The sequence below is a fragment of the Petaurus breviceps genome, unplaced genomic scaffold (genome assembly GCF_028583685.1).
Source record: "Petaurus breviceps papuanus isolate PSGF00001 unplaced genomic scaffold, PetGlider_PUasm1.0 91133, whole genome shotgun sequence".
NCBI lineage: Eukaryota > Metazoa > Chordata > Mammalia > Diprotodontia > Petauridae > Petaurus > Petaurus breviceps.
In genome coordinates, this window is record NW_027187419.1 from 46,105,987 (window position 1) to 46,178,075 (window position 72,089).

Consider the following 72,089-nt stretch of genomic DNA (forward strand, 5'->3'; position numbering starts at 1 on the left):
CTTAGACATTTAAATCCCTCCTCAATCTCATTCCACTCTACTTTCCCATGCATATTTCACAATATTTACCCTGTGCATTCTGTATTCCTGGGGCAGCTAGATGGTGCAGTGGCTAGGGTGCCAGGCCTGGAGTCAGGAAGCCTCATCTTCCAGAGCTCAAATCTGGTGTCAGACACTTACTAGCTATGTGACCCTGAGCAAGTAACTTAACCCTATTTGCCTCAATTTCCACACCTATAAAGTCAGTTGGAGGAGGAATTGGCAAACCACTTTAGTATCTTTGCCCAAAAAAAAATGCCAAATGGGGTCACAAAGAGTCACTCATGACTAATCTACAAAATAATAGCAGCAAAATTCTGTATTCCAGTGAAACTGCCCTTTTTGTTCTTCCATAGTGGTATTCTATCTCCTATTTTTTTTGCATGTGCACAGACTGTCCTCTATGCCTGGAATGCCTGGAATCCTCTTTCATGTCTTAGAACCAGTAGATTCCATTAAGGCTCAATTTGAGTTCAACCTTCTAAATGAAAACTTTCTTGATGCCACTAGTTGTTAGTGTCTCCCCCATTCTAATTACTTAATTGTTGTATTCAGTTTCCTATACATGTATCTTCCTCCAGTTTACCACCACCATAGTATCAGGGAATTTTTAAAAGGTATAAGGGAACTCAGAAACCCGATAGTCCAACTCATATAGAAGAAGAAATCTCACTGTAATGTACCTGAAAAGAATGTAAATGAAAAGTGATCATGCAGTCTCTGCTTGAGGAACTTCAAGGAGGGGTAGCTCACAGCCTCTTGAAGCACCCATCCCAGGAGGTTTTTCCTGACATCAAGCCTAAATTTTCCTTTTTGCAACTTCCACTTATTGTATCTGATTCTGTCCTTTGGAGGCAAAAAGAACAAATGTAATCCCTTCCAAATGACAACCCTTCAAATACTTGAAGTCATCATTTCTATCTTCCCTGAGTCTTCTTTTCTCTAAGTTAAAAATGTCCATTTCCTTCTACCAGTCTTCTTATAATAGACTCAATGTCCTTCACCATCCTAGTTGCTCCCTTCTAGATATTCTCCAGTTTGTCAATATCTTCCTTAAATTATAGTGTCCAGAACTGAAAACAATGCTTTAGATGAAGCCTGACCAAGATAGATTAGAGTAAAGCTATCATTTCCATATTCCTGGAAACTATGCTCCTCAGTGCAGCCCAAGATAAAATTAATGTATTTGACTGGCTGCTATAACACACTACTGACTGGATTGTGAGTTCTTTGAGGACAGGAACTGTCTTTTGTCCTTTTTTGTGTCCTCAATACTTTGCATAGTGCCTGGCACAAGGTAAGCACTCAATAAATGTTTTTTGATTGATTGATGATGAGCTTATTTTCCACTAAAACACTCAGATCTTTTATCAGGACAATTATTCTCTATCCATACTGCCCCAATCTTATATTGTAAAGTTTTTTTTGTACCCAAGTGGAAAACTTTGCATTTATCTTTACTGAATATTAATTATTACATTCAACTCAATATTCCAGCCTGCTAAGATTCTTTTGGGCCCTGACTCTCATGCGGTAGTGTGTAAGCTATTCTCCTACCTTTGTTTCATTTTCAAATTTGAAGAGTGTACCACCTATGCCTTTGTCCAAGTCACTAATAAAATTTGGAAATATTACAAGGCCAAGCACAGATCCCTGGATTATTCCATCAAAGACCTCCTGCCATGTTGGAATTAAACCATTAATTACTACTTTTTGAGTTAGGACATCTAAGCACTTTAAGAAATCGTCTGATTGTATCATGTCATGGAGATCAGACTCTAATTCACTTCTATCCATCTTCTGTCCTACTAGAATAATGAAGATATTTTTATTAAAAACTTTGCTTAGACATAGAGAAACTTTGTCCATGGGATTCCATTCATTTACTATTTGAGTAATCCTGTCAAAAAAGGAAGTGAAGTTAGTCTGATGTTACCTGTTCTTGATGAAACCATGCTCTTTGTATTTACTCTTTCTCTTTCTAGATGTTTGCCTACTGTGTCTTCAATGATCCAGTCTAGAGTTTTCCCAGGAATTTAAGTTCAGTGCATTAGCCTCTTCTTTACAGACTGTTCTCATCCGATTTTAAAAAATTGGGACAATAGTTACCTTTCTTCATTCTTGCGGTTTCTCTTCTGTTTTTCGTGATCTTTCAAAAGTATTACTGATAATAATTCAGAAATCACATGTGCTATTTCCCCCCAGGATCCAAGGATCCAAGGAATACAATTTCATCTGGGCCAGGTGACTTGAATTTGTCAAGAGCAGTTATGTATTTTCTTACTAGTCTCTTACCCGTGTTTCCCCGATAATAAGACCTATCCCGAAAATAAGCCCTCCCCTTACTGTGTAAGATTCCTCTAAAATAAGCCCTCCCCCGAAAATAAGCCCTATTGAGATTGCTACTGTAGTGAAGGTGATCCCCTGCACTACACGCTACATTACGGTACCCCCCTTATTCTCCCTCCCCCCCCCCCCCCGGGTGAAATGCACGCCGCGCTCCGAGCTGCATCCAATCAGAGCTGCAGCAGTGAGCCCGTCATCCTGTTCTTCAGTGATTTGCTTGCTGGCACCATTGAGAGCAGTGCTGCGGAGGAGAGCTGAGGCAGGACAACATAAAAACCTGGTATGTAAACGGGAGTGAGGGGGCATGATGGAGGATAAAAAGGGCATGATAGAGGAAAAAAGAAGAACTCAGGGGGCATGATGGAGTGAAAAGAAGGACTGGTGGTCATAATTTTATTATTCTGTCTGTTTTGACCCCCAGACATGAGTACAAAAAGGAAGAGCTATACTGTTGAGTATAAGAAAGCAATTGTAGAGGAGTCACATGGCAAGAATCTTGCAGTTTTCTGTAAAGAAAAACTTTTGGATCTTTGAATGGTCAGAAAATGGAGATCAGATTATAATAACCTCAATCAACAGGTGGATGAGGGAAAAGGGAAAAAGCACAGGTCTGGATCAGGTCGGCAGCCCTTATATCCTGACTTGGAGATCCTCATTGGTGAATGGATTGCTGACAGGAGAGCAAAGGCCTTGGTTGTACGCAGGGCTGATATGGTATTCAAACATTTGCCCTTTCAATGGCACCAGAGTTTGAAATGGTCTCAGAAGGATTCAAAGCATCACAACACTGGTTGGACGGTTTCCTTCAACGGTATGAACTGTCCCTAAGAAGATCAACAACACTGTTTAAGCTGGAAGATGCTGAAGTTATTAAACATGCACTTGCATTCAAGTCCTTTATTGATAGGATCAACATTTCCAAGTACCAAACCTGCAATATGATTGCTATGGATGAAACTGCAGTGTTTATGGGACAAGGATCTCAAACAACAATTCATCACAGGGGTGCAACGTCAATCTACATTCCCACCACTGGCTATGAAAGTGCACGGGTCACCTGTGTTTTGGCAAATCGTTTGGATGGAAAGAAAGCCACATCTCTAATCATCAGTAAGGGCAAGAAAGATAAGATTGAACGTTTATCTGCCATTTACATTCTTGAAACCGAAAAAGTCTGGTGTACACAAGCCATTATAAGAAAGTGGGTTGATTTAATGCTGCCACTTGTTATGCGAGGTAACCAAAGAGGTCTGATAGTCTGGGATTCAGCCAGCACTCACCACGCTAAAGAAATGAAGAACTTCCTTGCAGAGAGAAGAATAGATCAAGTAATGATTCCTGCAGGAATGACTGTCTATCTCCAGACCCTTGATATTGCAATAAACAAGCCATTCAAGGACCATTTGCGCATGGAAGTCAATGACTACATTGAAAATAGAATGGAAAGAAATCAGCGTGGAAACTTTGTGAAGCCCTGTCTGCAAGAAGTCGTGACTTGGGTGAAGAAGTCATGGGATAAAATTACTGACAGCTGTGTCACCAAGGCACTATGAGCAGGTTACCTGGACAAGACATATTCATTTAAAGAGAGCTACATTGCTGGACATGACAGATTGGGTCCACTTCTTCTGAAGGAAATGGAGGTGCAAGACATCCAGGACGGAATTCAGGGTATGGACACTTATGACGATGTTGTTGAAGAAGATGACATGATCATTATTGAATAAAGGTACATTTTTTTGTTCACATTTACCTGTTTATTAAAATTGCTGTCAATGTTCATTAAAATAAGCCCTCCCCTGAAAATAAGCCCTCTGGTGTTTTTCTGTCCAAAAAATTAATAAGACAGTGTCTTATTATCGGGGAAACATGGTATCAACTTTCTGAGAGTCATTTTGATTCTGTTATTTCCAAGATAAAGGTCATTTACCATTGCAGAGAAAACAAACAAAATAGTAATTGAGCAACTCTGCTTTCCCTTTGTCATCAGTTGCCATCATTCCACCCACCCCAAGCAAATATCCTGTTCTTTCATTGGTAATCTTTTCTTTCCAATATAGCTCAACACCAAATGAAGCCAAAGATGAAGACATTTTTATTGTTGTTGTCCTTAGTTTCCCTTACTAGCCTCAGTTTATTCTGAGCATTAACGTTTCTGATGCTTATCTTTTATATAACTTATTTTTATATGGTTGTTTCCATGTTCTCTTCTTTATTAGATTGTGGTCTCCTTGAAGGCGAGGGCCTTTTTTTTTTTTTTTACCTTGTATCCCCAATTCCTAGCACAATGCCTGACATAGTAAGAATTTAAAAAAGACTTGACTTAATTTGCTGCTAGTTATATAAAACCATACCATACTCATATTGCTCTTCTGTTATCTGACCTTGCTTTCATCTTCTGTGTGTTTCTAAAAAATATCCAAGTTGGTTGGTGAATTCTTCATGCTTCCGTGCCTCATTTTTCCTCCTTACTGAGATTATTTGCTTGTGTGTTGTCAGAATTCCTTCCCGAAAATCTCTCATCTCTCCTGCGCTGACTTCCCCTGAAGCATTTTACTCATTGGACTCTACCTATATTTCCTCTGAACCCTTTGAAATAATCCTTCCTAAAATCCAGTGTTCATGTCAGACCATGCCCAGATTCCCTCTATCTCAAACTCTAGGATGGGGTAGTCAATTCTTCATAATATATCCATCATTTCTATCTCTGAAACTAACTAGTTACTGTTACTGAGAATCAAATTCAAGACAAAATTTTCAATAGAACATTCATTCCTTAATATTAGCGTATGTTTTATCTTATCTTTGTATTCTTAATGCATCACATACCATAAAGACTTAATAAATTCCTTCTGAATTGCATTTACACATATTAATTGTCTTATTATGAACCAATCACACTCTTTGAACCTCAGTTTTTACATTTGTTAAATGGGGATAGTGACACTCATGGTAGTTACTTCACTGGAGGGTTGTAATAATTGAATGAGATAGTATATCTGAAAAAATGTGCAGGCTTTAAAGTGCTGTGTATATGTCAGTTACTATTTCAAAGAGCTTTTGTAGAAAATATGATAGAAAGTCAATAGGAAATGAATAAACAGATTGCATTTAGCAGTGAGGGTCCATTTGTAGTCAACTAGCATAAATTTCTAGCGAACCAAAGCAGAACAATTTTGTGATTTCCTCCAGTACCAACTGAATAGCTGGGTTTAGGACTGGAAATTGGTAGGAGTGAGAATAGAGTTTGGCAGAATTATCCATATTTGAGGGTAGAGATGTTGGAAAATCATTGGCCCAAGAAATTCAATAATAAAAAAAGATGTCATTATGGAAATGACTGACCATAGTTGTCAAATTGGAAAAGGAAGAAAGTGAGGTCAGAATAACTGTGATATATTAGAAGAACATTGAAGAGCTGAATGACGGAAGGTCAGGATGAGGACCATTAACTGGGTTCACAGTAGTAAAGAAATGGAATCAATGGAAAGGAAGGAGATTGCTGTTAGAATGGGGAAATTTCAGATTTTAGTTTTGATTGAGGGGTTGTCTATGGTATGACTAAATAGTGGAAAGAATTTTAGACTTAAAATCAGGAAATTTGGGTTCAAATACTGACTCTGACACTAATTAGCCATAAACCATAAATTTGAATATTTAACCTCTCTGAATCTTAGACTTCTCTATATGAGTAGTTTCAACTAATTAATAATAATAACACACTTCTATATCATGTTAATGTTTACGAGCTACCTTCCTGACAACAGCTCTGTGAAACAGTGGATGTATTATTTTGTTGTTATTATTATCCATATTTTGCCAATGAAGAAACTGAGGTTTGGAAAGATTAAGTGATTTGTCTGTGATCATATAAGTAGTAAATGTCAGAGTTTGGTTTTGACCCCACAACTCCCTTGACTCAAAGGGTCAGTTCTCTTTCTACCTTAAGGTCCCTTCTGATTCTAAATCTGATTTCATGCTCACTCTGGTAGATAACTTAGAGTATAGATAGAGATCATAGGAATTGAATAGTTCAAGGAAGTGTAAGTGCAGGTGGTTAGAATGGTTACTGACATAGATATTGGAAGTCTTTTGGGATGATTGCAGAGGGAAGAATGAAGAATAATGTAGATCACATCCCAGAATAATGGGGAGAGGTTCAAAATTAGCCAAGAGATTGGTAGATGATAGTGACAGGAGTTGAAATGAAATGATATGTTCAGATTTCATGGACTCCAAAGGAGAATTGTTAGTTGGACAGTCATAGCAAAGCAAGGATTCAGAAGGGACAGTGTAAAGCAAGGTATGTACTGACTTCTCTCCTAGGCCATATGAAACTAGAGAAATGGGAAAATAAAATTAGACAGCTAGGAATGTAGAGTTCTAAAGGAAATCTAGGTTTCAACTAATACAAATAATATAAAAGAAAAATATTAAGCATAAATTTCAGTTTAATTAAATTTTTTAAGGATCTTAACGTGGAACACATTATGTGGCACACATCTTATGTGCCAGGTACTGTTAGGTACAGGGGCAAAAACCCCCAAAACATCAAAACCAAAAGCAAAGAATGAAAAAAGCCCTGTAGGAAATAACATGTAAGAAAAATAATGATAATAATAACTAGCATTTCTCTAGCATTTTAAGGTTTCTAAAACACTATATATCTATTATCTCATTTGATATTCAGAACAACCTTGTTAAGTAGGTTCCATTTTACAAATTACTTTCTATGGTTGGATCCTAGCTTTGCCACAATTGTTAGATAACTTTTTCCCCTCTGAAGTTCATGGCATCTTTGTATACATGTATGAGGAAAGTAATTATGTAATATATACCAAATAAATACAAAGTAATTTTGGCAGAGGTTAGAAGAAAGCACTAATAACTAGGAGCATCTGGTTATTAAAGTAAGTGACTATTGACTTGTCTTTTTTTTTTTTTTTGGAACCTGGGAAGGGAAGGCAATTGAGTTTAAGTGACTTGCCAAGGTCATATAGCTAGTATGTATGTCAAGTGTCTGAGGCCATATTTAAACTCAGGTCCTCCTGACTACAGGGCCAGTTCTCTATTCATTGTGCCAACTAGCTGCCCCTCTTGACTTGTCTTTAAGACAGCTAGGCATTTTGGGAGAGAGGTACTCCAGGCCTAGGGGACAGCCTGTACAAAGTCACAAAAATGGGGAAGAAAAAGTTGTGTAGAGGGGGCAGCAAGCAAGCTAGTCCATAATGGCATTTCTAGAGAGCACAGTGCAAAGGATGGTTTTGAACAGTGTTTCTAGAGAGCACAGTGGAAAAGATGGGCAGGGAAGTTGGGTATGTGGATTGATAGTGCTGAAGTGAATAGGGATAAGAGTATGAGAGAGAGAAGATGACAATAAGACTGGCTGGAGCAGTAAATTTAGAACATTGGTTCTTGAACTTTTTGGTCTCTGGACTGTTTTACACTCTTAACAATTATTGAAGACCTAGGAAAGCTGTTGTTTATGTAGGTTATATCTATTGATATTTACTGTAATAAAAATTAAAATGTATACATTTTAAAAATGTTTATTTAAAAATTCATTTTAAAATAATTATGTGTTGACACATGACATATTTTTAATGAATAATAACTTTATGTTTCAAAAGAAAAAAAAGACCTTAGTGTGAAAAGTTGAATTCTTTTACATTAAAAAAAATCTCTTTAATATATGACTTAATAGAAGACAGCTGGATTCTCATATCTGCTTCTCTATTCAATCTGTTGCAATCTGTTGTTTTGGTTGAAGTATATGAAGAAAATCTGGCCTCATACAAATCTGTAGCTGGAAAGGGGTGGAGTATTTTAATAGGCAAATAACATATTATTATTATTATTATTATGAAAGTGGTTTTGACATTGAAGATCTCATGACAGGGTCTTGGAGAGCTCCCAAGGTCTGTGAACCACACTTTGATAGTTCTATATGATAGGCATTAGGGGAATTAGATGTTTGGTGAACTGGGCAGGGGGCAGGGGGAGGGGTTATATTAGCCATTGCCCCACCAAGAAGCCAGAGGTGGGGGTGTGGGAGGCAGAGGAACTTTAAGTCTAGAATATTGATGCAACAGCCCTTCCAGCTTCTGGATACCTTAAGTTTCAGAATTCCCTTTGACTTCCTAATTCACAAAGATGAGAGGGCTGCTGACCCTCACTCCCATAGGCCTTTCTTTATAGCCTTCTTTTGTTTCTTTATTTCTGTGTGAACTCCCAAAGACCATACTCCCATTTATTATATCCAGTTTGAACAAATTTAATGTCCAATATGAGGGGAAATTGGCATCATTGAACATTGTGGGATGGAGTTGGGCAGAAAAATTGGGATAGCTGAACACCTCAAATGATACTATTTAGTCAGTCTACCAATAAATCATCATTAAATGTTTACCATGTGCCACTATCCTAAGCAGTAGGGATGCAAAAAAAATAAACAACATAGTCCCTGATCTCAGGGAGGTCCTATCTTAATGGAAGAGATAACATGCAAATAACTATGTGCATAAATAAACAGGAGAAGATGGTAATCTACAGAGTCAACGGTGTAGATAGGTGAATGAGAAGTGAGTTGATTAAGAAGTTATAAAATGATTGCCTTGCTATAGAGAGGATCCAGTTTAAATTATGTAGCATAAATTTGTGATAGACCAAGTCAGCAGAGTTTGTTGATTTACTCTATTTCTGTTCAGCAGCATGTGAATAGGAATGACGAAGACAATATAAGGCCAAGGATTGAGAAGACATGATCATCAATAGAGGAAAGAATCTCAGCCTGGAAGATAGTGTAGAGTTGATTTGGTTCACCTAGGCATTGACATACACAAGTGAGGAGAGTATACCTAGTGAAGAGGTGATAGGATGAGCTGAAGAGTAGAGGGATTGGAGGTCATGATGAAGAACAGAATTAGAGGCCAAAAGGCACAGGGAAGGATGAAATAATAAAATATTATGAGCAAATAAAGGAATTTTATAGTTAACAATGAAATGGAATTTATGGGTCATAGCAAGATTATATAGTAATTTCTACATGTATTGTGATGTTTAAAAAGTTTGAGAGACATAATTTCTTGCTAATTAGTCATTTTAATAAAAGAGGTCAGTGGCACTCTCACATGACAAAGACCCTTTTCGGCAGCTGGCCCAAGACAGCTTTTCCAAGACTGGCCTTGGAAAAGTAGAAGTTCCAGAGTGTGGCAATCAACTCTGATTAGTTCATGAGAAAGGAGGGAATGAACAATGAGGGGCTGGAATTATTCTGATGGAATTTTGATTATTTCACTCATTTCTAAGTTACCCCCAGCCTTGGGCAATATAAACAAAGAATCTATATCTTCCACCTGAGCTTTAGCAGAAGACAATGAGCAGGGATTAGATTAAAAATCTGATCTAGTTGTGTGGAGTAGCAGTACCCAGAATGAGGAGAATGTTAATCCTATCTTCTAAAAGCTTAATCCTTGGGAGATTGGAAAAAAGAAGTAGGACAATGGGAAAAAAGTTTGGTTCTTCCCAATTTTAATAATTGGTTATTAATATGAGAGAGAAATTATTATTTCAGTATATGAAGTAGAATAGAGGACTAGGTAATGGGAACTGAGTAGATTGAGTTATTAAGTAGTTAGGGTAGGGGTGAATCCTACCCTACAGAGTATCAAGATCTATGTTGGAGTGAGGGGGTAAGGAAGAAAAGAACATGCATTTATTAAGTACCTACTATGTGCTCTAAGTGTCTACTATGCTAAGTACTTTATAAATATCTTATTTGGTCCTCGTAATAACCCTGTGAGGTAGTTAAAGAGCAAGAGTTGAAGTAGAATGACTGTGAGGCAGGTGGTTAAGTTGCTGAAGAAGGAAGAAAAAGGTCCTGGGGGATGTTAAATAGTGACCACCAAGATCTGGATTGGGTGAGAATTTTGGATAGCATGAATTTCAAAGGAGGTGAGATTGCTGAGTGGTGGTGGGAAAAGATTCTTGAATGAGCAAAGAGAATTCCAACTCCCCCACCCTGAGCAATGTGTGAGAGGATACGAGTGACAATACAGGTAAGGGTGGCCAGGGATGTCATGTCAACAGGAGGGAACCAGGTCTCAATGGGATCCAGAAGATGGAGGGAATGAAAAAAAAGTCTAAGATGAAAATGAATTTGGTAATTATGGAGCAGGTATTCCAGAAAGCACAGTGGAAGGGTTGGTTATATCTAGTGTGGGACCTTCTAGGGGTGAGATGGAAGGTTGAAGAAGATGGCAGTAAGGGAGTAGGCAGCCAAGGGTGGGGAATGAAGTTTGTACAATAGCAGCTGGAGTTCAGCATCACAGGGATGGGGAAAGTATAAGTGATGGGGTACAGAACTCTCTTTGAATCTTCCCACTGGATTTGGCATTTGCCTGAGGCCATAAGTCTCCCATTATCACTATGACTGAATCCCTGTTACCCTTAACCTAGACTAGCCCTCCATTGTCTGTTATCTCCAGGTAGACTTCAGTTACTTCCCACCCTTGATCCCATCAAAATCCCATTCTCTTGGTTCTTGGAATCTGACCTCAGTCCCATCAAGATCCTTCTTAGACTCCTCTTCAAGACCCTCCCCAAACTCCTCCTCTAGACCACCCCTAGATCCTTCCCACAATCTTCCTGTATATCAGATCCATCTTGCCTCCATGAAGAGGCTAAGATTCAATCTAGCTCAGACTCAGTCTGTGTCAGATTGTTCTGGCCTGCTTATCAGTACAAGTGTCACAAATATTTAGGTTCCTTAAGAATCTACCCATTATGGTGAATCTTTAATAAACTTTGTTTTACTTTGGCTGAGAGAAGGCTTGAGTCAAATTCATTCAGCAGGACCCAACATGTTGGTATTATGGGGTCTAGAGTCCCCCTAAACCCTAAACCTCAACATAAGGAGGTGGGAGTATGTTCACTTCTGAATTATGAATCCAGGCAGAGTATTAGTAGCTGGAGGGAGGTCTGTTTAGGGAAACACATAATTGGGCTATTTAAGACCCTCCCTAAATTCCAACCTCATGACAGCTGGTGATGTTTCTTGTAAAGCCCCAGGAAGCCTACCTCACTTAAGGCAGAAGTTATGGCCCTGAGGAGTACAGGCAGGAGCTAGGAGGTGGTTGTGCAAGACTGAAGAAGTTTGGAGGGGCAAGGTTGATTGAAAATGGCCTCTGCAGTTCTGGAGAAGGTCCTAGTACAAAGCACTGGGAACTGGGAAAGGCCCTGGAACAAAGACTCTGGCCTAGCTGGAGCAAGGATCTGGGAATGCCCTGGGCCATAATCTGACCTTCCACTTAAACACATGGCCTACCTGGTAGGGGGAGGTCATTAGAGCATCTCAGAGTAGGACGAGGCTTAAGAAACATTTCATCCAACTTGCTCTCTAATACTGAAATCCCCTCTGAACTATTCCTGACAAAAGGTTGTCTAATCTCTGGTTCTATGTCTCCAAAGATGAGAAACTCATGAATGAGATCAACTTACATTTTTAGAGACCTTCTTAATCCCTCTCTGAAACTGGGAATATTATATACATATAAGTAAACTGAATCAAAGTGTTCCCTTTGTTATCCCACATAGATACAGTGTCACTCAGAAGCATGATTCTCTGTGCATGGTAGATTTCTATGTGTACTTGATGAGTGGCCCAATAGATGAAATCAAGTATTCAAGGACAGGTAGCAATTCAATAATGAACTTAATGAACTCTCTATATACTTCAACAGTTCACAGTATCATATATCTAGAAGGGAACTCAGAGGCCTTCTAGTGTAGTCCCACTCCCTAATTTATAAATGGAAAAATGTGCTCCAAAGAAGTTATAACTTTCTGAAGGTCACTCAAGTATTAAGTGTAAGAGGCAGGATTTGTACCTAGGCCCTCTGATTCCTGATCCAAGGCTCTGTCCACTGCATGTGGTACTCTTCTTCTTTACTCCTTTAATCAGAGCTTCTGTCTTTTTGTACATCATAAATGCCCAAGGCTGGACACCCAGGGAAAGCTACTTTCTGACTAAGCAGGGCTATAGGCAAACCATTTCTGGGAGATGAGTATCATCACTCTGTTTCAAGACCTCCAGAGGAAATTCCACAACTTCTTGTCCAGCTGTCCAAGGGCCTCATATTCTTCCGTATGACTCTTCCTAAATAAATCTTTTGACAATTTCAGCTTGATTTCCTCTTGGTTTGTCCCCTCTGGGGATGGAGAACAGCTGTCTGTTTCTCTTTTTTAGGCTGTTTTCATACTCCCTGCCCATCCTTCACTGAGATCACAGCTTCAGATGACAGATGCCCTATGCAAGCCCTTCTCACCCCCTGTACATTCGCAAGAAAGCCATTTATCACTGATTTTTTTTTATCCTCATTAAGGCAAATTAAGGCAGTGAAGCTGGCAACAGAGGTTTTTTTAAATAATGTTCATGAAATATTTATTAAAACAGCCATCGTAATAAATATTTGAAAACCAGTTATTAACGTTAAATCATATCAATGTCAAGCATACGTTATACATCGTCTGCTCTGCTAATTGAGTGTCAGGGTCAGATGCTCCATCTCACCACAGGTCAGCCAGAGCAAGGTGCCCATGAGCTATGATAGCTACCCTGGAACTTCCCACCACAAACTTTACAGTGATAAATTTGGTCCTCATGGTATATAGGAAGGGAGATCTACATGAAACCTTTCCCAATTCCTCTTCCCTTACCTCAGGTGCCAGTGTCTTGTCCCCTCCCCCAAATTATCTTTTTTCTTTCATATATACCTATATATGTACATATATTAATATATTTTCTTCCCCTTTGCAGATTAAGTCCCTCAAAGGCCAGAGGTCTTTCATGTTTGCCTTTCTATTCCCAGCACACAGTATAATGTCTGCCATATGGTAGGCATCTAAAAAATACTTGTTGGTGGGTTGATTGACTGATTGAGCTCCTCAGATGAATGATATCTAATTGTAGTCTCATCTATTTTATTCCCCCATAGAGCAACTATAATGTATGGTAGATAAAGTGTTGGACTTTGTATCAGGAAGACCTGAGTTCAGATCCTGTCTCAGACACTTACTAGGCAAATCACTTCACATTTGTCAACCTCAGTTTCATTATCTGTAAAATAAGGATAATAATAGCATTGACCTCATAATGATGTAGTGAAGATCAAATGAGGTCATATTTGTCAGGTGCTTCTCAAACCTTTAAGCACTACATAAATACAACAACTGGGAGAGAGGGGGGCAGTTTGTGGGAAATGCAATGATCCCCAGCTGGAGATTTGATTTGCTAGGTCTCTCTAGAAGTTCAAGGAGGGGATGGCTGTGTAATAGAGCTGGGGTTTCTTACTCTTTTTCTCAATGTGAAAATGTGTCTGCATGTGTGTAGAGCAGTAGTCAAGGTTTTAGATGCATTTGGGGCTGAGTTGGAGGATTGAGGTACCAAAATGCATGTATTTGTAAAGTAATAAGATAGGGAGAGGAACTGGACCTATGATTTTATTGATATTGGGAGCTGCTGATGAGAAGACTCCTTCTGCCAAAGTAGGTCAGCATTTTCTCTGCAAATCAGAGGCTTAGAGAATTTCCAAGGGACTAAAAGGTGAAGTGACTTACCAAGACTCACACGGTCAGTATGTTCCAGAGGTGGGACTTGAACCAGGTCATCTTGACTTTGAGGTTACCTTTCAAAATGTGAGAGATGATTTAAATGCAGCACAGGGGGCTTTCTCTGTAGTATGGAATTGTACAAAGCTAGTCCAGGTTCTGGGTATTTTGGGAGTCAGACTCTTCCAAACCACAGCTTACGAGCCCCTACTGATATGTTTAATTTTATTAGTTAGCCATAGGACACGCAGTTCAAATAAAATTGATTTAATGAAATAACATGGAAATAAAAATAACAATGGAACATGGACTCCATAAATTTAAAGCTCACTCTTCTAATGATTCACATACCCTCAGGGAGAAGAGTAAAGATGCATAGAGATTATGCATCAGGCATGAACATATTGGGGAACATGTGGTCAGGGCAACTATATTGAGGGACACATATTCAGAGAACATGTGTGTGGCCAGGGCATACACTTGGCAAAAGGAGAAAGGAAAGAGCTTTTAATAATTGCTTAACGTGTACCAAGCACTGTGCTAAGCATTTTACAAATAATATTTCATTTAATCCCCACAACAACCATAGGAGATAGGTGCTATTATTATATAAATTTTACAGGTGAAGAAACAGAAGACAGAGATTAAATGACTTTCCCAGGGTCATACACTTGGCAAAGAGCCAAATTATACAACAAAACTGAGACTTTTTCTTTTTTTTTCCTTTAATTTTAATTTTTGCTTTTTGGAGGGAGGAAGGCAGGGCAATTGGGGTTAAGTGACTTGTCCAAGGTCACATGGCTAGTAAGTAATTTAGCCTTTTTCTGATGTTGTCATCAAACTGTCCCCTGTTGAGTCTTGTCCCTACTGGACATCTCTCTCCATTTCTCCCTGGTGAACTCCAGGCACGCTAACTTCAGTGCAACTGATCTCAAATTCTAGTTTTCTTCAGCACCACCTGCTGATCTATTTACAAAAGACTAGGGATATTGTACTTGCTAAGTCTTGCAGAAGAGGGCTATAGTTCTTTCCATCAGTATTTTTGCCTCCCACTGTGCCTCAGCTATAGTCTTTAGATAAGGAACTATCTTCAGATTCACCTATTCATTGGGTATTGCTATGGTTAGTCAGCCTTTCCCCTAAAGGAGTGGATTATAAGTTGCTCAAACATTTTTTTTTCTTAGCCAATGATTATGAAGATCTCTTTCAGCCCAAGGTTATGAATCTCTTCCCTTTAGCCAGGCTGCTCAGGGGAGATAGATGTACACACTAAGATTCTATCTGCTTTTTGAACTCCTCTCTCTTTTACTCTTATCTCTGATTATTGTGTCCTGTATCTTTGTCTTTTCACATCAGGGTGGTGTCTTGACCTCAGCTGCAAGTGAAGGTGACCTTCATGCTACTCATTTCACAGTCTGTGGTACTTGCCCTTGGTGCAAAACTTCCTAATTATAGCTCCAATAAGATTAAACAGTTACATCCACCACCACACGGTTGTTAAATACAAACAAGATCATGAAAGCAAAAATGATATTTTATTACAAAATGTTACACAGATTTAATATTATAATATTGTAACATAATATATAATAATATACTAAAATGATAGAATATATAATAGCATAATAATGATGATAATGAATGAATAAAAACCATTTATTAAATATGTGCAAAGCCCTGTTCTAAGCACTGGAAATACACATAACAAAGTAAGAAAGTCCTTTCTCCCAAGGAGCTTACATTTCAGAGGAAACACACTTAGAGGTTTCAGAGACAAGTCAGATAGAAAGGTCCCAATAATAAGCATCCCATAACATATAATAGAGGTGAAAGTCGAATTCTTCAAAGTGGCCATCCTGGGAGACCATACACTTGTTCCAATGGTGCTGATATTGCCCAAGGAATTTTTTCAACTCCATTTTTCTGTCTTAAGGGCTAGTTTTTAAGTGAAAAAAGGAAATTAGTTTCATAAGTTTATAGTAATACCACATGGCATTGTTCTTCCCATAGAACCTCAGAGATAGAAGAAATCTCAGAATCATACAGTCTAACTCATTCCTATATCATGAATTCTCTCTATGACATGTCAGAAAACAGTTATGCAGGCTCTCGTTAAAGATTTGTGTGACCAGAAGCTCACTACTTATCCAGGGGTCTCCTTTCAATTTTGGATGCTTCTCATAATTGGGGTATTCCTATCTACCATACTCCAATACTCCAAAGGATTTGTAATCTCTCCAATGTGAATATTCCCTCCAATGATGCAGATCATAGCCCATCCAGGCCTCCCTATCTGACACAACTTTTATCCATATCCTTCAATAAGCTCTCCATAGGGGTTCGGTTCAAAATACTGGGTGTCTTCTGTTCCTTGTGTTCTTTTCATACTTGGATACAAATAGTGAATAAAAGCTATTTATCTTTCTCTCATCCATTTTTTCCTCCAGTCAGACATTTCTTTGAATATTTTTTCACGTGTGTGTGTGTGTGTGTGTGTGTGTGTGTGTGTGTGTGTGTGAGGGGAGGGGGTAGAGGGAGGGAGAAAAAGAGAGACAAAGAGAGAGAAGAGGGGGAAGGGAGAGAGACATTTATTAAGCAGTTAATATGTTCCAGCCCCTGTCCTAAGTGTTGAGAATATAGATTGTTGTTGTTATTGTTCATTCTTCCTTCTAGAAAAGGACTAATGACATCAGGAAGGTGATGTCTTGACTTGCATGTGAATTGGATTTAAGTGAGGCAGGGCTGTGTAAAGTCATCAACCTCACTCTTTCCTTCAGTCATCAGGGTCCAGTGTCAAGACTCAGGTCAGGATGATGGGTAGTGGTCCAGGATGCCATGGGAGACCTTGGCCTTTCTAAGCTAGACTTTCCCAGGTCTCAGTTTGTCTGTTTGCCTCAATTTCCTCATCTGCAAAATGGGAGCAATAACAGCACTTATTTCATAGTATTATTGTGAAGATCAAATGAGTTAAGGCACTAGATCAGTTTCAGTTGTGTCCAACTCTTTGTGGCCCGATTTGGGGATCTCTTGGCAAAGATAGTTGGAGAGGTTTGCCATTTCCTTCTCTAGCTCATTTTACAGATAAGGAAACTGAGGCAAACAGTTAAGTAACTTGCCCAAGGACAAAGTTAGTAAGTGTTTGAGGCTGGATTTGAACTCAGAAAGAGGAATCATCCTGACTCTAGGCCTAGATCTCTATCCACTCTGCCACCTAGCTGCCCGAATAAATGTTAACTAGTATTATCTATAAAAGGAAAGAGGTCAGACTAGATGACCTCTGAAGTCCCTCCCTTCCAGCTCTCCATCTATGATCGTGTGGTTCATGACCTGGTTCAAATTTTCAGTTCTGCCATTTATTAGCCCTGTGACTTTCCTATGGAAGTCATCTTTACTTTTCATAGCCTTAGTTTCCTTGTCTGTAAAGTGGGGATAATAACATTTGGGTTATCTGCTTCACAGCATTGCTGTGTGGAAAACTATTTCTAAACTTTAAAGCACTATATAAGTAAGAGGAATTATTATGCATGGAGAGAGTTGGACCAGCCCCCAGTCTATGCAATCCACTATGTAAATGTGAATTATTATTAGTCTGGTAGATATGCATATTCACCAGGATTTATGCATTGGGTCTAGTCTTTCAAAATAGTGGAGTAGGTGGAGGCTAACCTGAAGGAGTTTAGGAATGTCAGGAATCATCTATCCCCTTCCCTGACTCAAAAATATCCCTCTAACTAGTTAGCCTCAAATTCCACTATGAAAGCAGGAGCCTTAAAAAGCAGGCCCCCAATCAAATAAAAGGGCAGCTAGGTGGGGCAGTGGATAGAGTCCTGGACTTGGAATCAGGAAGACTCATCTTCCTGAGTTCAAATCTGTTTCAGACATTTAGTAGCTGTGTGACCCCGGGCAAGTCATTTAATCTTGTTTACCTGTTCCATATCTATAAAAGAATCTGGAGAAGGGAATGACAAACAACTCCAGCATTTTTGTGAAGAAAATCCCCCAAAAAGGGGTCATGAAGAGTCAGACAAGACTGAAATGATTGAACAACAGTAATAATCAAATGCAATTCCTAACCCCACACCCACCTGCCAAGGGGAGTTAGGCTAGATGTAGTCCAGCTCTAGGCATGAAAAGAGGGTTACTGAATGGAGAAGCAGGAAGGGCTCCATAGTTCTGCTCTCTTCTCAGGTTTTTAAATACCTAGACCTGTGGGTCAGCATGATCTAGTCCTCCCAGGTAGTTCAATTACCATATCCTCCATAAAATGTATCCAGATTACTCCCCACACTGATCCTTCCCTTCTCCAAATTCCTTTTGTATTCAGTACCAGGCAGTTTAGCTATAATCTGTACTCTAATTGTTCCTGTATGCTAATTTTGTATCCCCAGTTATACTATACACTCTTTGACAGTAGAGACTGCATCTTATCCTGCTTTGCATCCTCCCATGGTAGCTAGAACTGTTCTGGGCAAATAGCAGGTGTTCAAGAAATATTTGTTGATTGCTGTCTGGGGGAACGCACAAATAATCTTCAGGCAAGATGATCTTAGTATGGTGTTCCCCTCCTGCAGCCTTGGTGCTTCATTTGGAGCTTATGTGGGTCATCTGCACCTGCATACACATACACCCACAGGGCAATTGTATGATATGGACTGCACAAATGGGATACTGCTAAACACTGAGGATCTATAATCAAAGACAAACAGATTGTCCAAGATGAGGAATGGGGAATCTGGAGTCTGGGCCCACGATTGAGCTTTTAGGCTTCCAAAAGTCTCCAACAGCTAGCTCTGATGCCAGCAAAGACTCCACTGTAATGTAAGAGCAATAATAATATTAATAATAATAATAATAATAATGGCACTCAGACCTGGTGAATGGGGCCAAGCCAATGATTATTTCTCAATACAACATAAGCAGAATGATTTACCAATGGGGCAAGATAATTATCCCATGGGTTTTTCCTGAAGCAATAGAATAAGGGCTCTTTCCATAAACTACAATCTTATGCAAAGTAAAACCAATATATATATATATATATATATATATATAAATCTTGATGCCAAGATAATAATAGATGCAGTAAAAATCAATATTGATTATTAGGAGAAAAAGGCAGTAAAATGTTAAGATGTAAGGGTAAAATTATACTAAAAGGCTATGGTTTAAACACAGAGTATATTACAGGAATACATATTAGGCAATTTCTAAGCCCCAGCATGTATATTTTATTTACAGTATCACAATGTTCAGCTTTATCAGAGGATACAGCTGAATGTTAAGATGTTAGAAAAAGGGATAGCAGGTGATAATCCAAAGGAGTTCCATTAAATGGATCACCATAAGCCATGTACTTTAGTCTTGGATGTTGTTCTTTTTCTTGGCCAATTTGTGAGAGAAGGGAATGGGGGAGGATGTGTGGCTGTTAATAGAAGAAGAGTGTAAGAAGTAGAGGAACAGGCAACAAGTTGAGGGGGAAAAGCACTGACTCTAAAGTCAGGACATCTGGGTCCAAATCTCACTTTGAACCATTGCTACCTGTGTGACTTTGGGCAAGTCAATTAGCCAACCTGTGCCTCAGTTTCTTCATCAGTAAATTGAGGGGGTTGGACTAGATGAGTTCTGAGATCCTTTCCAGCTCTAGGTCTATGACTCCTTGAAGAAAAGAGAAAGAGGGCATGTAAGAGTGGGAGGAAAAAGATGTAAATGGATACCCAGAAGTCCTCTTTTTTGGTGATCTTATCAGTTTCCATGCCAAACTTCCTGCTTAGCATCTTCACTTGCATGTCTGTACTTTAACATCTCAAACTCTTCATGCCGCATATGAAATGAAATTCCTTCTTCACTAAATCTTACCCTTCAAATTTCCCCATTTCAGGTAAGGGCATCCTTCCAGTCACCCAAGTTCACATCATTTTAGTGATGTTTTACAATTCACTTCCTCACCCCTACCTCCTGCCATTTATTTAATCATTGGCCACATCTTGTCGATTTCACCTCCACAATTTCTTTCCACTCAAGTGGCTACACCATAGTTCCGAGACTCATCACTTCTTACTTGGATCATTGTCACAGTCTCCTAACATGTCTCTGTGCTTCCCGCCTTTCCTTTCTCCAATCCATCCTTTTCACAGCTGTCAAACTTATCCTCTAAAACCACAGGTCATTCCCCTGTGCCTTGGCTCTTTAACAATCCGTTGTTTCTAGGATAAAATACAAATTCCTTAGTTTTGGCATTTAAAGACATTTAACGGTGCGCATCACACTTGCCTTTCTGACTTATTACACATTACTTCCTCTCACCCACTCTGTATTTCAGTCAGCCTGGCCTCTTTCTCCTTACCTGAACTTAGCATTCCAAGGCTGGTATCTCTGCTCACATACAGCCTATTTGCCATGCCTAGGATACACATCCTTCTCACCTCTGCCTCTTAGGAGCCTTGGCTTCCTTTAAAGCTTAGCTCACCTACCACCTCCAGTGCAAAGTCATTCCAGATTGCCCTAGCCATTAGTGCTCTGTTCTTCTTCAGATCATGCTGGATATGGTTATCTTTAAATGTTGAACCCTCTTAGTAGAAGGAGAACTTCCTGAGGGCAGAGACATTTTTGTTTTGTTTTGTCTTTGTATCCCTAGCACCTAACATAGTGTCTTGTATAAAGTAGGTTCTTTTTTTTTTTTAAAGCAATTGGGGTTAAGTAACTTGCTCAAGGTTACGTGGCCAGTTATTTCTGGGTATAATGCTAAGTATCTGAGCCTGGCTTCTATCCCCGAGGTCCTCCCAACACTGGGGCTGGTGCTCTTACTCGCTGAGCCACCTGGCCACCCCTAAAGTAGGTTCTTAATAAATGTTTGATGCGTTGAATTAAGAGACAGTCAAATGGAGAGCTATAAAGAAGGCAATAATGCATCTAGACGTAATGACAGCAAGAGGAAAAAAAGGAGGCTTTGAAGTTTTAGATCCAGTGTCACTAGCTCTATGAGATTTGCCCAGAATATTTTGATAGAGCTTGTTTTCCTCCTTTAATTCTCCTAGAACACTTTTTCTGGAATTCTCCTTTGTCATTATCACTTCCTATTTTCTATTATGTTCATCTCTGTCTTTCTTACACCATTTCTCCTCCCCACCACCCAAGGGATACAAGCTTTTTGAGGGCAGGGACTGTGTTGTATTTGCTGGTGCAGCCTTAGTCCCAGCACAATGTTTTGTGCCTTGTCTATAGTAGGTTTTTGTTTGTTGAAGGGAGTTGAACTAGTAAACAAGTGTTGTCACACTCTGCTATTTAGAGGTATTGTGGGGTTTCCCTGTTACCAGTTTTTTAATAGCAGATGTTAGAATTGTTAATAGTCAATTAAATGCTATCTGCCATTCATCAACTCTTCTTTCTCCTTAACCCCCTAAAGGTCCTGTGGTATCTTCCGGGCTATAGTAGCAATGACCAGAGCAACATTACTCCAAGGGCTAGAGGAAATCAAACTGAGGTTCTGAAGGTTCTCCATAATTATTCACTAAATCTAAATTAAATTTAAGCTGCTTATTAACTGAAGGCAAATATCTTGAATGCATATGAGAGAGTAAGGCTAAGTGAAGATCAGTGTTGTTATATCAGCAGGGGAACTCCCCATGGAAACTCTGAATTGAAACTGAAATATTCTGAAACAAGGTGTTGATCTACATACATGGTTGGTGAGTCCCAGTGAGACCTGTGATTCATTCCCCTCAGCTCCAATAATGGAAGTGTTCCCTGTCCTCTAGGCCCTGCTAAACCACTGATATGCAAGCCACCAAGAGAACAGGTCACCATGGAGGTGAAAGTCATTATGTTCCAAGAAAATACAGGAAGATGACAGAGCATGGAAGAAGACCATTTTAGCAAAAAAAACCCCACTAGTTTTAGCATTGGAAGAACTGAGTTCAAATGCAGTGGAAAAAAGCAGCAGATTTAGAGTCAGAAGTTGTTGTTGAGCCATTCTCATTATGTTTGACTCCTTGTAACCCCATTTGAGGATTTCTTGGTAAAGCTACTGGAGTGATTTGCTATTTCCTTCTCCAGTTCATTTTATAGATCAGGAAACTGAGTGAAGTGACTTGCCCAAGATCACACAGTTAGTACGTGTCTGATGTCAGATTTGAAATCATGAAGATGAGTCCTCCTGAGTCCCAGGCCTGTGCTCTATCTACTGTACTACCTATCGACCCATAAGACTCAGAAGACCTTGGTTCAAATTCTAGTTTTGTCATTTACTACCTCTATGGACTATAGAGAGTCAATTAACTGTGATGAGCCCCAATTTCCTCACCTGCAAAATGGGAATAATGTACTATCTACCTTACTAGATTGTGGTGAAGGAGCTACTTTACCAACCTTAAAACATATTATATAAATGTGCCTCATTCTTGTTGAAGCCAGGGTGGGGAGGTAGCCATAAAGTAGGTTGGGCCAGTTCTCAAGCTGCAAGAAAAGAGTGTCTGTCCCTGGGCATTCCCATCTCTTTCCCCAAGTGGTTTCATTCAGAAGGAAGTGAAATTTGTGTTATTTACAAACCAAACCATCTGAGTGAGCTGGAGACTACTTTTTTTTTTTTAGGTTTTTAAAAAAAAGAGGTAATGAGCCACAGCCCGGCCCAGCTCACATAAAAGCTGATGTAAAACAGATTTACAGCAATGCACTGCGACGCTTTTATGTGAGGCTGAGCTTCAGAGGGGAAAACATCCATCACTAAAGGAGCCAGAGTGAATGAGATTTAAAAGGCGGCCTCTTTTTGTTCCATAATAGATCGGACACTTCAGAGTAAAAAGAATCAAAAGGTGTTAAGGATGATATTTATAATGGCAACATTACACACCTATTTTGGTAATAGGCTTTAAGTACTTAAGACAGAGAATCCTCTTATATTTCATGTGCTAGGGTTTGGGGATTCCCCCACCCCCCTTTGTAAATTTGTCACTCAGGGTTGGTGCCAAATGTAGACTGAATTAAATGTCTTTGGGGCCAGGATGTTGGTGCTCATTCTCCCCTGGCCTAGGCTAACCCCAAATTCCAAAGGCACTAAGGTTTCCAGGGTGATCCTTGATAAAGAGAAAGTTCTTGGGCAGACCAGACAGTCTGTGCTTGTGGACTCAAATCTGTGCTGGAGCTCAAGGACAGAAAAACCACTGAGGGTCTCATTCAGCTTTCCAGATCTTTCATCTGTCTACCACCGAACACTCCAAAATTCAGAAACCTCTAAACTGCTGGCTTACACCTTCTCATATTGCCTTCTCCAGGCTCCCCACTCTTTCCTGCTCTTGCTGACCTGGGATGGTTGGTATTGTATAATTTTTTTTTTTTGGAGGGGGGAAGGCAAGGCAATTGGGGTTAAGTGACTTGCCCAAGGTTATGCAGCTAGCAAGTGTGTCAAGTGTCTCAGGCTGGATTTGAACTCAGGTTCTCCTGACTCCAGGGCCAGTGTTCTATTCACTGCACCACCTAGCTGCCCCTGTATAATTTTTTAAAAGATGTTTTCTAGGGAAGAGTAAAATACATGGGTAGTCATCCTGTAAGAGACAGGCACCATTTCTGGTCTTGACTGAGACATCCTTGGAAAAATTGTAATAATAACTTTAGGCCACTGGGGGGCTCTTTGGTGCACCCATGGGGAAACAGAAGTTGTTATGTTCTCCATTAGTGGGTGGGGTGGGAACTGATTTCATACTGGATTTGCAAAAGTCTCCAGGGGAATTGTTTTCTTCCTCAGGAACACTTGAGAAACTGTGCTGGGAGCCAGAGGCAAATTGGATGAGGGGAGAAGTCTTTTCAAAGACAGACAAGGGCAATTGAGCCTAGCAGAAAAAAAAAAATGAAAAGAAAACAGAAATAAGGGCAAGGCTCTCAATTAGTGGAGAAGTGGGAGACCAAGAGAAGAAAAGTTGATGAATTTCCCACTTCTGGTGTGAAAAGTTCATGCACTGCAACATTGTTATGATCCATCCCTTAATTCATTCCTCCCCCACCTACCCCTTGCTTCTTTCTGAGGTTTGTAATAATAATATACATTTTGTAGAGCTTTTTGCTTTCCAAAGTTCTTCACAAACTCCTTGCTATGGGGTTAAAGGGTTTGCTTGAAGGCCCAATGGCAAATTCCCACTACAGCAGAGAAAGCAAAGTGCTTCAAGAAATAGCTGAGCTAATGACAACCTGAGCCTTAACTACTCCAAAATTAGAGGCTAGACACCTTTGAAAGAGTTCATAAGCTATTTCAGGGCACCAGGGTACTCTCCAGGGCGCCCCCATCAACTTTTCACACCTGAGAAGGGAAGAAGATTCATTAGCTTGCCTTTCCCTCTTCTCAGAATCTTTATATGATTCACAAAGCTCACAGAACTTTTGACACAATTTCATGAGTATCAGGGAATAAAAAAATGTAGCACTGTTGGATTTTTGGGGGCTGGATTAATGATAGTTTCCCTTATTGAGACAAACCCAGTAATAGTTACTGTATTAGAATGGCAGCTTGATGCAACTAGAACATTAGAATCAAGAAAGCCTTGGGTCTGAGTCTCAGCTACAATACTTACTGGGTTTCCTGGGTCAATCACTTAACCTCTCTGGTCCTTAGTCTACTCTGCTGAAAAACAGGAATAACAATATGCTACTCTTCTTAATGGGTTACTAAGAAAGTGCTCTTTAATCCTTAAAGTGCCATGTAAATGTGTGTTATTATTAATGATAAAAACCAGCTTCACTGTTTATATGTAGGAGCAACTTTGGTGATGAGGATCTCTAAGCAATTTGAGAGAGCTGTTATTCTCTTTTAAATAAATGGGTCTCAATCTTTGAACTAACTGCAAGTTCACACACTAATTGGAGTGGGAAGTTGGCACTTATCAGGGAAATCTGGGTTGATCAGAAGGCGAAAGGAGAGAACCTACAGTTGTTTGTAGAAGTGAGAATTTTCTTTTTGAGTTCTGACTTAATGTACTTTTAAATTATCCATTTAGCTACCCACGTGTGTATATTAGGTAATTACCCAACCTCTTTTCCTCTCCGTTAGACTGGTCTGCTGTGTATGCTTGAATACTACCCCATAGCCTCCTGTCTCCTGTATAACTCCATGAGCAAACTCTGCAGTGTAAACGACAAGGAGAATTTCATTAGAGAGATAGAATTTAATTATCCATTTTTAGAATTGAGCTAGGATGCAAGGCTAACAGCTTAACACTTGCCAGAAGTGCCCGAGGGATCATTTTCTCTGAAGATGAGAGTGTTTGGAGCCTCGGTTTTCATGTTTCATTGGCAAACCCACAGAGACTAGTCCCCTCTCAACCCCTACTTTCCATTCTCCTTTCCCTCCCCATCCCCTTTCAGGTCATGGCAGGCACTGAGATTGGATGGAAGGCAGAGTCACTGGTAACAGTTGATGTTGTGGTGGGAGGGGGGGGGGAAGAGGGAGGTGATGGAGGCAGTTTCCTATTTATTTTGGCTCTTCAATTGCCTAGTTTTTTAAAACCAATCCCAAATAGCATCAGGTCAGTCTAGTGCCTTATTCCATGCCTCTGAATTCTCTGTGTTTGAACTTGTTTTCACCAGCTGGACTAATTCATGGTTTTTTTTTTTTAATTTTTAAAAGGGGAGGGGATGTAATTTCAGATTTGCCCTTATTTGAACCTAACTGCATAGGTACCCACGCTCCCTCCCACTGAAGCTGAGGAAAGCAGTGCCTCAGATGACATAAAGGAAAACCATCTTGATGTAGCCAGGATGATGGCTCTACCTTGACTAAAACACCCACGAAGCCTTTCCTGCAAATTTTCTTCCATGTCACTTATGGGCTTGAGTGCAAGGACTCAGATGCATAAATCCCCAATTAACTTTTAAACTCTAGGGCATTGATGCACAAAAATACTTACAGCCTGTGGTGACAAAGAAATGGAAACTGAGGGGGTGCCCATCAGTTGAGGAATGGCTGAACAAGCTATAGTAAATGAAAGTGATGGAGTACTATTGAGCTGTAAGAGATGAGGAAGAGGATGGTTTCAGAAAGACTTGTATGCATTAATGCAAAGTGAAGTGAGCAGAAACAGGAGAAAAGATTATGCAACAATAACAATATTGTAATGACCAACTATAATTCCAGAGGAGTCAAGTTTGAAAAAGATTACCCATCTCCTGACAGAAGGCTGATGGTCTCAGTTTGGAGACTGAAAAATTTTTTGGACGTGTCCATTGTAGGAATTAGTTTTGCTTTACTGTACACTTTTTGTAATGTGACTTTGTTTTTCTTGCTTTCTAATGTGGGGTGAGAGGAGTGGGAGGGGGGAAAAAGTAGATCTTTGTTTGAAAATAAAAATTTTTTTGAAATACCAAATAAACTTGGCCATTGGTTAGAGTCAGAGTGTGACATTTTTGTTGCCCAGATGAACTTGGAGAATTGTACTCCACTATGTGTCTCAATCCACTGGAGCTTTGGAGCCTTCACGGTAATGAATGTAACTTGATGAAATATGGAATAAGTACTTTGGACCTGTGTTGAGTGGACAATTTTTGCAATAGAAATGTACATTTAAAAAATATTACAAAATACCCTACATAGAAACCTATATTACACTATAGAAAAGTGGAAGAGAAGGGGATAAGAGAAGGGTGGGGGGTGATAGAAGAAAGTGCAGATTGGGGAGAGTGCTAATCAGAATGCATGTTGTCTTGGGGTGGGGGGAGGGGAGAGATGGGCAGAAAATTTAGAACTCAAAATCTTGTGGAAGTGAGTGTTGAAAACTAAAAACAACTTAATAAAAAGATTTTTTTAAAGTACCCTAGTTGGCTACTTATTTCAACCTTATTTGTTCCTTTTTTTCTAACATTGCATTCTCTCTCTTGTTAGGTCACCTCCTGGTCTCATTGTAGATATCATGCTTGTTCTTACCTTTGACCCTTTGTTCATGTGGTCACCCACTTCCTCCATGCAAGCTTCTCCAGGGATATCAGCCCACACTGATAGAAGGTTTTTCACATTCCTAAACAAGATCAAACAGTTTGCACTTTACTGTTCATCTTATCTCCTCCACTGCAGTGCTGTATTGCCTGGTCTCCTTGGCTCAAGTCTTTCCCCACTCTGTTCCATCCTCCACTCAGCTGTCAAAGTGATTTTCATTATCATTCCCTACTCAATTCGCTTCATTTAGTATCACCCGACTACCTCCAGGATCGAATATAAAATCCTCTCCAGCTTTTAAAGCCCTTCTTAGTTGGTCCTCCTCCCACCTTCCCAGCCTTTTTGGACTTCTTTCCACAATTTTGTTGTTCCAGGTACATGGTACTCCATCTACTAACTGCATCATCTCACTGGCTGACTACAATTCTCTCCTTCCTCACCTACACCTCCTGGTTTGCCTGGTATTCTTCAGAACTTAGCTAAACCTCACCTCTGAAAGAGGCATTTTAGAACCCTCCCTTCCCCTTCCTCCACTAGTGGCTAGTGCCTCCTCCTTGATATGACCTTCCATTTGCATGGAATGTATCCTGTACACATTTGCTTGCACATTGTCTCCCCCATTAGGATTTGAGTTCCTTGAAAACAGGAACTTAGTAATGTCTGGCATATGTTGCTGTTGAGTCATTTCAGTCATGTCTGACTCTTTTGGATCTCATTTGGTCCAGTGACCTCATTTGGAATCATGACCTCATTTGGAGTTTTCCTGGAAGAGATATGGGAGTAATTTGTCATTTTCTTCTCTAGCTTATTTTACAGGTGAGGAAACTGAGGCAGAGTGGAAATGACCTCTCCAGGGTCACACAGCTGTTGTCTGAGGCCAGATTTGAACTCAGGTCTTTCCAGGCTCAACACTCTATCCACCTAGTTGTCTATTGCCTCCTAGTTGTTCCCATATACATGCCTGACAAATAGTCCGGTGCTTAATAAATATCTGTTCATGATAATGATGTTGACGATGACACTATACTTCCTTAGACTTTCAGATCCTTGAAACAACATTCATTTGCTTCAATTCACTCCATATTTATTACGAACATACTTTGTGTAACACCCTGTGCTAGGTACTGGGAATATAAAGAAAGAAGAAAGTAATTCTTTCCTTAAAGGACATCCTATTCCCCTGGGCAATATATAAATAAGAAAAAAGAATATGCAAAAGAAAACAAAACAATTTCAAAAGGAGATGAACACTAACAACTTGGGAGATCAGAAAAGGTTTGGAGGTGGGAGGTAGCCCATAATCTGGGATTTGCTGGAAGACAGAGATTGTGCCAGGTGAAGTGTGGGCAGGGGCATCTGGGCAAAGTCAAGGTAGCAGGACATAGAAGGTTTTAGTGGCTTGGGGAGAGTAAGTTGAAAGAGCACAATCAGAAATAAGGCTGATATGGCAGTGAGAGTCATAGTTTGAAAGTTTTTAAAGCCAGACTTATAATTTTCTTTTTTATCACACAGGAAACAGGGATACATGGTACTTAGTAGAATAAAGATGTGGTCAATTCTGTCTTATGAATATCAATTTAGTAGTTATATGGAGGATGGATTAAAGAGGAGAGAATGAAACTAGGGAAGAACAATTAGGAGGTAATTGCCATTGTCCAGGTGGGAAGTGATAAAGGCCTATGTGAGTAGAAAATATAGGTTTTCCGCCAAGCTAAAATCTGTGTTAGCAGAAGGAGGAAGACACATGCAAAAGTGTTTGTGGAAGCAGAATGGACAATTGATAACTGATTAGAAAGGGGAGGTGATGGAAAGTCTCTTGATTCCCAGGGTACAAACTTGTGTTGTTGGAAAGATGATGGTGCCCTGAAAAGATAGGAAAGATATATTATGGGAGGGCGATGAATAAATAAGTTCTATTTTGGGCCAGCAGGTGGTTGGCAATGCATACTTGGAGTACATGAGAGAAATTAAACCTGGATATATATTAGGGCCATATATAGATTCCTTATACATCTTACATGTTGCTCAAGATACCAAACATGGTTTTGTGCAAATAGTAATAACATTATTAATAATATGATTTAAGCTCACATTTATATAGTACTTTAAGGTTTCCAAAGCTCTTTGCAAACATTATTTCATTTGATCCTTGTAACAACTATGTGAGTTATCATCACTATGCTCATTTTACAGGTGAGGAAACTGAGGCTCAGAGAGGCTATGTACCTTCAGCTATTTGAGGCAGGGTACAAATCCTTAATCTACACCCAGCACTCTAATATAGCTGCACCACAGGCACCCAGTCAATTCTTGTTGGTGAATGGATTACTTGATTAATTAGTTGAACCTGTGCAGTTTTATTTGTGTAGCAGGTGCCAGGACCATGCAGAGATGCTTCACATTAGGTCCCCTTGGGGGCAGGGTGTTAGTATTGGGTTCAGTTGGGGGTAGGGGTAGAGATGAAATGATGTGTGAGAGATAAAGGATTCTATTTCATGTTCAAATTGTTTAATACAGGTTTGTTGATAATGATGGTAAATGATGAGTATCTCAGATCTTGATCTCTCTCCTCTGGAGCTTAAGGGTCACGGAGAACTCAGTGAGTGTCAGCAACTTGGTCAATGGGCTCAGTGGCAGCACATCCCCTGCTAGGTAACAAAGGCCAACCTGTCCAGAAAACAATTTATGCAGGAGCCAGCTGGCACATGAGTGATTTCTCCCTGAGCTGCCTAAGCTTCTAAGAATACCGTTCATTTCTCTGTCTGACAAAACTCTAGTCCATGTGGGGCTTCTGCTCCTGCCGGCTGCTGTCTCTGCTGCTTCTCTACCTTGCCATCAATGTTCCGTCCTTCATACGGTGCATTCAAATATCCCTACCAGGTGTCTGTCAGTGACCTGACAGCTCTCTTCATGACACTTTTCGGTTTCAGCAGGGACAATGGGAAGCTTCTATAGCTCTGGTGACCACTATTCATAAAAGCAGAAAAAAGAAAGATAATTGAGGGAATGGAGTACAAGGAAGAAATGATAACTCACACTTATAGAATACTTAGTTTACAAAATGTTTTCCCCATAGAAATATTGTAAGTTGGGGAGTATACATCCCCATTTTATAGAAGAGGAAACTGAGGTTCAAAAATGTTAATTGGATTGAATAGCTAAGTGTGAATGTTATTAGACTTAGGTTTGAATGCCAATTCTAAATCCTGCCCTCTTTGAACTACATTATACAGTCTAGACATGAATTCAAATCTGGCCTCAGATACTTACTAGCTCTATTTTTCTGGGATCTGTGTTTTAATTTCCTCATCTGTAATATTATGAGGTTGGACTCAGCCTCTGAAGTACCTTACTGCTCTAAATCTATGATCCTATATAGAGGGAGAATGTAAAATGGCTAATTAGCAGAATTGCCAAACTGAATTATGTCTTGATGAGGCTTGCTACCAGCATCCCAAAAGACTGGAACTACTTGAGTTTCTGAATCCTGTATAAATAGTTCTGCTCGTGAACAGCATGATTCTTTTTTGTTTATCACCATTTTTTAAAAGTGGTAATAAAGTGACCTATCCTGTTCATATGATTCAATGATGCTTTGGGTACCTTTTGCTTTAAACTCCTCCCTCACACTGCACTTTTGGGGAGTATCCAGAGTGGGATTGTGAATCAAATGTGAGAATTAAGTAGCCTACATCCTCTACTGAGAAGTCAGTATTTGCCAGACCTGAGCCCTAGGCAATCTACAGTATCAGGTCGAAGACAGGGGCTGGTCACCAGCCCCCAAGGCTTCATCTAACCTGAGCCAAGCTAGCCACTGTGCTTGAGAAATTTTTGATCAGAAGCTCCATGACCACCCATTAAAGATATGGCAAATAGAATTCATGCATTGTGTAAGAGGTTCAACCAGATGACCTTGAAATTCCCTTCATTCTCTAAGATCAAAGATCTTACGTTTTAACATATGTTATACTTGGTTGCTATGTTATTTAGTTTTGTTGAACCAATTTCCTTTTTTTTGTCTATTTTTTATTTCTCCCCCCCCCTTTTTTTTTGCTCTAAGAGATGTTTCTTTGGTGTGTGGAGAAAGGATATAATGGGAAATGTATATACTGTAAAAATAAGAGATATCAATAAAAATTAAAGAAAAAAAGTGGTATTTTCCAGGGAAGTCTCAAACCTTTTCTTTCCCTGCTCTACATGATTTTAATTTTATATACTTTATTTTTCACATTAAGATTAGAAATAACAAAAAGCATACAGTATAGGTTTGCTTTATAGAGCTTAGAGGATACAGTAAGTACTGTCTATCTAAATGTAATTAGTTCCTCCAAAAGAATGTGAGGAGCCCTTTCCCGTGATGCTATGGACCTGACAGTAAAAAGAACTTAGAAACTCTAAGGGAAACTAATTAACCTTCCCAAAGTATCATAGGGTAAGGTTTATAGCAAAAGGAAAGTACTTAATGGTCCTCATTGGCTAAGAGTGATGGGTCAAGCTCAAGAGAGACAATCTTAGCTGAGTGAGAACCAATGAGTTCAGAGGACAAGAATATCTAAGTGCCCTAGGAAACTATGTATCTAAGTGCCTAATTACCTAAATACTTAAATGTCTATGTACCTGAGTGCTTAATTAATAATCATATAAGTACTGAATTTCCCAGGTATCTGAATACTTAAGTACAGATGAACCTAACATAAGTACCCAAGTACCCAAGCACCTAAGTATCTAAATGCTTAGGCTCCTAAGTACCTAATTACCTAAGTATCTGGTAATTAAATACCCAAGTACCTAAATACCTAAAAGCCTATGTACCTAAATACTAATTATTTTGGTGCCTAACTATGTAAGTAACTGATTACCTAAGTGACTATGTATTTAAGAGTAAGGTCTAATTAAACGAAATATCTAATTACTAGTTAACAAAGTGCCTTAGTCTCTAAATACTTATCTCTAAGTACCTAAGTGTTTTAGTATATAATTACCTAACTAGTTAAGTATTTGTGGGCTAAGAACCCAAGTACCTACTTATCTAATTACTTAAGTGTCTATGTGCCCAAGTACTTAAATGCTTAAATACCTAAGCACCTTTACACCTAAGTATCTAAGCACCTTATTATCTACTTACTTTGGTGACTATGTACCTAATTATCCAAATATCTAATTGCCTAATAACCTAATTACTTAATACCTCCTGTTAAAGCCAGCTCAAACCAAATAAATTTCATCAGTTCAAATCAGTTCAATCAGGTTCAACATATTTGGCAAAGTACCTATGTAACTAAGTACCAATATACTCAATTACTTAAGTACCTATGTGCCTGTATAACTAAGTACCCAATTACCTAAGTGTCCATTTACCTAAGTACTTAAGTAACCTAATTGTCTATTTAAATGCCTTTGTCCTTAAGTATCTAAACAACTACATAAATATCTAATATCTGGGTACCCAAGTGCCTAAGTAATCACCCAGTTGCTTAAGTACCCATGCACTTAAGTACCTAATTTTTGGATTACCTAAGGACATAATTAACTATATACCTGAGTACCCAACTAACTGACTAGTCTTTAAGAAACTTTAAACCATAATGAAAGAACAGACAAGGATTTTGGTGGAGGATTCATTGCTCTAGATAAGTGATTTATTACTGTGAGAAACTTCTATTGTGAAGTAGCACATAGTATCATAAACTGTGATATAGTGAACAATCATATGGGCAATTCTGTTATGCCTTATTGTCTCAGAGAATTGCTTAGGGGGCACTAAGGTTGAATGACTTGCCTAGAATCAGAGATAGATTTTGAACTCAGATCTTCCTGACTTTGAGTCTAGCCCTTTTTGAACCCCACTCCATCCCCACTCAATATTCTTTTCTATAAGATAACATCACTTGTCACTTCAGTGATGTTCCAAATGGCATACTTGGCATACCATACATTGACCCTTGTTGCTTTCTTATGGCCAATCTCGAGGCTGCATGTATCTATAAAATGTGGTACCAAAAATTAAAGACAATTCTCTAGATGTAGTCTGACCAGGACAATTGGCAGTACATCATACTTCTATGAATGAAGCTGAATACTGGATTTGCTTTGATTCACTGAATCACACATTTTGGTTCATATTTCCTTGTATGAGTGTATGTTTTAATTAATTGTTAACCTAATGTGGGCCAACAGTGACCAAGGTATTCCAGATACATAGAAACCAATGCATTTTTTTATATATCAGTTTTGGAGTAGAAGAATTCTTAATTCTGTTTCTATTCATTTGAGATACCTAGGTCACACTTAGGTCATGTGTAAGTGGAAGATCTCATCTATTTGCAGAGTTACTGCTTACTGTCCCCTGAATAAATTTGAGTTCATTCATTGTTCTTGTTTGCTTCTCCCTGCCTCCATCTGGGCTCTTCCTTCTGCCTGGTATTCCCTTCCTACAATTTCATACCTTTTTTCAAAACCCATTTCAGAACCCATGCCCTTGGAATGTTTCCTTTTGACACATACTATTGAGCCCACATCTATATATTTGCTTGTTGAAGTGGTTCTCAGTCATTTAGATATGTATATGAACTCTGTCTTCCCAAATTGGCCATAAGGTCTCTGAAGACAGAATCCATTATTTCCTGTTTCTTTGTCTCCTATATTATTGTCCACAGTACAAGGTTCATGGTGAGAGCTAAATAAACTGATACTGTCAGACTGACAGGCTGTTGAGAGATAATCTATATCCTATAAATACTCCAAAGGATAGTATAAACAAGGTGAATAGACATAAAATAAAGTATTATATAGAGATTCTTATTGATATTTTTGGTACATGTTAATGTAATCCATGCCTCAGAACCGAAGCTCTAGGCTCACACAGATGGGGTTCAACCTTGGAGGCCTCTTTTTCATAATCATTTAGATGGCTCTATTCCTGGAACACCTGGATTTGGCTTGTTTCCAAATTCTCAGGATCCTCCCAGTCCCTTACAAAAACTCCAGGCTAATAAAAGCACTTATGAAAAGTACAAGCTCATAAAGAAGGGGAATGCAGAGCCAAAAAAAAAAACCAACACAGTGAAACAAATAATATACTATTAATTAATCAATACATATTTATTCAGTGCCAACTCTGTGCTAAGTGCTATGGAATGAGCACTTTTGACTACATACTATTGAGCCCACATCTATAAATTTGCTTGTTGAAGTGGTTCTCAATCATTTAGATATGTATGTGAACTCTGTCTTCCCAAATTGGCCATAAGGTCTCTGAAGACAGAATCCATTATTTCCTGTTTCTTTGTCTCCTACATTATTGTCCACAGTACAGAATGACTACAACAATAGAGATAAAAAAACCACAAAACAATCAAAAGTAAATGTTGTGGAATTACACTAAGAGATTAAATGACTTGTTAAATAAGACCGAAGTCTTTCTTGGGCAAATGAGATAAAACATATAAATAATATGCTATATAATATGAATACTATATAAATACTCATTCCCTTCCTTTCCTTTCCCTTCCCCTTTCTAATTCTGAGACTAGCTCTGGATTCACTACATTAAGCTACCTCTCTATCCTTACTTTACAGATGAAGAGAAAGAGGATCTGGGGGAATCATCATCATGCAATCAGAATCTTAAATGAGAAGGGACTTAGAATTATATTTTAGTCATTTCATTATACAGATGAGAAAACTGAGATCCAAATAGCCAAAATGAATTTTTCAGTCACAGAAGCGAGAAAAGGCAGAAAAAGGCTGATTCTCAGAGATCTTCTGACAACAAATTCAATGCTTTTTCTACATATCTACATAGTTTATAAGTGACTGGGCTCATTTTCAAACCTGTTACCTGACTCCTGATTACTCTTTTCACTATATCACACTGTCTCTCCCCTAGAAGTACATTGGGACCCCTGCAGAGATCCTCGTTCTCTCAGCTCCCCTGCCACATAGCAGCAGCAACATTGGATGAGGCCGACAATTGTATTCCCTTTTGGGGTCTTCATCTGTTTTATTCCTGCTATGAGCCTAGTAGGCTAGTTATAGCTCTCAGACTGGATTCATCTGCGGAGTAAAGGGAAAGAGAACCAAAGTTAAAGGTAGGGAAGAGGATCAGATCACCATTCCCCACAAGAATGGGCAAACCTCCAAGATGCTAAGCCACCAGGCTGAATTTCCAAGGTCTCAGACCTTTGATGCTTCCATTTCTCCCAGTCTCTCCCAGGAAAAGTATCAATTACTCTACAGGTTGCTGGGCAAGTGCCTGATTGCCCTCTAATAATGACATCATCTGGCCTGCAGTCCCCAGTAGGGAAGTAAATGAGAGAAAGGAGAGGGAAATGGGTTTTCAAATGTCAAGATTGAGAACACTGTTGTTGTTTGTCCTTCGTTTTTGAAGAGGACCAGTGACATCACAGGTGATGTCTTGACTTGTGCATGAATTGTATTTAAGTGGGTCAGAGTTGCACAAAGTCATCAGTCTCACTCTTTCTTCCAGAGTCATCAAAGTTCAGCAGCAGGATAAAAGTCAAGATGACTGGCGATGGCCAGGGATGTAGTAGATGACTATGGCATCTCCAATGGCTGACCCAGCTCTGAGCACCCCACAACACCTGCTTCTGGTACCTTCATGGCCACTGGAATACATTGTTCTCTGCCATCCACCCATTCTGCTGGGGGGAGTCTTCACATGCTTGGGGTTGACATCCCCTTAACTTACCAAGGGGTCTGAGGCCTGTCAAGATGGTTTTACTGTTATGTGGCTGATGCGTGTGTGTTACAGCTTCTTGGAGCCACAGGTAAAAGTTGCATGGCAAATGGCCACCAAAACTGGATGAGCAGCCCTAAAAATGTTTGGCAAGCCCTCACACCAGAGGTGCTAATCCTCCCTGAACACCCCATATACTAGTAAGCATGAGTAAGGAGTGTGGTGGGTGGTGGAAAAGGAAACCCTTCATCTTAAGGCTGCATGAAAAATGACAAATTATTTCCTATCCCCTAAAACAGATTGTTTTTTTCCATGGAAAGCAATTTTGTTTCTTTTGTTGTCATCTTCCTCCTTTAGTCAAAGCATGCTTCAGATTTGGACAGATTTTTTTTTTCTTTCCAATCAACTTATTTTTTTCTTCTTCTTTTCCTCTGGCACAAATGGAGTTGGGGTAGAGGTATGTCAGGAAAGAATAGAAGAATAGTAATTTTAGACTTGGGCTCTCCATTTCAAGACGGTATATTGATGCATGCTTGTAGGGGAAGAAGAAGGAGGAGGAAGAGGGGAGAGAGAGAGAGAGAGAGAGAGAGAGAGAGAGAGAGAGAGAGAGGGAGGGAAGGGAGGGAGAGGGAGAGGGAGAGGGAGAGAGAGAATAGTGATACAGTCATAAAGAAAAGAATCAAAGATAGGCTGACAAATTCAGAGAAAAGTGGCTGTCAGAGATCTCAGTATAATTGAAGGCAGGAAGCACCTGTAGATTTTAGAATGAGAGGGGACCATTTAAAGGAGGGACTGAATCCAGCCATTATAATTCTGATCTATTACACCATCTAAAAAAGACATCCATTTGAACTCCTGTATAATCAGCAATTACCTGGAAAATAAATGTAGTAAGAATCTTCTAAGTTGGTGATAAAATTAGCATCAGAGAGTTTTAATTAATAGTCCTGCTCTGAATAAATGTTCCCCTTAAGCAAGAAGAATGGCCCCAGAACATTGGACTTGATCACCCAAGCAAGTCCACTCAGCCAGGTAATCTTTTCTGGGCTTTGGGGAGGGGATGATGAATTGGGGGGTTCTCCATCCCCAATGTCATTGAGAGCCCATGAGCACAAGGGTGTCACAGCACAAAGAGAATATAATTATTCTAGGAGAGGGAATGCTATAGCACATCTGAGTGTGATACAGTTCTCTGCAGCTTGTTTGATACAAAGATCAACAATGAGCTTTATTTCCCCCCTTGTGATGACAGGTGGTGTGTCATTTGCCCTCGGAGACTGTGATGGCCAGAGAGACATTGAAAGGCTATTCATTATTTGTGGGTTTTAATCGAGAGTTTGAATAAGGCAACAAAACACAGAAGCTACATTCTGTCCCCAAATATGGCATCTGGGTATTAGAAAGGGCCTTCAAAACTCATTCTGCTCTTCCTGCTCCCCTCCAGAAGTAAATACACTCAAAACAATGGAGACAGGCTATGAAGAAGGGATTCTTCTGGTAAATCCTGTTCATAATGAAGAAAGTGTGATATAGTGTGAAAAAACATTGGATTTGGAGCAAGATTTGCTCTGCCATTTATTAGATGGGGGATCTTGAGCAAATTATTTAAATGATCAGCTCCCTAGTTTACAAATCTTTAAGATGAGCATGGAAAGTCCAGTCTAGTCTACTTCATAGGGTTATTTTAGTATCTAAAGGTATCTATGAGGTAATATGCATGTGTGTGCATATGTATGTATATATGTGTATATCATATATATTTAAAATATTTTATATACTATGTCAGCTATTGAGTAGCCCCATGATATAGTAGATAGGGAAGGGAGACCAGGGTTTAAGTCCTGCCTCTGAAACACACTGGCTGTGAGACCCTGAACCAGTTACTTATCCTTTCAATGCTTGAGGCAACTTTGTAGGGGTAGAGACTGTATTTGCCTGCCTTGGTAGAGGGAGCCTGCTAATCTGAAAGTTCTCTATGGTAACGAAATCATAAATCAGCTATGTGCATGTTAGCTATTAGTATGAATTATTTAGGTCTAATTTTTTTTTGTTTTATACCAATATCTTTGAGGGAAGAAGGAAGGAAGGAAGAAAGAAAGAAAAAGAAAGGAAGGAAGGAAGGAAGGAAGGAAGGAAGGAAGGAAGGAAGGAAGGAAGGAAGGAAGGAAGGAAGGAAAGAAGGAAGGAAGGAAGGAAGGAAGGAAGGAACGAAGGAAGGAACGAAGGAAGGAAGAGTGAAGAAAAACATTAATACAATGAAAACTTTTGACTGTGCATGAAATAGTCTGTACCCATAATTCTTCACCTCTCTACTTTCATCATCTATCCTCTGGAATCAAGTTTAGACCTTTCAACTTTTTAATATGAGTTCTATGTTTCCTGGTAGCTGAGATCTAGTTGGATTAGATTTTTTTCTTCTTTTTTCTTAACCTCCCTTTCCTACCAACTTTTCCTTGCTTTCCTAGAAATAAGCTAGCAAAGTGCTTCCTAAAAATGGTGATGATCAGAGGGCAGAGTAGATCTCTCCTGTTCAGTTCCTGGAGTTCCAGTGTTATGTCATGGGAATCATAGAACTGACCAGACACTGCAACTCTCTCAGCAAGTCTGTCAATAGGATTCATTTGCCTAATATTCCACTTCACTTCCTCTGCCAACTGTGTCCCCTCCCACTTCACCATTTAGGAAACCGTTCCAGCACTATTCTCTCACCTTAGATAGGAAGCCTTGGGACACCAAAATCTTGACTCTTTCCTTCTTCTTCGCTTCTATTATACACCAAGTCTTACTGATTCTTTCTCCTAAACATGTCTCCTCTCCATTCTTACTGCCACCATCTTATTCCATTATATAATAACATCATCTCAAGTCTGGAAGTGACCTTAGACGTCATCAACTATCATTCATATTTGAGCAAGAATTCTCTTCCCACACATACAACAAATGATGATCTAGTCTCTGCCTGAAAAGCTTCAATGAAAGTCAACCTTTAAATTCCAAAGCACCCTACTTTCAGAGAAGTATAATTGTCAGAATATTTTGCCCTTACTTCAAGCTTAAATTTGCCTCTTTGTAGATGTTATCCATTGCTCCTGGTTTATCTTCCAGGGAATTAAAAAAAAATCTAATTCCTCTTTAGGGAAAAGAGGATGCTGTTGTTTCACCATTTAAGTTGTGTTTGACTCTGTGACCCCTTTTTGGGGGTTTTCTTGGCAAAGATACTGGAGTGGTTTGCTATTTCCTTCTCCAGCTCATTTTCAAGATGAGGAACTGGGGAAAACAGAGTTAAGTGACTTGCCCAGGGTCACCAAGCTAGTGAGTGTCGGAGGCTGGATTTGAACTCATGAAGATGAGTCTTCCTGAGTCCAAGCCCAGTGCTCCTTTCACTGCCCCTCCTAGCAGCCCTGAAAAGAGGATGACAGATAGACATTTAAATACTTTGAGGTGATCAAAGACTTGGAAGATAACTACCAGCCTTTCTTCCTCAAGTTTTTACATTTCCATTAGAATTGACTGATATTCCTACGGAATGCTCTTGAAGCTTTCCACCATTTTGTTTGCACATCTCTGGATATTTTCCAGCTTTTAAATGGCCTTCCTAAAGTGTGCTGCTCAGAAGTGAACATAATACTACAGACGTGAAGGAAGGTCAGTGGGACTGTGGCCTTCATTGTGATACCCATCATCTCTCTTAATATGGGCAAAATTGCATTTGATTTTTTGACTCAACATCAATCATACCTATGGTATCTTTTGGATTTTGCACTCAGAATTTCCCCTTTATGATCACAATCTTCTGCCCTTACATCTCCCCCTTTCTAACTTCTATACTTACTCTTGATCCTCACTACAATCTTCAGTCCTTCTATTTATCACTTTTCTCTCAGTTTATTACTTCAGCTCTTGCCTTCACTTCTCTCTTCAAAGGGTAGTTACTGACCCTCTACTTGTCCAGTTCAACTATGTTTATTTCCTTCTTTTTTTCTCCTTGTCTTGCTTCCATCCACTCAATTGCAATCTTCAACTCTGAGCCATCCCTACAATCTGCCGTCTTGGCTCATGCTCCTGATATTGCTGGAGGAAGCCACCCCACCCTGCCAATGGGGTTCTATTACAAATGCATGTTATCAGACCTCAACTGGATCCATACTTATGTGTGGCAAAACTTTGATTCTATAGAAGTTTTGTTCAAGGGCTATTCTAAAGCTTCTCTTATTATTCCCCAGTAAGGGCTTCATTTGTCTCTCTATCTTTTCAGCAAATATCTTTGTCTGCAACAGAGAAAACAGAGACCATCTACAATGTTGTTGTTCAGTCGTCATGTCCAGCTCTTCATGGCCCCATGGACCATACTGTCTATGAGGTTTTCTTGGTAAAGATACTGGAATGGTTTGCCATTTCCTTCTACAGTAGAGAAGGCAAACAGGTTAAGTGACTTGCCTGGAATCACATAGCTAGCAAGCATCTGAGGCTGGGTATGAACTCAAGTCTTCCTAACCCCAGACCCAGTGCTCTATCCACCAAGAATTCTATTACCTACCACCTATAATGTACCTTCTCTTTATCCTCTTTTTCCTGGACAACTATAATGCTTTCCTTCTCAGACTCTTGATTTCTTACCTGTTTTCTCTTTTTTCTACATTTTATATCACTGGCAAAATAATCTTTCTTACAGTCAGTTCTACCTATGTCATTCTTTTTAAATCACTAAAAGTTTTTGTCCATCTCCCATAGGATAAAATACAAACTTCTTAGTCTGACATTTAAGACCTTCAATAACTATTTAATAATGAGGATAATAATCAAAAATAAGGACATTTATATCATACCTTAAGGTTTGCAGAGTACTTTACTAATTGTTATTTCATTTGATCCTCACAACAACTCTGTCAGATGGGTGATATTTTTATCCCCATTTCACAGATGAAGAAACTCAAGGCTGAATGAGGGCAAATTACTTGCTCAGAGTCACACACATAGGAAGTATCACAGAGATACTGTGACTATATCATATTCCACCCCTTTACTTATTCTATATTTTATCCAGACTGGACTTTTAGTCTTGAACTTGGCATTTCATCTCCTAACTTCATGCATTCATGTAAGTTAGGGTACACTACCTTCTCATCTTGGCTGCTCCAAATCCTTGACTTCCTTGAAGACTCAATTCAAGTATTTCCCCTGCCATGAAGCCTTACTCCATCCTCCCTCCCAGTATCCAGTCTTAAGTGTTCTCCATTTCTTCCATTTTTCTTATATTGTACATATCATGTATATTTCCCTCTTCCTCTCTCTCATTAAAATGTAAAAAAGCAGTCAGCCAGGCAATAAACATTTATTTAGTGTCCTAAGTTCCAGGCACTGTGCTAAGTACTAGGGATACAAAGGACAAAAGTCAGTCTCTGCCCTCAAGGAGCTTAACGTCTAATGTAGGAGACCACACACACACACAACTATTTATTAAAAAAAAGCAATATGCAGAAGAAATTAGAAATAATCAACACACAGAAAGCATTAGAATTAAAGGGGAACAGGAGTCTTCCTGTAGAAGGTATGATTTTAGCTGTGAGCTGAAAGAAGCTAAGGAAACTGATTTGGAGAGTTTTGCACATAGTAGGTACCAAATAAAAGTCCACCAAATTGAACAAACACTCCCTCTGTTGCCCTCAAATTAATCAGGTTTTTTTTTTTTTTTTTTTTTTTTTTTACCATCCTACAAACATGGTATATGTAACTTTACCTCTGGGAGCCTCTCACCTCACATCACCTCCATTCCTTCTATCCACATATTTAAATATATAGATGCTTCAAAATCCAGTTCAAGTCCTACATCTACCATATAACCTTCACCAACCCTTTTTTAGTTCCTGCTGAATTCTCCCTTCTCTGAATTCCTATAGCACTTATCCTCTGAAACTATGTAACAATGGATTATATTGCATATTAAACTCTTCTCTTAGTAATTATAATAACTGGCACATATAGAGTGTTTTAAGTATTGCAAAGTGCTTTATATACTTTATCTCATTTGGCCATTTCTCTAATTGTTTCTTATGTATTAGTCTTGTCTTTCTGTGACAAATAGCATCCATTCTCAATTACACGTGGGCTCTGTGTTTTAAAAAGTAGACCAGAGCTTTCTTAAGAATATTGAATATACATGTGTATACTTGCAAACATTAATTTGGGAAGAGCTAGAAATGAATCAACAAGAAATGGAAAAAGAAAATTTAGGGGAGAGGAAAACAAGTTGTTGCTGATATAGTTGTTGTTGAAGAGTACAGAGATGTGTGAAAGAAAGAAAATTGACCAGGAATAGGACAGGAAAGGGGAAAAGAAGCAAATAGAGAGTTTCACGTTATACAGTGAGGAAGATGGAGAAAGCAGTTTGTGGATATAACTTAGGCTGGATGCCTAGTGGGGAAAATAATGCAGGAAGATTTCTGGCCCTTGAAATCAGGGAAGAGAGAACAACCATCTCAGGCTACAAACTACTGTCAGAGAGAACCGCTTCTGCCTGAACCTGGTGAACGGTAACTAGATAACTGGCAGGGACCAGGGGTGGAAAAAATAGCCTTGCCATCCTAGGGAGTGAAGCAGGTTGGAACTAAGTATTAAGAGCGAAGATTCATCTCTTAAATTGACCAAAATGGAACCTATAACTTTTGTATAGCCGCAGTTTGCAATTTCTACACTTAGGTTCCTCACACTGTGGTGCTATAGTTTCTTGCCCTTTAAATAGAAGACTAGCCATGCAGTGATTGACACAATTCCTGTTAGAGAAGAGAAACTGATCATTGGAAAGCATTGGAACTTCTCAGCTTTGGGACATCGTCATTAGCTCCCTAAGGAAATGGGTCATATACCCCACATAGATTTCCATCAGCACTGTGGCAGACATAGTATCAGCACTCAACAGATACTTGTTACCTTGACTAGAGACTACAAAAAGGAGGCCAAAGCTGATTCTTTGTTGCTCATTGATAAATTGATTGCTCCTTCACAAGATACTGTCTTGGAGGGGGGACAGGGAGTTTCTGGATAGAAGTAGCTGTTTCTGATAGTTTGATTTCTAATGCTATTTGCTCTTTATTTATGATCAGACCTTGACATTGGGTTAGTTTATGAATGTGAAATCTGGACAGTCTAGTGGAGATAGAATTAAACCTCAAGATTCCTAGATCTTCATCACACTTGCATCAAGTAACTAAGCCCTGGGCTCCCATGTTTGCCTGACTGCTATCTCCATATAGGTTGTCTTGCACCATCCTCATCATGGTTTGGTATTAGTTTTATAACAGGATATACTGTAACCATTGCAAGAGAATGTGTTTTACTTCCCAAGAACCAAAAAGCATCCATGAGAAAGGAACATTTTTTTTCACAGGTTGGAAGAGAGGATAGGCATGGGGTATGTATGTGAGTTGGGGGCAGGTAATGGGAAATGAGGGAGGAAATGAAGGGAACTGGTGCTACCATAGAAGAAAAACAATTTACATTTACAAATGAAAAACAGCATTCATATGGAGTCACTTCAATTCAGATTGGGGAGGGGCAGGGGGGCTCTTCTATTCAAATTGGTATTTCCATTGCCAGGTTTATTGACAAAATGAAATTTAAAATGCTCCTTATTTTATGAATTTGTTGCAATTTAAACATGGATTTATGCTCCACAGTTGGTGGCATGTGGGATTATAACAGGATTTTTTTTTAAGTGTGGAGATGCTTATGGATGAGCAAGAAAACTTTTCCATGCTAGTGGGCGTAGTATGGCTCTTTGCCTTTCCACACTCACTATCTTTCATCTCTGCATATGTCAGTCAATACTTTCCCTCCTCCCAGGAGGCAGGGAAGTCACTTTGCCCTCATTTCACAACTGGGGATACTGGGGATGAGAGAAAGTAGACAATTTTATGAAGGTCATAGACATGACAAGGGAACAACTGAATTGACTCGGGTCCCAAGCCTAGTCCACATCCTGCTCATTCTCACCTGTCTTCTCCTCATCCATAGCTGCCTTCAGGAAAGCCTCTGGAGCCTGAAAAGGGGCTTGTGTTGAGGTCTAGCAGTCTCTGTTTTCTACCAGATTCCATTTATCACTAAGGACCTCACTTTTCCTCTTTAACATCTCCCAGGGTCTATCCCAATACCTACTTTGCAAAAATTTCCAGCCCCTTCTTTCTCTAAAATGTACAGGGAAAATTTGAAATTGTATAGTAAGCTAACAATCTTTCCATAATTGCCATTGACATAGAAATACAAGAACAAATGAGTAGCAATTCATATGTCTTCACACGACAGAACAAAAACCTCTACTGAGGAATCAAAGCCACAAATGTCTTATGGGCATGCTACCTGTGAGCATGTTGGTGACATCTGGAGTGGCGGCTCAGTGGATCCCCTCTGCTAACAATGCACTGCTGTAGGGCCTGCCAACTACCACAATTAAGCTGTGAATGCAGAAGGGACAAGGGGCTAAGAGAGTTTTGTTTTTTGTTCCCCTCCTCCCACAATCCTTTGGGGGAGAGTATGGTAGGGAAGAGGAGAAAGGACAGGACAACAAAAAGAAACATAACCCTCCCTTTCCATCTCCCTCCCATCCTTCTAATTCCTGATTTTTCTCTATGAAGTTCTATACATTCTCATATAGAGGCTTTGAAAGTATATTTGTAGGAAAACTTGGGAGACCTATAAGAGATACCAGCTTTTCTGTGGGTGGTTGCCCATCTGGCTGATAGAGATGCCATAGTTTACCCTTTTGGTGACTGAAGGGGATAAGGGGTGGAGAAAAGAAGATATAGTTTGAATGAAATTTAAACTCAGTTTTGGGAATACACTGGTCAAAAACAGAGGACATTTCATATTTTTAGAAAGGAGGTTGTGGTGCCTGAGAAAGAATTGATGTTATATAGGTGGGTAATGACACTAGAGACAATGTCAATTTGTAGATGTTTAATATTTATTGGAAGGCTCAGAATGTTTGTGGAGGGTTCAGAATGAAATTCAGTTCTTCACTGGGGTGGAGTTCTGTCCCAGTTTTGTATTAGGACACAGAACATTGGAGAGATTCATGTAGGTTTTCTGGTTTCTTGCACATTTAAAGACTATACATCCTTGGGCTAAGAATCTTGTTAGCAAACATAAGATTAATTTTAGAGAGCTAGTAACATCTCAAGAGACTAAAAGACTGGCTTGCTTGGTAGGGGTGAATCATTACTTTGTGCCTCAATTTCTTTATTAGTAAAATAAGAAGAATGAACAATATCACCCTATTTCATAAAATTAGTAGATTGAAAGGACTTTTATATAGACTAGCATAGAAAATATGGAATCAAGATCTGGGACCTTAGGAAGTTTGGTAGAATTGTAAAGCTCACAATCTAAGCAGAGTTCATATAGCCTTCTAGTTTCACCATGAAATTGAGAAACAATAAAATCAAGACAAACTTGGATAAGAAAGTAGATTACTCCCCAAATTACCAAATTAAATATTTTAAGTGAAATTTGTATATCTGAAATATGACAGTCCCAAGAATTAACAACATGGACAAGAGTTTGCCTATTTCAAACAATTGAGCAATATTTAAAATGCAGGCAATTGTATTCCACAATAATTCAAGAATGAACAGATGTTGACCTAAGTGTTAATTCTATCTGTTTGGGGGAGAGTTCTTAAGCATAATTCTAAACTTTGAAATTGTACAGTAGACCAGCAATCAGAGAAGTAGGAGATGATCAAATCAGAACAGGAATTCTGCCCAGAAAATCTAAGAGGAAAGGTTATTTCCTCCTTCACCTATTCAAAAGGAAAACTGAGAACACTGAGAAAGTATTATAATTGGCCCTTCACTAAATGAATGAATGATTTATTAAGTGGTTGCCTTGTGCAAAGCACAGCGCTAACTGCTAGGGACACATAGAAAAATAAGACAGTCTCTGCTCTCAAGCAGCTCACATTCTAATGAGGGAGAAAACATACATGAAAGGTTTCAGTTGCAGTCATCTGGAAAGTTCTCATGGTTCTTTGGGTGTAGTGACAAAGTAGGTAGTAATAGCCCTTCTTTAAATATCATTTCCACTGATAAAATCATATGAATTTCTGATGTTGATTCAAGTAAGAGTACCAAGGACTTTGGTGATAAGAACTTTCAGACTTCAGTAGTTGGGGCTGTAGTGCCGGCAAGAAGCAGGATAATGGCTGAGGACAGTGGGCTGGAAGAAGTGCTATTCTGAAAGCTCTTGGGTTCTCTATCTCAAGATCAGAGCAGAGATGGTTTTAGTGGTCTGACTTGTTCTAATGCATGCTGCCTGCCTCCTCTCTCTCTCCCTCATGGTGTCTTACTGTTTCAGCGAGGCTGAATTTCCTTCCCTGTGAACGCAAGTTGGTTGGCAGTTGGGTATGGCTGACTTCTTCACAGGTGTTGCTTTTTGGGGTGGGTAAGAAACAGGATAAGTGGTCTGGGAAGGTGGCACTACTACTACCAGGGCTAATGTGCTTTAATGACAATTTAAAGAAAATTTCCTTTCCCCTTAGATTTAAAATCCCTATACTTGCTATACTTTTTGTTAAGAATGTTCCAACAAGAATTTCTAGATATCACTGCCTCTGCTATGGATTAGAGAACAATGCCTTATACTTGGGAGGAACTCAGGAAATATGTGCTGATTTGAATGTAATCTGTACCTGTCTCTCAAGGAAGTACATCTGCATAAACTCGCCCAGGTTCACCTTTGAGAAAGAACACAATGTGAGTGACTGTATCTGAACACAATCCCAGAAGCTTTCCAGAGAAAGTCTCAACATACAAAATTTACATGGGCAGGATGAATTTCCCATCTTCAGAGAACCACAGAGCTTGGAGGAATATATTAAGGTGATGTGGTCCCACCCTTACCTCTAGAAAGATGAATGTCTACACCATCCAGTACTGCTAGGTTTATGACTTTATGATGATTAAAAATCATGTAAAATAATTTCTCATTTAATAAACTAATTTAATTAATTATCTGCCTTAGATGGGCTCTGCCTAGTAAAATTTAAAGCTTTGAAAATGTTATATTTCAAAATATATGTACAAATACATTATGGGAATTTATTGTAAAATATTTTTTTGTTTTCATTTAATATTCACAGATTCACCTATATTTGTGAATGTTTACCTCTAAATACCATAACAAGTCCATGGATTGCTATCTTAATTGCTAGATTATACTCCTTAAAATCAGGGAATTTTGATATAAGTCAATTAAGTTCATTCATGTCTGCACATGACTACACAGGTAAGAAAGTAAAGCTCTATCAACCCAAATTCATCTGTACAACAAGATAAAGACACATAGTCTTCTGGGTACACAAAGATGCTTGCCCATTCAGAGCTTATGGGCTCTTGGGCTAAGTGGCTTGGACCTAAAGAATTAGGTTCTACTTAGTAGCCTACCAGACTGATTTGCCTGGCAAGTTTCTCTCACTACTCTGTGCCTAACTTTATCATTAGAACAGGGAAAATAAAATGGGGCAATGGCATTAGAAGTAAGACTTGAGAGCAGGCTTGACTCTGCTCTCACAAGGACCCAGAGGTCCTTGTGGCTGGGGATATCTTGAAACATCCCTTCCTTTCCTCACCCTTACTTTTTTGGTATTTGATTCATTCTACTCAAGTCCTTAATATTTTGCTTATAGGATATGGGGTGGGGGCAGTTTTTAAATGACTTCAGGAGAGCAAGTGGAAGTTCAGAATGAAGTTTGGAACGTATTTGGAAGTCCCCATCTTTGGTCACTGATTTTCTGAGATTTAGCCATAACCTTAAGCTCAACAAGATTAACATGCTTTCTTCCTCTCTGTCTGTCTCTGTGTCTCTTTGTCTCTGTCTCTCTCTATATACATCTATCTCTATATCTGCTTTCTTTCTTTCTGTGTGTGTATACACATACAGACAGATAAATAGATACACTAACAGGGAGAAGGAGAGGGAAATGTGAGAAAACTTTTGCTAATTTTCCTACCATGGCAATTTCTATGCCTAGTTTAGCCTTTTCTGCCACTTTCTTTAACTTTTTTTAATGACATATACAGGACACCATACCATTAGGTTGTGATAATCCTTTTAAGACTCCACTATTCTAAAACTTTTAGCATCTCCCCACTGTACTAAACAAATGATAAACTCCTCATCTTGATATTCAAGACCTTTCACAGTCTGACTCCAATCTGTATTTCCAAACTTTTCTCATACTAAACTTCCTTATACAGTCTGTGTTCCAATCAAAAAGTTGGTGGTGAAGATTTGACCTGCTGGGCATATGCTGCCTTCTATCTCTCCCTCAGGGTGTTCGTTGGAAGGCAGAGATGGCTGACCTCTTCTTCATAATAGTTACTACCTTAGAGATGTCTGGGATGGATTGCTCTACCCTGTGCTCTTGCCCAGTTTATTTCTCATGCCAAGATTAAACTTCCTCTATCTCTACTCCTGTTTATTGAAACACTTGCTATCCTACAAAAACTAACTCAGGTGTTAACTTCCCCGTAAAGCTTTCCCTGAGCCCCCTCACAGCTGAAAATAATTTTTTTTCCTGCCTCAATTTTCTCATTACACTTTTTTGACCTCTCATTTACACTTACAGCAACCTATCTTGTATCATTCATTTATGTATTTTGTCTCCACAATTATATTGTAACAAGCTCATTGAGTGCTGGATTGCGTTGCTTTTTATCTTCATAACCCACTATAGTACAAACTAGGGCCTTGTCTATATTAGATGTTGGTTGATGTTTGCTAATTAAATTGAAGTAAAAGCCTTAGAAAGTGCTTTAGATTTTCCAGAGCAGTCAAGAATCAATCAACACGCATATATTAAGCATTTACTATGTGACAGATACTGTGCTAAATGCCAGGAATAAGAAGACAAAAGTAAAACGGTATCCTTCTCCCCTAATCATCAAGCTTCTATTCCAGTGGCTTGCACATGTATATAAATAAGTATATTTGAAATGAATTCAAGGTGGTTTTTGGAATGGGTACATTTATTGTAACTGTGGGTAGGTGGGTGGGACCAAGGAAGGTTCTATAAAGATGGTGCTGATTGATTTGAGTCTAGAAAGAAACCAGGGATTCTAAGAAATAGAAGTGAGGAGTGAGTTCACTCCAGGCATAGTGGACAGACAATACAAAGTCATGGAGACAGGAAATGGCACATCCTATGAGCAGAATGATGAATAGTTCATTATGGATGGAACACAGAGTGTGAGAAGGAGCATGAAGTAAAGAGAACTGGAAAAATAGGAAGGAGCAAGGATGTTAAGGTTCAGAAATACTATATAGAGTTTATATTTGTCCTTCTATCTGGGCAAGAGGAATCCACTGGAGTCTGTAAAGTGGCTGAGTGAGTGAGAATAAAATAATTATACCTATGCTTTAAGAAAATCACTTTATCAGTTGAGTTGAGGATACATTGAGGCAAACGTATCCCCAAATAATTGAGGCAAGAGGTTATTGGGATTTAAACTAAGGTTGTGGTTATATGATAGGAGGTATAGTAAAAGGATTGCTTTGTTTTAGTGAGGTCTAGTTGAGTTTAGATAACATAAATTTGTAGCGGGTCCTGTGAACACCATTGCAGGACTTTATCTCTGCTTAACAGTACATTTTAATGGGTTCAAAAGATATAGGTCAGGGTGAGGGATCAATGAACCATACACTAGAATAAAGGAAGAAATAGTAAACAGCGGTGTCAGGGCGCTGTGAGATGTGAATAGGGGAGAAGAGGAGATATTAGTAGATAGCCTTGTTCTACTACCTCCATCAACCCCCAATAAAATTTAGCAAAGACTTTGACTTAGAGGGCAAAGAGGCAGAGAGAGTTGTGATGTTGGAGGATTGAGGAGAGAAGATTTAGACAAGTCATTGTGGAGAGTTGAAAACAGAATCAGGGAGGAGTAGAAAGTATTACCTTGCTTTAGTGAGGGTCCAGTTGAGTTTAGATGATATAAATTTGTAATTGATCCTGTCAGCAGAATTGCATGACTTTATCTCTAATTTAGCAGCACATTTTAGTGACTTTAAAGGAGGAAGATGGTAAAGTTTGGTGGAGGGTCAATTAGTTAAACAATTATTAAACACTTACATCAGGGATATAAAAAAAGACAAAAACAGCTTGGTTCTCAAGTAACTCACATTCTAATGGGGAAACAACTATGTACATATTAGATATATTCAGTCTAAGGGGAAGGTAATCTTGAGGGAAGAGAATAGCGGTGGGGTAGGGTAGGGAGTGGGAACCATGAAAAGCTATCTCCAGAAAGTAGGATTTGAGATAAGTCTTAAAGGAAGCCAGGGACACCAGGAGTAGAAGTTAAGAAGATCATTCCAACCAGGAAGGATGAGCAATCCAAAGGCACAGAACTAGGAGATAGTGTCATGTGTGATAAATAGCAAGAAGGCAAATGTAGCTGGATCATAGAGGGTGAGGAAAGGAGTATAGATTAGGAAGAAGGCAGATTGTGAAGGAAATGCCAATCAGAAGGGGTTTTTTGGTTTGTTTTTTGTCTGGGAGTGACTGGAGTATTAGTTGCAGTGCTGGAGACATGGTTTGATCTGTGCTTTGGGATGATTCCTTTGGTAGCTGATAGAGGGTGGATCTAAGTGGAAAGAGACTTGAGGAAGGGAAATCAATTATACAGATATTTTGATAGTGTAGGCCAGAGGTTTTGGGCACCTGTATTAGGGTAAGTGGAGAGAAGGGGGATATAAAAGATGATGTGAAGATAGAAATTACAAGATTTGGAAACAGATATGTGTTATATGTGCAAGTGAAAAGTTGAGAATGGCATTAAACTTGAAGGCCTGGGTATCTATAAGGCTGCTGGTACCCTTGATAGCAATGGTGATGTTGGGAACAAGGGAGGATTTGGGGAGTGGTAAAAATAATGTTTTGGGCATGTTGAGTTTGAGGAAATAAAAAAAAGATCATATGTATCTTTGCATGTGGCTAAAGTAGAATAGAAGAGTAGGTCTGAGAAATTGCATATACTGAGGAAGTGAGATGTTAGTGCATTTAAGGGAACATTACCATGTTTGTTGAAGTCTTATGAGTTGTATGAGTGCCTTCTAGGTTATGCCTTTACCTTCACTGGAAAGAACAACATTCTGAGCCTGATGGCTCTAGGGGTGTGGGATCCTGAGGTAGGATACAAGTTGGGATGTTCAAAGGCAATTAGTATTGGGGGAATAGAGCTCAGGAGAGATACTAGGGTTTGCTATTTAGATAAGGAAAGTATCTGCATAGAGATGATAGTAGAACACACAAGAGTTGTCATAATTACCAAGTGAGATATAGAAAGAGAAGAGAAGAGGACCCAGGACAGACACGATATGATTTTAGTAAGTTTCATCTAGAGAAGATCCAGGAAAGGAGAAAGAGGAGCAATCATGCAGGTAGGAGCAGACCGAGGATATAGAAATATCATGAAAAACATAGAAAGGAGAGGATATTCAGGAGAAAAGGGCAATTGAGAACATCAAAGGCTGCAGAGAGATCAGGAAGGATCAGCATTAGGTAAAGGATATTAAATATGGAATTTGAGAGATTATTGGTAACTGGAGAGAGCAGTTTCCATGGAATGTTGATTCCAGGAACCAGATTGCAGAGGGTTTAGAAGCCAGTGAGAGGATAGAAAGTTGACATTCCTAATGTAAATGACTTTCTCAAGGAATTTAACCAAGAAGGGTAGGAGAGATAAAGGATGATATCAAATAAGCATTACAGTATCCACTAAGGGGTAAATGTAGATAAATTTAGGGAATAAGGGATTAGAAAGTAGAGGAAAATGAAGGGTTGAACTGGTTCATTAAAGGGTCAAGATGAGGAAGGAGATTATAGCCAATGTAGGGGTGATGGCCTGGCAAATTACGTGAATAGATTATCCATCACAGTGAGGATGAAGAATAGATTTGGAAGGAGGTAGACACAAGGAGAGATGGAATGAAAGGTGTTTATGATAAGACAAAGGAACTTTCAAGTTCTTGATCATGAAAGTTGAATACTTGTAGGAAATGAAAAAAAAATCAGGTGTGACCATTTTTGCATATAGTTAAAGTGGAATTAAAGAGTAGATCAGAGGAATTGAATATTCTGAAGAAGTGGGTTATTACTGCATATTAAAGGAACATCACCATATTTGGGTTGGAGGAGTGCTTTCTAGGTCATGCCTTTACCCTCACTGGAAAGAGCAATGTTCTGAGCCTGATCGCTCTGGGGCTTGGGTCCCTGAGGTTGGTAGAGAGGGTATTATTAGCTTCATTCTACAGATGAAGAAATCTGTCCAGAAAGAGTAAACAATTAGTTCAGTATTACAGGAAGATTCAATGGTAGGTCCAGACTAGAAGCCACATCTCCTTACTCAGCCTATTTCTCACTTTGGTATATCAATTAACAAGCATCTATTAACCACCATATCTGGGCATTATGATACCTTAAAACTGCACCATGACTTTTGGGATGCCACATATGCAAAATAAGTCAAGGTAATTTTTATGTGTTACAGGGTAGAATGAGAAAGTGTGATGCACCATCAACTGAGTGGATCAGGAAAGGCTTCATATATTAATTATAATGTTTCTGCATTTGTTCTCTCTACCTGACTTTGAAACCAGAATTACTAGCTCCTCTCTCTCTCTCTCTCTCTCTCTCTCTCTCTCTCTCTCTCTCTCTCTGTCTGTCTCTCTTTCACCAACTTCAGTGAATGTTCTTGAACTAAAAAAAAACACCTTTCTAATTAGATCTGAGATACAAATTGAAGTTCCAGCCACTTCCCAACTTCCTTTTCTTTGGTTGCTTCAGCCCTGATAGCTAACTGTTGATTTTCGTTTGTGCTTACTTTCCCGAGAACTTATTAATAAGTATCATATGATTCCCCAGTAATTATATACCCATGTAGATTACTCAGTACTTATGCTCAGCAAGTGAAAAAAAGTCATTAGTACAACAACATCCCTGGCACTCGGGGTTAAGGGGGCACAACATCCTGTTTTAATTTGATAATTGCATGTTATTCACCATGGCCAGGGCTATTTGTATATGAAACAATAAAAAAGAGCCAATGGTTCACCTTCTATAAGCCACTTGTTAGTCTAGGTGAAGAGTAATACAGTGTGTAAGGTTGCATGAAGGCATCCTACCATTTTCCACTTGTAAACCTTTGGCTTTGTCAGACAAGGGTGATGCTTGAAATTCTCTGACCAGTGGATTAGGTAACCAATGAGGTTCCATTAAATTCAACAAGCATTAATTAAACATCTATCATGTGTAAGGCACTTTGCTAACCCTGGCTAAGCAAATACAAAAATGAAATAAATTCTGCCATCATGGAGCTTACATTCTCCTAGGGGTTGAGTGCCAAGATATGTGTGTATATATATATGTGTGTGAATATACACATATGTTGGCACTCAACCCCCAGGACAATGTAACATATATATATATGTATGTATGTATATTTTCTCTCTCCCCTCCCCTTTCCTTCTCCCTGTCTTCCCTCTCTATTTATACATATATACACAAACATACATACATACATACATATGAGTAAATTTATTTATTGGAGAAGGAAATGGTAAACCACCCCAGTATCTTTGTCAAAAGAACCCCAAGCGAGGTCATGAAGAGTCAGACAGGACTGAAATGACTGAACAGCAACAGATGTGTGTATGTGTATTGGAGTGTGTGAGTGTGGTCTTAATCACTAACAACTGAGAGAAATAGAATGTAGTATTTTCTAGCTGATTCTTAAAGGGAGCTCAGTATTCTAAGAGGTGAATGAGAGGAGAAAGTGTCCTTTAAGTATGACTCAGTTCAAAGATGCAGAAGTGGGAGATGCACTCTCATATTTGGGATACAGCAAGAATGTCAGTTTAGTTGTATGACATGAAATCGGTTCAGAATGATGAGAGTGTAAAGCGCTTTAAGTGGTAAAGAGAGGGAACTTTGTATTTTTTCCTAAAGAATTGTCATATTTTTTGTTGTTCAGTAATTTCAGACTTTTTGTGAACCCACTGGGGTTTTCTTGGCAAAGATGCTGCAGTTGTTTGTCATTTCCTTCTTCAGCTCATTTTACAGATGAGGAAACTGAGACAAACAGGGTTAAGTGACTTGCTCATAGTCAAACAGCTAATAAGTATCTGAGGCTGGATTTGAACTCAGATCTTCCTGACTCTAGACCCAGTGCTCTATTCACTGTGCCACCTGGCTGCCCCATGAATAACTCATATACATGATATGATAAATAATGCATTAATTATCTCTCAATTGATTGTCTGATTTATAGATTATCATTAACAAATTTTTAAAAATCTTAAGCCATCCTTTCCTAATGCCTTATTTCTTCCTGAGTTGATGTGTGTTCATAGAAGTAAGGCTAATTTTAATATTCTTTCTAAGTAAAGCATAACTAGCAAGCTAAATTTTTTCTTTTTTAAAATTTTTATTTAATTTTAGTTTACATCATTCATTTCCACAAGATTTTGAGTGACAAATTTTCTCCCCATCTTTTCCCTAGCCACCACCCCAAAACAGCAATCCCACTGAATACCCCCTCCCCCAATCTGCTCTCTCTTATATCCTCCCCCATTCCCCCTCCAACTTTCCAGTAGGGCAAAATGGATCTCCATACCCCAGTGCCTGTATATCTTATTTCCCAGTTCCATATTATTAATAACAATTTTCTTAAACATTTGATTTTAAAACTTTGAATTCCAGGTTCTTTTCTTTCTTCCTTCGTCTCCCACCCTTACTGAGAAGATAGGCAATTCAGTATAGATTGTACTATATAAGTGTAGTTATGCAAGAACCTTTCCATAGTGGATATATTGTGAAAGACTGACTATATTTCCTTCCATCCTCTCCTTCCCCTCACTTGTTCTGTTTTCTACTTTCACCCTGTCCCTTTTCAAAATTGTGTGCCTTTTAACTACCCTCCGCCCACAATATGCCCTCCCATCTATCATCCCCCCTCTTATACCCTTCCCCCCTACTCTCCTGTAGGGTAAGATACCCAATTTAGTGTGTATGTTGTTCCCTTCTTAATCCAAATTCAATGAGAGTAAGGTTGACCCATCCCCTTTTGCCTTGCTGTTCTTCCCCTCCATTGTAAACCCCCAAAACTACCTGTTTAAAGTCCTATTTTATAGGTATTTGAGGTGGTTGTGGGGGGCGCTCATGGAATTTTCCTGTTTCTATGCCACTATCTTGGCTCCGCCCCCAAGGTAAATCTTTTCTACCCGCCTTCTCCTCTGCCCCCTGTTTTCCAAAACCAAACATGAATTCTTTCTGGGTATCTGTACTGTTGCTAAACCTATTAGTTTAGACAGTTGTAGGGTAGCTCTGTTGTCAGATAGATACAACCAGGTTGCCAGGTACAGGGGAGGAGCTGTCCTTTCCACATGCCCCTGACTCCAATGGCTAATATTCCTGAACTGCCTGGTGTGAACCTTTCTCCTGTTGATTCCCCCAAATCGATATGACAGCCCTTCATTTGTTCCCAGCACGACTTCTTGCTTATCTTGGACTCAAGAAACCCATAAAACCACTGGCAAGATATTTCTTGCACTGAATAATGTTCTCTTGGACTCCAAATGCCCATCTCCATCTTGAGAAATGACTGCTCATCTTTTCTGGCTTTTTATCTCTGCATGCGGACTCTCCTTGTTTCTCCTTGAATTGTACAAGCTGTGTGGAACAAGAAAGTGGACAGACAGGCAGAGAGGTGCCTGGTGGAGGGGGATGAAGTTGAGGGGAGAGTATGACTATGGAAAAAGCCTCCTCAAAGAATAAAGAAAATGATGAGTCTGAAAAGGGGGACACATGGAGTGCACAGAATTTGTCTTCTGGTACAGTGAAAGAAAAGTTATGCTGAGGCACATACCTATTTAGATATGAGAGCTGAGTCATTTTTTTTCTAGCTATTCAAGAAAAAAAAAAGAGATGAGAATCAGCAGAGGAGGAGAATAGGAAGGTATGTTTGTTATACCCTGACTGTATTGATTGATTTCAGTAGGCAACCAGTCAGGGCTCCACTTGTTTTTGTGGAAATGTGGGCTTTGATAATGATATTAAGAAATGTTAGATTTGTGTTTCAGGGATCAAAATATATCTTTTTCCTGTTTCCTCAAGGAATTACTTTAGCAAGCAAAATAGTGTTGGCTCCTAATAAACAGTTCTCAATAATGACATTTTAAGTTTATGGAACACCTTTTCCATATAAAAAGTGCTAAGTACTTTGCAGTCAACACCCTCCCCACCAGCTTGCAAAGTCAGCACTGAAGAGAGAGGAGTAAATAGAAGAAAACCAAGGAGCCAGAGTGTTCTTAGGTCTAAGAGCAATCTGTATCTTTGGGGTTCAGGACTAAGAACAGAAGGGCTCTTTTCTATACAGGTACACACAGTCTCAGGCCACTTTACAACCATTTCCAGACAAGATCTCTCCTATATGGAAAGCAGATGAGCTGAGAAAGCCCCATGTGGTATAGTCTGCTCCAGCTTCATATTCATCTATTGTAGTTTCACTGACAACACCTCTAGAGTTATTAACAGCCTAACAGGACTCTGAGCCTTCTGTTCCCCACACATTTCCCACACCTTCCCTATCCTATAACCAGTATCTTTAGCTTATTAAAAAAAAAAGCCTCCCTCTTTATAATCTGTGGTACATAAAATGAGAATTTGTTCACTCTAGTAGCATGGACATGGACAAACCTTATTGCTGACCCTTCCCATCACACATATCCAAATGATTAAGATAGCTGAATTCCTGTTTTCTTGAAGTCTGAGAAACAAATTGGACCTTGCCAAGAGCTTTGCCAATTTAAGTAGTAATGACTACCCCCTGCTAAGCCTAGTCTAAACTCTTTCCTCAAACTCTTCAGATCACTCCCAAGATGATTACTACTTGCTGGCATTGATCAGAAAATAATCCCCGTATCACTGACCCCATTATCCCACAAACCAAAGATAGAACAATTGTTCTGGGTGATTGTGGTTTCTTTCCACCTTCTGAGGCAGGGAACTGGGAGGAAGTTAGTCAGCTATTAACTGTGGAATTGTTGATTTCACGTGATCAGGGCAATGAAGCATTTCTTCTGTGACTTGTGAGAGAACCTTCCCTTCCTCCTTCTACTCATTATGCTTGAAACGTGCAAGAAGGGAACGAGAATGCAGCAGGGACTAGTAGCAGACTCCTTGGAAAACTCTGATATTGTGGGTATTTGCTGCAGAGAGGTTGTCTGACTCAGAATAGGGGTGACTATTGAAGCCTTGCTTCTTTTGTTTTTCTTGCTCACTCTATAAAGCAACCAACCTATTCCTGATCAGATATAAATCTCCATTGTCCACCATCTTCCATCTCCATCTTAAGACCCTCACCTGTACTTTTCTCAGCAATCTGACATATAGGGAATGCAATCTGACCCTGGATGAGAGCAATAATAAATTAATTGAGGGGGCCAGGAGTCATAATTTCTACTTAGAAAAACAGTTCTGTTATCCATACTTTCATGCTGTCCCTACCCTTTTTCCCCACTTGTAACAATGCCACTTATTTGCCTTTCGGACCAAAGGTTTTATGTGATGTTATATGATGCTTTAATTACTGTTGTTTATTTATTATGATTGTGTTTGAATTGCCATGGTGTGCCAACAGAGCTTTGGCAAAGGGCATTTCAAAGCAATATTGTTATCAGTGAGGCAGCTGGCCTGCATTACAGTAGAAAACTCAGGGAACTCAAGCAAGAAGGAAAGGACTGTTACTTTAACCTTTTTTCTTGGGGTGTAAATGTGTACCCGCATTTAATTTTTTCTTTATTCTTATGCTTAGAGTGAGAGCTTGTAGAGGGAAGCATGAATTTCTTTCTGAAATGTGTATAGTATTTGGAAGGACTTATTTAAATAAATTATTCTTTATTTAGTATATAGAGTGTTTCCAGGAAGGCATGCTCTTTGGGTTGCTTTACCAGAAACATTGATACATCCCTCTTGTTATTTCTTCTTAGAAGCACATTGTAAGCCATTTGTTTAGAGGAAGGAATGTGGTCAGTGGCCTTAGAATCCAATTCAGCTGAATTCAATTCAAGAGGTTATCACCAAGTGCCTGTAAAATAGAATGAAAATAATTGACCCAAATGGAGACTGGTCCTGGAATCTTAACCTCATTAACATTACTATCTAATAGCCCATAACCTGTATTCACTTATATATTAAGTAACTAAATCTACTGGATTCCTCTTCTTTAAAGGTTTCTGTAGTAAGTTACAGAAGGAAGATTATTAGTAGCCTCACTAAATATTATTCTTTCTACACTAAAATGAACTCAGTACCTAGGTTCAGGGTAGGAAAAAAATATAATCACCTTTCCTTAAGGAACTTAAATTCTTTTTTAGAGTGGACAAATAGGTTGTTAGCACTTTGGGAAACTCTGGATATTCATTGTCTTAGTGGCTGTTGGATTTCCATTCAGTAGAAGGCTTCCTCTTGTTTCTTCTTTCAGTGCCTTGGGCTGTTTGGTGGGAAAGCCATTCTAGAAATAAAATAATTCTATTGGAAATGAATAAAAACATCCACAGAGAGAATAGACAGGAGGCAATAGAAGAGTGAATCCTGGATTGGCAGCTCTCAGTAGAAAGAGAGCAGCTGCCTTCTGTGCGAATGAAGAACAGGGACCAGGAAAGCAATTGGGGAGAGGCGGGGGCAGAGCCTCAGGCATAATCTACTCCGTGGAGGAATAGTGGAAGCTGCTGTCTGTGTGGAAAGTGGCTTGGAGCCAAGAAGGCAGGGGGAATCTTCAAGGGGATAAATACTAAGAGATTTTCAGCCCTTTTGGGATAGGTGCCAGGGAAAGAGGCCAAGATTCCAGGGAACACAGCCAGGACAGGGTTATTATAATCCCTGGGAGGATTCATTTGCCAGCTACTAAGGCAAAAGAAAGCAGCACCCTGAAATGGAGACTAGCTATTTTGGAGCAATTAGCCTCTGGTGCCTGCTGCTACCATTGGAAAAAATCCAAGAGTAGGAAAGGTATCAAAGAGGGCAAGAGGTCCTGGTCTGTTTTGATTGGGATGGCTTCATCCTTGAAGCTTTCCTTAGACAGCTCAACTGCAAGGAAGATCCCAGGGCTCCTTGGTGGTCAGCTAATCCATTCCCTTGCCTCTAGGCTGTGCTATACTCAACTTAAACCTTTACAGACCCACAACTGTCTGACCTGTTCTTGAAAGTCTCCAGAGGAAAATAATGGAAAAAGAATTCTGTATTTGTAGTCAGAGAACTTGGGTTCAAATCCTGGCTCTTCATCTGATTGACTGTGTGATCTTGCAAAAGCTGTTTGACTACTCCAGGTCTCAGTTTCCTAAACTTTAGAATGATGGAATTGGATCATATGTCATCTCAAAATCCGTGATCTTTACTTGTTACTATATTCTAAGATGACTGGAGGATCAAAATGTGTTTTAATGCATGACCTAAATCTCCTCTGCTGTGATTTAAGCCTATTCCCTTTTATCTTGTTTTTAGTCAAAATAGAGAAAAAAACTGCACAGCTACCAGTCTCTTCCCTGTTCTTGTTAATCTTCCCCCTGGGAAGAAAGGCTGCATACCTCAGATTTCAAGGAGCAGGAAGAAAATACACTAAGAAAAGATTAAATTTTAAAAAACCCAACCAATTATTTATCCAGTAGGAATTGGAGCAAACAGTAGAAAGAGTGTTGAATCTGTGTTCTGAAGACATGAGTTTGAATCCTGCTTCTGCTCTGTATAGCCTCTGTTATGTCACTGATTTTTTTTGGATTTGACCTCTGTGTGATAAGATGAGTTTTTCTCAAAGTTGTTGCTCTCTACATTCTTAAAAATAATTGAGGATCAGGGCAACTAGGTGGTACAATAAATAGAAAACCCGCCCTGGAGTCAGCAGAACCTGAGTTCAAATCCAGCTTCAGACATATGACACTTAGCTGTGTGACTTTGGGCAAGTCACTTAATATCAATTGTCTTACCTTTCCCCCTCCAAAAAAAAGTTTTGAGGATCTCAAATCCTCAATAGATAGGTTATAGCTATCAATACTTTTCATGTTAGAAATTTACACTGGTAAATTTTAAAATATTTATTGATTTATTAAAAATAACAATAACAAACACATTACAGATTGATATAAATTACATTTTTATGAATATATTTTTCCAAAACAAAATAATTTAATAAGAGAAATGTCATTGTTTTACATATATTTTTTCAAATCTCTGTAAGTGTCTGACTTAATAGAAGACAGATAGATTCTCCTATCTATTTATGTTTTAAGCCCATTGGAATATGTTTTGGTTGAAGTATATGAAGGAAATCCATGGAGTTGGAAAAAGGTAGTATATGGAAATATGTAGTTGGAAAATTTTAATAGGCAAATAACACCTTAGTATCATTATCAAAATAGTTTTGATACTGCAGACTCCCTGAAAAAAAGTCTCAGGGCTCCCCAAGGGTCTAAAGATTACATTTTGAGAACTACTGGACAAGATGATCTCTAAGATATTTCCCTGCTCCAAATTCTATGATTCTTTTGTGCTCTTACTTTTCAATTCAAGGTTTAAACTCTAACTAGTACCAATGGTGTCCTTGCTATTTCCTTCAAAGCTCTGATAGAAGAGCATTCCCATTTTCCCTTCCCTGGCCTTTTGTGTCTCAGGAGGCATTGGCACCCAATAGGACCAAACTGAACCAGTTATGTGAACTGTTGCTTTGTACCAATGAGTAACTTGCTCACTTGTGTTGCCTGATAATAAATCAAATCCCTATGGTATGACTCTGGAACTATATCTAGGAACATTAGAAGAAAAAATAAAGGACAATAGATTCTCTTTGGAATAAACCCCAGGGGAAGGGAGTCTTAGATGGGAAATGCAAGTGAACAGGCAAGGAAGGAAAACTATAGGTAAAACAGAACAGGCTGTTCCCATGGTGCTTCCACTCACAGTATTCCAACTATATCTCTCAAGGATTTAACAGGCATTGAGGCAAAAAAGGGAGATCCAGTAGAATGGGAGCATAAAAGTACGTAATGCTTCAGTGGTTCTCTTATCCTTAGTGCAAGTAACCTACCCTAGTATAGTTGGGAGGCTAAAATCCCTCCCTTGCTATGACTGTGGCATGTGATACAGGGTCTAGTATAGATCTTGATTTTGAATGATCTCTAGGGTCCAGCTTATCTCAAGCATCAAATAATTCTACATAAATTTATATTTGGTTTTGGGATGAATCATGTTACTGTCATCTTTGTGCAACAAGTTTCTAGAATATAAGTTCCTTGAAGGCAAGTCTTACCTTGTTTTTGTCTTTATATATTCTCAAAACCCTGTAAGGTTTTGAATATAATAAAATTAATAAATGCTTATTTGATTTAATTTAATTTTAGGATTATAGAAAGCAAGAATATTGTAATTGGAAGAAACCTTGGAAACCATCCATCTCATCCCCCTCGTGTTACAGATAAAGAAACTGATGCCTAGAGAGAAAGATTGATTTTACTGAGATCACATAACTGACAAACTGCTATGATGGTATTTGTTTAGCTCATAGGAACAGACATTTGACCTATGATTCTATTGGTGTTGGCATCTCAAAGGTGAGAAAACTCTTAATAATACAGATTAGCAACAGAACTATATGAGCAAAATTATGAAAAAAACCCAACTTTTTTGTACAAAGAAAATCAGATTTAAATAATTGGAGAAAAATTAATTGTTCATGGGTAGGCAGGGCCAATATAATAAAAATGAAAATTTTACCTAAACTAATTTATGTATTCAATGCCATCTTCTACAACTTCTAGTCTGAGAGATTTATCTAGAGCACTGAGTGACTTGTCCAGAGTAACCCAGTGGGCATATATCAGAGGTCAGACTTGGACCCAGGTCATTCTGATTTTGAGGCTAGCTCTTTAGTATATACCACACTGCAACTCAAATTCATATTAAAAGAAATTTTCACTCCCTAAAATTTGAGAACACAGAAAAATATGGTAAATGACAAGAAGATAACAAGAATTTAAGCCCATATTGCCAGGTTTAGCTGAAGTACCATATTTGCCACATGGCCTTTTCACTATAATATAGTCTGATTTCTTTACAAAAAAAAAAAAAAAACAAGAGGCGGGAGTGAGAGGGACAAATTCCTATGGGGCTTATGGCCTATATCCCTCAGTTTAGTATGAATGTGTGTGTATTGTGTGTGTGTGTGTGTGTATACACATACATCTATGTGTACACATATCTATGCCATATGTAAATTAGAGGTCAATATATACCCACTGATTGTTTGGACATGTCATCTGTCTCATAACATTTTTACACAGGTGAAATCAGATCAGGAATGAACAATGGCAGCTTGCATATATGTGAGTGATGGAAGGTGGGTGGGACAGAAAATAAAAATTAATTTCACCCATTTCTGTTTGTGTTTTGAACAGGGGAAAGAATAGTTATTTATATTCTAGACTTGTGATATAAGTGTTTCAGACCTTTTGCTAGTTTGATCATAGTATCATAGATTTAGTACTTGAAGGGACTACAGAGGTCATCAAGACCAAAATTCTCATTTTATAGCCAAGAAAACTGAAGCCAAGAGAGGCTAAATGACTTGATGAGGTCATAAAGCTTATAAGTGGCAAAGCTTTGACTCAAAGGCAGGTTATCTGACACCAAAGAATCCCAGTATTTATTCTATTGTCCCATGTGAGTTCCTTAAATTAGTTGTGAGCTAGTTTTTGTCACTTTAGTAAAATGTGAGTGGTTTGATATGGATTTTTTTCATGTCTACAATTCTATATTTTATTAAATGGGTGGAAAGAGATACCTTCTTCCTCACTTACTACCTATAGCCTTTCTGCTTTTGGTCATTGTGGGGAGAGGACTACTTGAAGTACAGAGATTACAGTTCAGCCTTCCTAGGTCCTACTTTCCTTATTTGTAAAATCTAGGATTTTATTGTTATTGATGCTTCTTGATGTCCCTTTCATCTCTAATCTATGATGCTATGTCTAGGCATGATCAGCCTAACTCTGCCTATGTATAATTTACAAGGACATGGATGATTCTTACACAGAGTATTCAATGCACCTACTAAAACCCTATGGAAAATGGGATGGGTGGTAAATAGAGGTGAGGCATGACTGTCTATCAAAATTCCTGCAATGAGGCTAAAAGTAGGTTTAAGGTAGTGAGGGTGGAAACTTGGAGCCTCTTAAGGTTAAAAAGAAGCAGGAGCTACCTCAGGACTGGGCTATTTGCCTGCTTCATATCCACCCACCAGCAGGGGGACTCTGCTAATGAGAGAGAACATGTTGGGCACAGCTGAGCCCCAGGCTCAAACAGACAGGTGCTGACAACCATGGGACTTGAGCCAGAGGATAAAAAGGACTTTGTGAATTCAGAGAGAAGCTGGTCTTGCCACCATTAGGCTTGTGAGAGTGACAGGGAAGTTGGTAGCCAATACAGGCACAATCTGCCACACTCACTTAGGGGGTGAGGAGAGCTTGATGCCTGGGTCTATCACTGTATCATCTGAATATCTTGATTTGGAGCTAATAGAGCAGCCCAGCATGGTAAGAATCATGTGACTGAAATGCTGCTGAGCAATCTACCAGTGTTTCCCTTTCAGCACTAGGGACAGTTACTGACTGCCCTGGTCTATTGAGAAGGTAGTGACAAAAGAGTGCGGTTTGGATATGAATTCCTGGGGCTGTCCACAGGGAACCAGGCAGAAGTCCTGGAACCTGCCCCTACTTTTCTACCTCTCCATAGTGAGACTCAAAGCAGCCAGTACCTATAGCTTCAGTATTGCTGCAAATCCCCACCAGTAGGGTCAACTAACTCTTTCAAAGCAGGCCAGCCAGTCCCCAGAGATGCTGTTCAATATTAAATGGCATCCAGGGCCTTAGACCTGTGCTCTTCTCTCTGCCCTTTTTGGGAATGAACAACCATCCTGGTGCCCTCAAAAGTGATCTGGGTAAATATCAGACCATCTTCTGGCTGACATATAAGCAACATATTTACCTTTTAGTTTGTTTAAAGGAATTTCTAGTATCTTTCCCCAACATAACTATATTGAAGAGAGGCTTAAATGTTTTCTTTCCTTTATTAGCCTTTGACTCTAAGCCAAGAAAGTATCTTATTAATGATAAACAAAAGTCTTGAGGACTTTTGGGGCTAGGAATTTTTATCTTTTAGAATGTGTGTGGTATGGTGGTGGTGGTGGTAGTGGTGGTGGTGGTGGTGGTGGTGGTGGTGGTGGTGTGTGTGTGTGTGTGTGTGTATGTGTGTGTATGTGTAGAAACTAAAGTTTAGGGGGTGGCTAGGTGGCACAGTGAATAGAGCACCGGCCCTGGAGTCAGGAGGACCTGAGTTAAAATCTGGCCTTAGACACTTAACACAAAAACTAGCCATGTGACCTTGGGCAAGTCACTTAACCCCAATTGCCCTCCAAAAAGCAAAAAACAAAACAAAACAAAACAAAACCCTAAAATTTAGGAAGTTTAAGTGGTTTGCCTATGGTCACAAACATATGAGATTTGAACTCTGCTATCTCCTGACTCCAGGTCTAGCATTCCATACTGCCTTTGATAATATTATTCAGAATTTTGCCAAATTAACTAGCCTATAGTAAAGGGAATCTGTGCAACTTACCTTTTGAAATACCTGGACAACATTTTCCTGATACTGTAGCATTTCTTCTATTCTTCAAGTCTTTTCAAAGATAACTAATAGTACCCCCAGAATCATACCTACACTTTGGCCTCCCTCCACAAATAATCAAGACTTTTTCATTTGAGCTTCAAGACAAAGTCATTGAGGACAGTTAAGTGTCCTTTTACAATCTCTTCAGTTTCTATTAACCATTTTTGTACTATCTCTATGAGTTTCTTCTATCTTTTTCTAAAGGTAACATCCCAGTCCAAAAATCACAACATTTGGTATTGGAGTGGACATTAGATATAATATAGTTTAATCTTACCATTTTACATGTGAGAAAATTAAGGACCATAAATGGTGAATAACTTTCTCAAAGTCACCCAGGTAGAGTGGCAGAATTTAGTCTTCAATCTAATTCCTCACACTCTAAATCCAATTAATTTTCCACTGAACCTCCATTTCTCACTTGTACAGAGAAAAGAAGCAAAATAGTTGAATAGTAGTATTTCTGTCGTTGATTCTATTTTAGCTCCAGGTATGTATCAGGATTATGGTGTAATTATGAGAATACAAACTCTGTTAACTAGGGCTATGTTAATAGAATGATCACATGAAGAAAGGAAAGGACAGTCCTACTATATACTGTACTGGTTATCATGTGTTGCTCCAGCAGTAGTCTTCAGTCTTCTCTGTTCTTTCTTTGGCTCCCAACATAGCTAATCAGGTACTTTTTTTATCGACATTAAATTTTGTCACAAATATCAGAAACACTAAATGTTTTCTAGACATTCTTCCAGAAGTATGCCATTCTTTTATTCATTTATCTTCGGTTACATGTGCTTGCCTTTATCTTTGTTTTACATCTTCATTATTGAGGAACCTATTGTAATGCCATGCACAAGCAGCTTTCCAGAAGAATACTACTGTAACAGCTTTTAAGGTTCTGATTACATAGCATAGTTATCACTCTATTTATTCCATAACAACAGCAAAACATCCACAGAAAATCAAGGTACAGCATTCACAATATTACAACTTATCACAGAAAATCACAATATAATATTCATAACATAGTTTCAAAGTAAAATAGTTACTCTTAAGTTAACTCAATCAGTCACTTATCAGTAGTCTCAAAGTACATAGTCAAAGTCTTCCACTCATGGAGCAAAGTCTCGATTAACAAAATCAGTCACTTATTCAGCAATCAATTACTAAGTATCATACACAAAAACCTCCATCCCTTAGGTCACTAGTAAAACTATAGTAAATATAGTAAAAATTATAGTAAACTATAATTCCATAATTACTCAGTACCCAAGAAGAGGTCTTTTCATCTTGACTTGGGGCCTATTCTGAGAATCCCTGGATCCCCTTCCATGGTCCCAGATTTGAACTGGATTTACCAGACTGTCACCTGCATTCAATGGCAGACAGCACCCAGTTCTTTGAACAGCTCTCTGGGCAGGTCCTGCTCCACACTGAAGTTCACAGGGTCTGGTCCATGTCACATCCTTCACCATTTCTGCTCCAGGGAATTCAAGGCTCAACCAAGCCACAAACAAAATCTCACATCCCAGTCATGCTTCAGTCACCTGGGCTCCTGGCTTCTGGCTTTGGGCTCTGGACTCCTGGGCTCCAGACTCCTGGGTTCCTGGGCTCCAGGCTTCTGCCTCCTGTCCAGAAGAAGCTCCACCACCACAAGCTCCCAGGAAATTCTGGCTCAGTTCTCCATTCTTCTGTAGCTGCTTTGCCACCAGATCTTAGTCTCAAGAAAATTATGACTGTGTCTCTGGGGCTTTTCTTATATACACAGCATTAGCTACTTCTTGTTTCAGCCAACCCCTTCCTGTTATGTCAGCAACAGGAGACAGGAGTTCATACCTTCTGTTTGCCCAACAAAGGCTTCATCATTTACTAAGTGCTAAGTACCTGCTACTTTTGCCAACACAAAGGGATCTTCAAATTCAAAATTATATTACCATTACACCTATATATCCACATAGGTCTCATTCATCCATCCTTTTATTTAAGCTTTTTTGAACTACTGCTATGTTTATACCACTATGCTAAAAATGTTGTTTCTATTAAGAAAATGCTTTCTGAGCTGCACAATTACAAATGAACTTTTGTAATATAATCTCTTTGTACTAAGAAACTATCTATGCTGACTCATATAAGCAATACTATATATATGAAAATCATTTTCTTAAGAAGAGGTACTGGCAGAACAGAAGAGGTAGATCCAAGATGATACAGTACTAGTTGAATTCTTTAACATTTCCCTCCAAACAATTTTAATATATTGTCAAGAATCAAGTTTTAGAGTGGCAGAGCCAGAAACAACCAAGAGGGAAATGATTTTCCAGACTAAAAGAACTAAGGAGGTATGCAGGTGAGGTCTATAACATCAGGGTGGGCATAGACCTGGAGTACAGCAGGAGAACCAATGGTGGGTTTGGAGGAAACTGCAACAGAAGCATCAACTTTCAGAGCTCTCAGTCCAAAGAAGTTAAGATGGGGTTGGACAACTGATCAGAGAGAGATTACAGGGGACCCCTTGCTGGTACTGAGTGTATTTGAAACTGATTGTCAACTCTGTTGCACATAAGAAGTTTTGGGTTGTAATTATAGGAAGAAGAGGAGTGCTTGTGATCAGTCACAAGGGAAAAGGGAACCTCATCACAGTCCCAGGGCCAAGAGGAGCACCAGCACTTGCAGCTGCAGGGGAGCAAGGACTCTTCCTGTGTGAGTACCAGAGCACAGACAAGGACTGCAGTAACCACACCTCTCCCCAAATTAGAAAATTGGAATCACTGAAAACTTGCAGACCTCCAGAACTAACTCTGAAAACAGTAGCATGAAAAAGACTAAAAGTTGAGAAAGTGCCTCCCCACCCTTAGGTGAGCAGAGCTCGACTTTAACATAAAGTTGAAAGTGAAGAAATAGGCCAGGAAAATGAACAAACAATAACAACAACAACAAAATAATTTGGCTACAAAAAAGCTACAATAGTGACAGGGAAGACCAAGAAATAAACTTAGAAGAAAACAACAATGTGAAACAAGTTACAAGCAAAACCTCAAAGAAAAGTGCTAATTGGGCCAAATCCAACAAGAATTTCTGGAAGAGCTAAAGAAAAAAATAATAGCTAAAATAATAGATAAAAGTGGGAGGAGAAAAAGAAATGATAATGGTATAAGAAAATTATAAAAAGGACTAACTGCTTGGTAAAAAGGGGGAAAATACTGAAGAAAATAACAACTTGAATTGGCTCTATAGTAAAAGAGGCACAACAATTCACTGAAGAAAAGAACTTAAAAAACAAAATTGATAAGTGGAAAAAAGAGGTTCAAAACCTCACTGAAGATAATAATTCCTTAAAAATTAGAATTGGACTATTGGAAGCTAATGCCAACATGATTTTTCAAGGAACAATAAAACAAAGTCACAACAATGAAGCAATAGTAGAAAATGTCAAATATTTTATCAGAAGAACAACTGACCTAGAGGGGAAATAATTTAAGAATTATTTTAGGCTTCCTGAAAGCCATGATCAAAAATGAGACCAGACATCAAATTTCAAATAATTATAAAGGAATATTTTGATATCTCAGATGCAGAGGGTAAAGTCAAAATAGAAAGAATTTGCTCATTACCTCTTGAAAGAAATTACAAAATAAAAATTTCCAGGAATATTATAGCCAAAATCCAGAGCTTCCAAGACCAAGAGAAAATATAGCAAGCAGTGAGAAAGAAGAATGTCTTTTTAAAAATTAATTTGTTTACTTTTAGTTTAAAAGATTCAATTCCACAATTCCTTGAGTTTAACATTCTGTCCCCCTGAGAAAGAAGAATTTCAAACATCATGTAGACACATTCAGGTTCACACAAGATTTAGCAGCCTCCATATTAAAGGAATGGAGGGTATGGAATATGAAATTCCAAAAGACAAAGGAGTCAGGATTATAACCTACCCAGAAAAATTGAGTATAACCCTTTGGGGGGAAATGGATATTTAATGAAATAGAGGACTTTCAAGCATACCCAATGAAAAAACCAGAATTGAAGAAAATATTTGGCATTCAAACGCAGGACTTAAGAGTAAGAGAAGCATAAAAATGTAAACATGAAACAGAAGTCATAAGGGACTCAATTGAGTCAAGCTATTTACGTTCCTATATGAGAAGAAGATATATGTAACTCCTAAGAACTTAACCATAATAAGGACAGATAGAAGGAGTCTGCATAGATAGAGGGCATGGATGTGGGACATACTGTGAAGATCTCCAGAAAAAAGAGAATGTAGGAGTGAAAAAGAACAGAGCAATGAGAGAATAGGGAAGGAAGAGATAGAATAGGGCAAATTTTTCCCCCTTAAGGAGGCACACAAGGAAGAGCTTTCAAACTGAAGGGGGAAGAGGAGGAATATGGGCAAAGCTTGAAACTCCCTCTCATTGGAATTGGTTCAAAGAGGGAAGAATATATACACTCAGTTAGGTATAAATATCTATCTTACCCAATAGGGAGATGGGAGGGGAAAGGGATAAGAGATATTGGTGGTGGGCAAGAGAGAGGTGGATTATGTGAGAAGGTCAGAAGTGAAACAGGCTTTTCAGGAGGGACAGGATAAAAAGAGAGAGAGAGGAGGACAAACAGGAAAATAGGATGGAGGGAAATGTACAATTAATGTCATAAGAGTCAACCCATAAAATGGAAGCAGATAGCAGAATGGATTAGAAATCAGAATCCAATAATATGTTGTTTACACTTGAAATAGAAAGACACACAAGAGTTGAAATGAAGAGCTGGAATAGAGTCTATTATTCTCATGATCTCAGACAAAGTAAAAGCAAAAATAGACCTAATTAAAAGAGATAATCAGGGAAAAATAATCATGGAAACCACATTTTGCTCAAAGGTACCATAGATAATGAAATAATGTTTTTTAAAATGTGTAGCCAGTTCCTCTAATAAAGGGCTCATTTCTCAAATATTTAAATAATTGAGTCAAATTTATAAAAATAAGAGTTATTCTCCAATTGATAAATGGTAAAAGTATATGAATAGGCTGTTTTTGGAAGAAGTGATAAAAGCTATCTATAGTCATGAAAAAAAATGCTCCTAATCACTATTGATTAGAGAAAAGCAAATTAAAACAATTCTGAGTTCCAATTTGTTCCTCTCAAAAATGCCAAATGCTGGAGGGGATATGGGAAAATAGGTACATTAATGAATTGTTTGTGGAGTAGTGAACTGATCCAACCATTCTGGAGAACAATGTAGTCCTATACCTAAAGGGCTATAAAACTGTGCATACCCTTTGACCCAGAAATGTGACTACTAAGTCTGTATCCCAAAAGAGAGCAAAGAAAAAAGGAAAATTACCTACCTGTACAAAAATATAGCAGCTTTTTTTTGGTGGTGGCAAAGAATTGGAAATTTAGGTGCTACTCATCAATTGGGGTCTGGCTGAACAAGTTGTCACCTTTGATTAAGATGGAATACTATTGTGACATGAGAAAGGATGAGGGGGGTGGCTTCAGAAAAAAAAAAACAATGACAGGGCAAGACCTATAAGAAATGATGAAAAGTGAAGTGAGAGCAACTGGGAGATTATTGTGCACAGTAACAGCAAGGTTATAATGATGATCAACTGTGAAAGACTTGACTACTCTGTTCAATATAGTATTCTAAAATAATACCAAAGGATTTATGATGAAAAAATGCTATCTACTTCCATTTGAACTTTCTAAGTTCAAATTGAAATATAATTTTCTCACTTTATATTTTAGTTTATTTTTCTTTTTGGTGATATGGTTATTATAGAAAAATATCTTTTGCACAGTTTCACAGGTAAAAGTGATATTATATTATTTTTGCCTTTTCAGTGAATGAGGGAAGTATGGGAGGGAGAGAACTTGGAATTCAAAATTTAAAAAGAAAAAAAATGTTAAAAATAAATAAATAATAATAAAAAGAAGTGGGGCGGCTAGGTGGTGCAGTGAGTAAAGCGCCAGCTCAGGATGACCTGAGTTCGGTTCCAGCCTCAGACACTTCACACACACACACACACACACACACACACACACACACACACACACACACACAAATATGTGTGTACTCGGGTAGGTAAGTTACTTCCACCTAATTGCCCCCCACAAGGCCAAAAAAAAAAAAAAGAAGAAGAAGAGATAGTGACTGAAACTATAACTACATTCAGGAAGATCTGGGTTTATTCAAATACTAGTTCTGGGGGATCTTGGACTATCTAAAACTTTCTGAGCCTCATTTTCCCCATCTATAAAAAAAGTGGGTGGATTGAATGATTTCTAAGATCAATTTCAGATCTGCCTGACATTCTATAATTATAAGAGTTTAGATAAATTCAGAATTAAAGAGTTTAGATTTCAGAGTTTAGGTAAACTCAGAATTCAATAATTACTAAGGGCAGCATAAGGAATTTGAAGAATATCCTTTGGTGATAACATTACGAAGAGCAAATTTACTCTTTTAAAATATATCTTTTGCTGCCATTAGCAGAGATGAATCACTAATCTGGACCTGTTAAGCTATCAAGTCAGCCCACCCAGTCATTGTTCCTTCAACAAATCTTTACTGGCTCTTTTATTCTTATTCAGTGTTGTACATATTTTTGGAATCACGTTATGGCACTGAAAGACTTTGCAGATGTGATTGTTAAACGGTTATAGGTGATCTATCTAGAGGTAATTCTGCTTAGAAGATAGAACTAGAAATAATGCATGGAAGTCATAGAGAGAGATTCAGGCATGATATAAGGAAAAGATGTTTGAAAAATTAGAATTCTCCTCAAATGGAATGAACTGAGGTAGTAGGATCCCCGTTACAAGAAGTTTTAAATGAAGTCTGGATAAAAGGCTGAATATTCACTCCTCTGAGATATAGTCTAGGGGATTCCAGTGTAGGCAAGAGTTGGACTAAATGTACTGAGATACCTTCCAACCTCACAATTCTATGATCTTGAGCAGATCCTATGGCTGTATGGCTTTCATTTGAGAGGAAGAGAGTGGCTAAGGCCAAATAATCATATTGCTTTGGGCTCATCCTGGACAGAAAGCGATATAAATAATCCACAAGTCAAGTCAACAAGCCTTTATTAAGTGTCCACTATGTGCCAGACAGGGAGAATAAGCAAACAAAAAGACACAACTGCTCTTAAGGAGCTGATAAAGAAGACAACAATGTAAAAATTATATAAAAGGGGATAAACTGGGAGTAATTTCAAAGGAAGGCATTCAGACTAAAGAGGAAAGGGAAAAACTTCTTGTGGAAGTTGGAATATTAGTTGAGACTTGAAGAAGTCAGGGAAGACAGGAGGTGAAGATGAAGAGAGAGTTCCAGGAATGGAGATAGTAAGTGAAAATACCAGGTGTGAGGAAATGGAATCTCATGTGGGAGGAAAGGAGACTGATATCACCAAATTGCAGAATACATGGAGGGAAGTAAGGTATAAGAAGACTGGAAAGACTGGTAAGGGAAAGGTTATTAAAGGCTTTAAAAGACAAAAAAGATTAAAAATTTGATCCTGGGGGCAATAGGGAGCTACTGGACTTTATTGATTGTTAGATTGGGGTAACGGTTAGATCTGAGCTTTAAGGAGATTACTTTGGTGGTTGATTGAAAGATAGGGAATAGCTATAATGGGACGAGCTATAAGGTTGATCAACTATCATGCTATTGCAATAGTCCAGGTTTAAGGTAATACAGGACTGCATCCTTCACTATATAGGCACTAATTT